This window comes from Lagopus leucura, unplaced genomic scaffold (genome assembly GCF_019238085.1).
Source record: "Lagopus leucura isolate 7727_CA_CO unplaced genomic scaffold, USGS_WTPT01 Super-Scaffold_100019, whole genome shotgun sequence".
Taxonomy (NCBI): Eukaryota; Metazoa; Chordata; class Aves; order Galliformes; family Phasianidae; genus Lagopus; species Lagopus leucura.
In genome coordinates this window covers 13,262,946-13,322,906 of record NW_024962273.1, presented here as the reverse complement: position 1 = coordinate 13,322,906, position 59,961 = coordinate 13,262,946, and the positions used below count along the sequence as shown (strand labels likewise).

General features: G+C 37.5%; 1 protein-coding gene across 1 annotated transcript; it reads right to left on the bottom strand.

Moving 5' to 3' along the window:
• Positions 1 to 8,324: 8,324 nt before the first annotated feature.
• XRCC5 (X-ray repair cross complementing 5) lies at positions 8,325 to 52,304 on the bottom strand. The gene is made up of 21 exons (XM_042877983.1): positions 51,993 to 52,304; positions 51,724 to 51,840; positions 51,018 to 51,201; positions 49,801 to 49,849; positions 48,794 to 48,916; positions 46,990 to 47,172; positions 44,289 to 44,403; positions 42,408 to 42,546; positions 40,318 to 40,430; positions 36,950 to 37,012; positions 35,576 to 35,713; positions 34,094 to 34,184; positions 32,697 to 32,830; positions 30,524 to 30,717; positions 26,640 to 26,730; positions 25,172 to 25,241; positions 17,712 to 17,821; positions 17,056 to 17,152; positions 15,034 to 15,101; positions 10,632 to 10,703; positions 8,325 to 9,820 (listed from the first exon to the last, which is right to left on the bottom strand). Exons 1-21 carry the CDS (start codon positions 52,302 to 52,304, stop codon positions 9,806 to 9,808), a joined length of 2,478 nt encoding a protein of 825 aa, XP_042733917.1. The 3' UTR covers positions 8,325 to 9,805.
• Between the last annotated feature and the right edge of the window lie 7,657 nt (positions 52,305 to 59,961).

Below are 59,961 nucleotides of genomic sequence, written 5' to 3'. Positions count from 1 at the left end.
CAACCAGCCTGTCTTCACTAGTTTGTTTTCAGATCTACTCTACTTTCGCAGACATCATCTGAGGACATCCACGCCTCAGGCCTGTGAGCGAAGAACACTTTCTTTGTGAATTCTGCAAAGAAAGCAATGCACCCTTGGGATGTGGATGGCAAAGCATGTGCACAGGCACAGCACACATAGCCTTTGCTACTGTGTCCCAGTCTGGAAGGGACACCTAAAAAATCCTCCAGTGAAACCATCTCACCATGTCAACGCATTTTTAACAATGCAGACCTATTTATGTGGCTATTACCTGTCTGCGTTACAATTCTCCTAGCAGAAAAATCGAGAGCAACTTAACCTTCTTTTCAAAACCTCAGGATGAAAGTAAGCTATTACAGAGCTTTCTGTACCATTAAGTTTATTAATAAGTACAGAGAAAACCCTGAAATCTTTTAAGCCAGTTCTTGCACCTGTATGTGCTAGAAATGAAGCAGTACAGGAAAAACTAGATCCTCAGTTCATCATTCATAGAAATTTCTGAAAATAAATTAAACATGCACACTTGATACTAGAAGTACTTATACAGCAAGCTTTTCTCATCCAAGCAGCCAGCATAGCATTCAGAAACCAGCAATCATGAGAAAATTCTGAGAGAGGTTATTAAAGATCACTAGGCTGACACAGACCAGTTTACAAAGTGGAGGGTAGTTGTACAATTAGAACAAGATGGAGAGCTACAATAGAGCATCTGAGTACTAAAGAAGATAAAATGTCAAGATCTTGGCCATATAGCACTGGAAGGAGAGCACAGCTGGATGGAGGGAGAGCAGCACACTGCTTCTTATGAGGTCATCTCCCCTAAAACCACCTGTTGACAGCAAGGCAGTGATGCTTATGCTATGAGCATTCACACACAGCTTACGGCAGTTCAGACCACTCACTGCTGCTTATCTGAAATCACTGCAGCAAGCCTCAGCTCAGGTCCCACCTTATGTGAGGAAAAACAGTACAAACGCCAAACAAAATGATCTCTCCTACCATACACGACTTGTCATTGCTTTGATTTTTATATGGGCATCTTCCACCAAGCACTTATTCTCTCATTCATTCCACCTGATCTCTTTCAGAATCTTTAATAGAGGGCTAACACTACTTATTCCCAGAGCGAGGCTAGGAGGAGCTCTGCATTCTCAAACATACACATGCAGAAACAGTATGACAGCTACTGACCTCATATGCTGATTGTAACAGACATGCAGCAGGCACATGGCAGTGGTAAGGGAAGAAAGAGAGATTAGGGACTCCCTACCCACCTCTGACAGTACAGAGTGATGGTACTTCTCTGTCTTTTTGCATTAAAACTGTTTAAACACCAACCAGCAAAGGCACTCACTCAACACATTTTCTTTCCCTTCAAATATCCTCCAGCTGAAGGGGTAGCTTTGCTGCTTGTTCGTTGTGTAAGAGGCTAAATCTACGTGCACATTTTGTGAACTTCAGAGAAGTGAGACTGCCTTTCCTGAGCTCTGTTTGTAAATATAAAATCTGCATTTGCTGCCTTGGTACCGACAGCCAGCTGGTCAACAGTGAGCCCTCTAAGGGCTCCAGGGCTCAAACAAGAAATAAAATCATACACTAACAGTATGGCACCTCAAAAATTATTCATTGCTTCTTACCCTTAAATGCAGCACACAAAGAGAACGAAGGGGTATAACTCATCCATTCAGCATTTTAGAAATTGATTTTGGAGAAGTTAGTGTTTCTGTTCTGTGCTGTTATGGAGCTGAGCACTTCTGTAGGAACACTTGTCACGTGCGCACCTGCCTCCACATGACCACTGGCAACCTTTCCAAAGGAAACAAAGAAAAAACTGAGAATCTGACTCTAGGTTGTCAGTAAGTTTCTACCCTGATGAGCTCAGAAAGAACAACAACAGCATTCTGATAAAGCAACTATTCTATTTGTTTCATTTTGCAAAGGCTGCACAAGCAAGGAGGACACCCACGTAAGGGACAGCATGACATCAGCATCATGACACAATGCTTTGGGATTCCTCAACACTGATCCCCCAATCCTGGATCCCCACAGCTGTATACACACTGGCCAGCTACACCTTTCAAGGCTTCTACAGTCATGCTGGCAGAAGCGATAAGCTCGCCTTGAATTAGCCAAGTGACTAATTGCAAGACAACTGATCTGTCTGGTCCAGGAAGCACAGCTGCTCGTGAAAAGGTTGATGTAGTACAGAAATTGTGTAGTTCTGTGTTGTCACTTTGCAAAATGCCCTTGGTAAGCAATCCAAGCCAACTAATCATTGTTAAAAGCATCCCACTAAGGGATTGCAGCTCTAGGACATACGGATATTATCTACAAATAGCTAATGCACATTTATAAAGATCGGTTTATACATTACAAGTATTGACATGCTCCATGCATAGTAGCTACAACAACTCCCAGTTATCAAGTAGTACTTTAAGTTGATGACACACACAGCTAAATCCTGACAGCCATGCAAAGGCCAGAAAAGCACATATTTTTTTCCTACAGTACTGTGCTTTTTAGGGCCTCCATTGGAGTGCATCCATTTAAATGAATTCTAAGGGAATACACTTGTTTGTATGATTTGCTCTCATACAATACTAAATATTATGCCCTCATCTCTTCATATTTTCAGCAGTTAAACTTAAGACAAAGACAACTGCCTTTGAGAAGTATGCTCCTTTGCATAGCTGGGACATTGTCTCTACCACACAGAGGATCTCTGGAACTCCGTACTGATCTTCTGTACAGAACTAGATTCTACAAAGTAATTCTTCCCCACAAAGAATTAACAGCTGTCCCGAAGGTGGAATTGGTCCTGCTTTCCAGCACACCCTCACACTGTTATACATATACAGTGATTGAGTTCCCTTAATTTCCAGTGGTCAACTTGGTATGTATCAATCCTGCCGTGTTTCAAGTTACAGTGACCTGTTGCAGGAAATCCTACAAGTTTTTTTCCTCTCCGTACTGGCTTTTTCTTGCATCCTCAATCCCACTGCAGTTCCAATATCTGAGTCATCATCAGCATTGTGCTAATGGAGATTATACACAATCTCACTTGTAAACCTTGAGGGGCAAGTCATTCAAACGCTAAAGCCCCAGTTGCTCCCATCTCCAGAGGACTGAAGAGAAAGCTCTCCTGGTCAAGCTACAACACAATTACATGATACTGTCTTTCTGGGCTAACCCTATTCCTTCTACAATGATTTTTGTCACTGCCCGAAGGGAACTCTGTAACAATTTGCATTTTTAAATAGGTCAGTGTGCGCGTCCGGAGACGAGTAAGTGGATGTTCATCGTATAAAACAGCTCATTCTTTCTGGATTGTGAAAGAGATACAAAAAGTATATTCTTTCAGATAATAAGCTTTGAAACCTCATTTGTTTCCTGTCCTTGCTTTCCAAAGTCATTAAGTGAAATAACCGATTGTTATTTCTCAATAATACCTTGGTCTTGTCTCTTTAATGCTTGCCTTTCATACGTTCCTTCTGGTTGTGAGCCACTTATTGGAATTCCCTCTGCTCCACTTCTCTAGGCTAATGATCACGTTCTCTTTCCATGCTCCCAGGAAATATCACAATAACTAGATGGTTTTTCTGTCTTCACTTGCTTCCTCCTCCACCTCTACATTAACCTTTTGCACTTAAATATCTTCTCTATACAATGAAGACTTTAATCAACCTAAGTCTCTCAAAACTCTTTGAACTATTTTCTCTATGAGACAGCATGAATAAAAAACCCTCCTCACTGGAAAGTGAGAGATAATCAAGAGGTTGAATAAGAGGGCCCAGATAGGTCTTGAGTAGAGCTAGGATTAAAATCCTGCTGTTGCTGTTCTCCACAAGTGAACCAGATTCTCTCTCCTACCTCCTTATGAAGTTAAGGAAATTTTTTTTACTGAAACTAACAAACATCAAGTGTTTCCCTTCTTCTTCTACCTGTCATATATGTTGTATAGATTAATCTCCTTTATGTCCCAAGTAGCCCATCCACTAGAACTCACCTGTTTCAAATCACCCCTTTTGATCTGTCTTTTAGCAGACCCACAGACTAATCAGAATCCAAGTTAAAAAACCCAAGCATAAGGGCTGAACTGCAATGTGGAATTACTCTGCTTGGTAACAGCTGAAAACCACTTTCTAAAAAGAAATTTTAAGGTGGATGCCCTACAGCAGAGATGTTCCAAGTTATGATTACTACTTACACTGTGGTGTCACTTGCCAAGATCCAAGTTAGCTGAGTAGGTCTGCACTGTACAGAAGGGACAGCAAAATGGTGAATGCCCAAAAAAAAAAAAAATTCACAAGGAGGGTTAAAAAAGACTTGTTTTGGGGTTTAAGTATGGTAAGGAAACTACATCTCAAATCACTAAGAAAGAATGTCATGTTATTTCTTATTTCACATTTGCTGCTGAGCCATTTTTTATTCTATGTAGGCAGACCAGCGCCATCTCATGAGAATCCAGGAATGCTGTGGGCTAGAAGATGTTATTTACATAGGATTCACACATGGTATTAAGGCATGACCAGGAAAAGCTTTTGGCCAACTCTTACACATTCAGATCAGGGCTTTCCATAATGACCTCCTTGACACCAAGTAAAAAATTTTTCCACCCTCCATTTTAGTACGTAAAAGATCCGTAAGCTCCCTAAAATAGCAGCTTTAACTCTTGGGGAAAGCCAACATGATGCAGAGGGCTATATGCTGTTTCTTCATGCTGGAGATGTACCTCACTGCATGGAGAGAAAATATTTGACTACTTGCACTAGCAGACTTGAGAAGGGATTCTCACACATCCAAACTACATTGCAACTCCAACAAGGAAGTGCTTACAGCTACTTTATTTTACCTAGCATTATCTCTGATCCACATGCTTCAGGCAAAAATACCTGCATCACAGTTGGTCTCCCCAGGGGCTTGTGTAGAAAATGCTTCTAGCTACATTCCACACTGCAGATATTTCTGCTTTCTGTTATATCTTGAAACCTGCAATATTAGCTCCCTTCTGAAGGAAAAGGAAATGACAGTTATTAGTTGTTGTTGTCCATAAAATTAGGAAGAATATGTTAAGACAGAAGTAGAATTTAGTAAATAGAAGCAAGAAGAAAAATCCTTTGATTTGATAAATAGAAAGAAACACAATATATGTCTATGATCACTCCACCAATTCCATCACAGATTTCCCCGGCTGTCCATCATATGAATCTATATATCTGACTTGCTGTATACAGACAGGTCCTAAAAATTAGTAAACCAAAAAACGTACACATTATGAAATTTAAGTGTGACTGAATAACTCCTCATTTCACAACAGCAACAATCAGATATATTTGCTGTACTGCACATGTGCTTAGGTTACCAGGACTGGAACTATTCCTTTCATTTTCTGCAGCTACTTGTTTGTCAGTGTGACTGAGCACAAAGCTCAGCTCATCTCTACTTCGAGCAACATATCACAGGAAAGACTCTCTATTTAAAAAGGAGACTCTTTCTGATCATTATTCTGTGAGTAGGATTTTTAGGATGCTGGTAGGGGGGATGCTTTTGAGAATCGATAGCTGAGAATTGTGAAGTCAGGCACCAGTAGAAATAGGATTTGTTTCACTGTCTTCTTTATGTTGGCTTCACAAAGTTATTGGGAAGCAGCAGAAGATCAATTTCTGCTCAACTGAAATCACTGATTTAAAGTAAATGCTGAAAAAAAGAAGTCAGATGAATGAACTATTTTAAGGCATTCTTAGCTCAGAAATGCACTATATTTATGCACGGTCTATAAAAACAAGAAGGGACAGGTTTTCTAGATTTTCTTTAGAGTTCTTATTTTCATAAATTTAAGTTTTGCTCCAAAGTTGTAAAATATGGGGGAGAGGGCAGAGAGGATAACTAGATTTTCATATTATTAGAACCTGCTACTTGGAAAAATACGGTTGAACTTTAACACAAGATGTATTCCAAAGTTTTTTTAAGTTTCTAGTGCCTGTATATACCAGCACAGAGCTTCTCCCAAAGCTGCCTGGCAGCATGTTTCACTCACACAAGGGACAACTGTCTTCCAAACAGTGCACAGAAATGCTACATATGTAAACTCCACACTCAAAAAGACATGCAGCCTCTTGAATGAAAACACCAGGACAAAGGAATAAAGCTGAAAAGCTTGGTGAAATAAAGCTGAAAAGCTTGAGTTTTCCTCTCTAATAAACAAACAGATACAGTTAACTGCTTACTACATCTAGTAGGAAAAAAAATAATAATAAACAAAAACATAGCTTATAAGCACAATGGGAACATCCACAATATATCTGTTAGTTTAACAGAATACAGTCCAGCTCTGCTCCAGTCTTCCCTGGACAACTGTGAATTTCCTTCCTAATTATCTAATTCCAAAAAACCTGCCCCAGCACCACACAGATCATCTGCCACAACCCAAAGCACCACAAAAGTTATCAAGAAGAAAATTTACCCTGGCATGATAGAATGAGATCTTTGTATCAGAAGTGCTTTGATAGCATGTGTCATATTTTATGCCACATTGTAAGAATTCTGTAGGCAGGCTGATACTATACTGCTGACCTGACAATTCATTTCAAGCCAATCCAGTCTCAGAGAAATAAGTATCCAAACATGGAACAATTTGGAAATTACCTTCCATTGCTTCTGTGACATTTTCACAACTGTCTTGAGCACAAACTGGATTTCTGAGCATTGACTGAAAGAAGACAGACATTACCAAGTCTGCAGATCCCACATCTCAATGACAGAGTAAACTACAGCAAAAGTAATATAGCCTGGTTGCTCACAGATTAACATTCCTTTCCTGGTGCACTGCTACTGGAAGAACTTCACTCTTCCTCCCCCAAACACTATTTTGGTTATTTTGTAAAGTACTCATAGGTCCATGCTGCACCCCAAGTTCTATCTCATAAGTGGTACATTCCCATATATCACTTCCTGGTATACCTCTGGATGCTTTCCACCTTTCAAAGTCCACTCTGCAAAATATCTTTTCCAGTCCAAGTTCTTCATCCAACTAGAGAAAAGAAGGACAGTATCTGACAACTAGGCAACATATGTTATTGCTGATGCCACCTGATGATTAGTCTGCTGACTGATCATTTCAGCTGCAAGACCAACCAAACAAGGAGAATAGGGGTTGAGAAATTCATTACTTTCCCTTTCACCTCTTCACAGTATTAACTTTCATAAAAACCTTTCAGCACATAGGGCAGAAATCACTGCTTCTCCACCAAAGATAATGTTTTAACTCTTTGAACATTATTATAGTAGTAGACTAATGGAAATACACAGACAAGACGCTAGTAAGCTTTGATTGCTTGGCAAGAAAAGGCTAACCAAGCTTGTTAGCACCAGAAAAGCTTTCCAGAGAGGTACCTTTTCAAGTAAAAAAGAATTGTATCAGTGATATAAAACAAAGACATGACCATCCGTTTTTCTTTTTTGTTTGTTCGTTCAAGAACACCTTGATAATCCCTTCAAGAGGGAAAGTTACACTGTTTGCAAGAAAAGAAAATTGCATGGTATATAATTATATGTATTTGGTTTTACTTTTGAAGTGAATGGCTAACTGCTTTATTGTTTTTGAAGACTGGTCAGTATTGCAATTCAGACTGAGAATCTTCAGTATAAACAGTAACTACATCAGACTTCATAACTGAAAATGTGAGCATAGACTAAGTGATTTTTTCCAGTCATTTGATAAGAATCTGAAAGCTGATTCTTCAGCAAAGAAAAGGTATAAAATGAGAGTGCTTTCTAGTAAAATTGAAGGTGAATCATAAGCTTATGATGACTGATGCCCAGAAGGCTGGGCAGAAAGACATTTTGCTTGCCTTCTAAGCATTCACTTTAGATCATAAGTTTCTGTCCTCTTTAGTCTATCAACTCAGTGCTTTATAGGTAACGAGACATACAAAATACTGTGTACAATCCTAAATGCTTGACAGAAGCAATGTACACTAAAAACATAGCCAGCTGATTAAAAACAAATGGAAAGTCCCAATCCTCACTTAGATTTGCAAAGTAATTCTATACCCTGTTTGGTCATAAATAAAACTTACCTCTGCAGAACAGTAAAAATCATTTTACTTTGAGTGTTGTGAAAGTTTGTGTTAGTAAAGTACAGATAAAGTAATAACACTCAGCTTCTTTCGAGGGCTTTCTATGTTCAGTGTTTGCATTGTATGCCCAGAAAAGGACTTTTTGATAGCCCTTCCCAAGTACTGCTACACAGGTAGTTAATCATCTAGCTTTAGCAAGCAATGTTCCAAAGAAAACAAAAGCTATCCATTAAATCTTTTATTAATCAAAACAATTAAGAAAATGTGAAAAAAAAGCCAGAATTACACGCAATAAATTGGTCTATTTACAATTCAGAAAAATACTTTTATGTAGCATAAATGCTCTAAAGGCCTGCAAATTCTACCTATTCCCTGCACTCAGGAAACTGCTTTCACAGGCTGCATGAACTCAGTCAAGACAGGACAAAAGAGAGGAGAAAGCAGGTCTCTGTGTAGGGAGGTGCAGGAAAAAGCAATTTCTGTTTCCTACACAGGAGCTGTAGAGGCACAGACATTCCATAGATACTCTTCAGCACAGATAATCTTTTATCTACAGCTCATGATTATTTCTTATGATATTATTACCACTTTGCACAGTATGTTTAAACACAGTAAGAATAGCTTTTAAAGGAATGAACCTGGCTGTAAGAAATAAGCATCTGTGAAGGTGTCATTAGTGCCCCTTCAGATCCGTAAAACAAATCTGAGCATCTCTTTCTGAGCAGTATCTGACTACTTTAGATTGCTTTGCATAGATAGTAGCCCATTTTGGTTATCAATGTTAACGATCATCAGTTATCTGTCACAGGTGTCAGCATATAGATTTCATGGATTCCTTTGCTCTGCATTAGCAGTTACCTGCAGTGTAACAGGGATATAAATGATTCATTCATCCTTTCAGCAGCAGGAGTGTATCTACAGTACTGTATATCTACAGTAACCATACTAGTTAAAAATATTAAAACAAACACAACAGAAATCCCAACATATGAAAGAGGACAACTTGTAACAGAGACAAAATTTTTTAGGAAATTAGCTCTGCTGTTGAGCTGAAAGAAAAGAACCTGCAGCACAGAAAGATGACCATTAGTGCTAATTTGGGTACAGTGCAGCAAAATCAGCACACATCATTTTGCTTGTGTGCTTCAGATTCTGTTGCTTATTTCAATCAATTACTCTGTGACTACAATGATGGTTTGTTGTTTTGTTGTTGTTTTTTTTTCTCCTCCCTTTTTCTCACCTCAGAAAACTTTCTCTCACATAGGGAAAACTATGAAAATACATTCTTTTTTCTTCTATAACTCCATAGCATTATGGAGTTACATCCATTAAAAATTCTACATTACCTGGTAGCCTCACTGTGACATTTTTATCTTTTCATGCAAAGTAAGAAGAATTTCAGGAGTCACCAAGGGCTCTCATTAATTTTGTAGTTTCAGGGATAAGATCAAAAGAAAAAAAGATTCCTTAAAGCTATCATTGCTTCACAAATACTTTCAATCTTCTGTTCTGCTCTTGAGAAGTCAGATGACTTCTCAGATACAGACAGCCAGATACCGGCTGGGAATGTCTCTAGGACTTCTGCTCTCATTCACAAAAATAAAGACGATTTACTGCCTTCTCACTATCATCCCCTTTTATATCCCATCTTACACAGGGAGATCTCTTCGAAAACTTGGCAGGCATAATCACCACGCATTACTCGATCACATCATGTCCAGCTGAAATAGAAGCAACAGATTCAGAAAAGGCATTGAGTTAAAGTTATTTCTTATCTGTGTTTAGTGTTTAGAAAATAGAAGAAATTCACAAATCCCTATATAACATAAGTGGAATTAATATCTGAGTTCTAATATATTATTCAAATTTAATACTAAGTTGTTGTAAAGTACAAAAACAAACATTAAATCCCATTTTCAGATAATATGTGCAATTCATAGATGCAAAAAACGCACTCGAAAAGCAGAAACCTGCTTGCGGTTAAAACTTTATCAGAACTGCCTACACAACCAGCTTAAGTCTTGGAGATAGATTTGTAATGATTCAACTTTAAGAAAAAAAGCCTAAAATTCTTATTAAAAATCTCTTGAAATCCTTGAATTTCATCAAGCCTGTATAACAGAAAGTTTATTGAAAAGACTAAAATGTCTTTTTTTAAATGACTTTTAGTTTTCAACCCACATAAATAACTATTCTAGACCTACAAGCTTCGATAAATGCCATTATAGTAAATTACAACAGTCTGCTACCAAAGAAGCAGCCCTGTTGGCTCTTTCGAAATACACAAAAGGACAGGATTAATCTATGCAAACACTCATGTTAGTACACAACAGGTCGTTTGCCTCCAATGACATTTCACATCTGGTTGTGCTTTACAACAGAAGTTAAGCATCTTCACGTAGCTCTTCATTGACTCAGCTCCTCAGATGTTTTCTAAGCCATGTACTATAATCTACTGCTTTAAGAAACTCTCACTCCAGCTTTCAGTTAAAATTGAGTTCTAAAGCCACATCCTGTCTTTATGGTACTCACCAAATCATCAACATCACCACCTTCATCTGCAGCAGGCAGAGTTTCATTTTTCTTTTCTTTTGGAGTCAAGAACTGAAAATACAACAGTACAATACTTATGCTTCTGACGAAACTCAGATCCTTAATGTTAAGTGAACAGAATATTAAAACTAGCATATTGTAATTAAAAATCATGAATCAAATTCATTCTGTTTTCCATCCTCCAAAACCACCCTAAAACAAAGGAAATTTCCAAATACTTGCTTTTAAAGGATTCTGTGGAGTCTGTTTAATGAAATAGACTGTATAGAACTCAGTAAAGTTTCCTGTTTAGTTCAATGAACATTTTTCACAAATGAACAACGACAGGAATTCAAAAAAAGGAAAAAAAAACGCTCAAACATGCAAGATGGTTAGAATGCTGGTCTTCAAAAATAGAACATTCATTATGTAAAATTCTACTGCAATAGCTGCTCATACCAACTCGCCATATGCCCTCCACATAAAGCATGTCATCCTTAAACAGAGGATAAAGCTAACTTATTCAGATACTGTAACTACTGAAATGAAACATGGCAACAACATCAGGAGTACAGCCACCTACAAATTAATTTTCTCAACCTAATATAGTAGGGAAAAAGTAGTATTTCATCTATAATAATAGAAAAAATAAAAATATAGGACTATGAGTTTTAGTTACAGACTCTAATAACACAGAAATTACTAAACAATTTCTGGATAGAAAATAATCATAGAATCATAGAATCACAAGGTTGGAAAGGACCTATAAGATCATCTAGTCCAACTGTCTCCTCATCACCATTGCCACCACAAGCACTAAATATAATACTATTAAACAGGCAATAAATACCTGTTAAGAGTTTAGGTAACTTGTTTTCTGCTAACAGCTGACTTCTGAAAGCAAATTTATGCTTTTCTGAGGCTTTCACCTCATACAGCCATGCGGGTCATGTAAAAAGCCACAGAATAGCTATCAGAGTGCTACCTACCTCCAAGATAATACACTGAAATGTTATTTTACTTAAGATGTTCTTATCCTTCTCTGGAACAACAGCAGCATCTTTAAACGATGGGTAGAACGCCAAGAAGTTGCCTGCTGCATTCTCCCACTATATCAAGAAGTGATCTTATGTTTTAATGTCTGAGGTTACAATTTTAAATCACTGAAAGAGGCACTGCATCAAATTCCCTCTACTAGGTAGAACATCAATAAGTTAATTTCGTAGGAAACTACCAAATCTAATATCCAACAGGGTAAAAAGCAAATATACTGTGGTTAACATCACTGACAGTTGATGCAGGCAGCCTCTGCCTAGCTGTCTCAATAGACAAAGGTCAAACACTTCCTACATTCTGAAGAGCAACATCCAACAACAATGTAGCAAACCTACTCTACAGACAGCATTCATGTTTTACCACGTTAACATCAACTTGACTTAGAAATTTTGAAGATGCAAAAAACTAAGGTGACAGGGGCAGAACAAATTATAATTTCAAGCTGTTGTACACTTGCCTATCTTATTTTGCTAACAAAGTTCTCAATTTAGTAGTAACACAAAGCGCATATTATGAAACTAAAAGGCAATGATGTTGTCAATTCTGAAAGGCTTTTTTGTGCCAGATCAAATTTCCTTTTATGCAGTTAGGATTGCTATTTACAAAAGTAGCACATTTTTTAAGCTTTCAAAATTAGCCTTCCAGCACTAAATTAAGTAGAAAAAGCTGAAAGCTAAAGAAATGCAAGATAAACTTTTGTGGTAAACTGCAATGTGAAGTTTCCATCAAATTCCAAACACCCAAAATTATTTTTTCCTAAATCTGTTTGCATTAATGCAAAGGCAACCTACATATAATAATTGAGCTGAAATCAATTATTCTCCTCACAGTAACCAGAAAAGTACTTTGACATTGCTGCTCTTTTAGCCCTTCTTACATCTAAAAAAAGCATTTCTATTAGACAAAAAAAGCCACCCAAACAAAAACATCAAACCGTTAAGCCATTTTCCTCAGTGATGGGAAGAAAGAAAAGTAGGTATGGATAACTTAGCTCAGCCAAAAAAAAAAAAAAAAAGAAACTTGTACATGTCACCTGCCTAACAAACTGCCATACCAATCTTCCCTTCCCCATCAAAGAGCAATTCAATAAACTTGGAATCTTGTATCCAAAACAGTACTGAAAATGCAACCACCCAAAGATCTGCACATAAGAGAAAAGGCTTCTGTGTCACACAGGGCCACAAGGACAGCCAATCCCTTGACCTCTGAACTTGCAATTATGACCATACAACCTAATACGGAGGTGAAGAAAACTTGTATTGCACTGCTTGCTATTTTAAAAGATCCAGCACAACCCATCAGGGAAAGGTATCACTTTCATTATTGAAAATAAATGAACTTTTTTGTAATCTACTATAAACTGAAGAAAATGCTGGCCTGGCATACCAAAGGAAAGATGCAGCTCAGCTCAACTGGACCAACAGAGACCAGATTTTGTATCAGCCCCATAAATTCAGAACAAAATTTTAGTCTATGGAGATCTTATTCCAACAACACAGCTCTTCAGTTGCTTTTGTAAAGAGTCATGCAAACCCTTGACAGTGGCAACTCCACAAATTTGGATCTGGAGAATGTTATCTAGTGTGCGCCTGGGACTGCCAACAGCCTAGTTACCAGAGAGCTGCGACTCATTTATCCTGAAATGCAAGGTTAACTGTCACATTAGAGAACTCTTGTGCTCTCAGCAGCCCAGAGCTGACTCCACACAGTCTTTGTTATTCCCCTTGTTACAGCTGTCTCAAGACCTTCAATCAATCACAAAAGAACTTCTTCCCTTACTGCAAAGCCTGGCTGACTGCAGGTTGACGGTAAAAAGATAAGTCACTCTTAAGTCAGTCTACCAGCATTTTGCAGCTCCATCTTATTCTGTAACTCCACTCCTTGCTACTCTTCATAATTTCTGCTTCGTCCTTGCACAGTGTTCCTCCTCTGCCACAAGCTCATAGTTAAAAGAAACGTAAACTCTAAGATCTTCATGGCTAATAGAGATTTCCTTAAGGAATAGAAACTCATTCACAGCCTTATCACATTTTGAATGCCAACAATAGTTTCAGACTAAAAAGTGAAGTTCCCAAGAAATGATTTGGCCTACAAAGTTTCCAAACAAATTCATAGCATTTGGAATTTATAACAAGAGTTTATATTCTTTAAAACCTCTGCTAGGGAAAAAAAGACTGCTCTATAAACTTATGGGTGATGAGAAACAACCAGTAGGTCCTTTGTGCTCACAAAATAACATCCTGTCATTTGTACTGGGTACAGAAGATCAGTTGTTTTTTTTTTTGGATTCTTAGGAGATTTCTTATATTTTTGTTTTCATGACACTTCTGTGCCTTCTTTACCTTGAGATAAATTGCTATAGATTAAAAAAGCAGTTTCAAAAAGACAACTTTTACCTACAAATTAATTAAACTACAGACAACCCACTTCAATATCCTTCTGGTTACTGCTCACGCAGGTCTGAAGTAACAAAAATCAATGTGGCATCTTGCAGAGAAGCAGCTTTGCTGAAAAGTACTTAGTGATTCCAGGTACAAGTTTACCTTGAGGGATCTGTAATACAAAGACCTTTCTTCTAACCTACTTAAAGTTATGGCGCTCAGCAGCCTGACACAAGGCTGCCCTTACCTTCTTATCCACTATGCACAAATACAATTTTTGACAAGAAATCTGAATTCTGCCTTCTTTCAACCTGAAGGCATCATTCTGCCCTTTATAATTAATTCCTTTTGTAACTATGACATCCTTCATTCATCCCACCGAACACTTATTATAGTGCTTTATTTCTGTAGAAAGAATACATGCAAGTGCTCTGATTTTTTCTGTCTGAAAATCAGTTAAATGATCACTGATAACATCATCAACATTATCTATGGTGTCCATCACTCCACAAGACTGGCATGAAGTAGAAATCACTGAGATAGCTAATTTTCACTATATATGCAGTGATAACATTATATTGCTAGTTAGTAAAGCCTTTAGTGAAAGAAGGCATGCTGGTTTTTTAACTGGCATGTTAACAATGAGATCACTCAATGAGTTCTTTTTATGAGGTCTTGAATATATAATTTATTGCTGCTAAACTGAGTTCCTGAAATCCCTGTTCTTTGTAGGGGGTATTTTCAGATAATTACATCAAATATACTACTTCTTAAAGACTAATTAAGATATACTGCTGCAGTACACACTAGGGCATTATTTTTGTTCTGGATTGGGGCAATATTAATTCTATGGCAAAAGAACTCTATCATTTCTTACATCCTATTTCATTTATACACATTATAAGCAATTTTCTGTTCCACAGCAAGGAATCTATACAAATAAGTGCTAATTAAAACTATGATACCTTTTCAGCTTCTTCACTAGTCACAGAACTTCCCTCTGCTTCATCTTTAGTGATCAAAGAAATTCTGTCTAAAAAAAAAAAAAAAAAAAAAAAAAGAAAAATATCATAAGAAGGCTTCCCAAAAACACACCAAATTCCAAGTTTGGCTTGTATCATCATCATCACCACCAAAAATAAATAAAATTGCTCAAAGGAAAATGTGACTTGCGTGAGTCAAATATGATTTAAAAATAAATTAATGAGAATATTCATAAGCTTGTGGAAGTCTCCATTTAGGAAATTGTTAATATTATGACAATCACACTAATGAGATACTGAAATCACAGATGAAATGCTGAAAGTCTACAAGACATTACACTTTTAGTCATTCATAGCATGTTCTTCAGTCCTTAATAGCCTCAGAAATATTAACTCTTACCATACAAATACTGATGCTGTGTTTCTACAGTATGATTACCAGTGTTGATTCTACATTTACAGGATGACTGTATCTTTTTGCATCTGCACCACCACTCTATGCAGTGGTGCTACTCCTCCCCTCTCCTGGCCCCAAAAGAAATTAAAATAAAAGTCCAACCACTAGCTCTCAATTACTTGTCCCTGCCTAGCTCACCGCTTGGCTACATGAAAGCTTGCACCTAAATAAAGAATTTAGGGGTATGAGAGGAAGGAACTGTAGGCTCAGGAAGGTTTCAGCAGCAGAACAATTTTAATGGTACCTTAACGTGTGCCAAGAATCACCAACACACTGACTTGCATTCCTCATCTTTTGGTGATTGCTCATGACAAGACCCAATGCTACATTTGGTAGAATAGAGGGCATAGATCACATCAAAAGAAGCAGGGAAAAGAGGACTTCTATGTTTGGCAGCAGCAAGTGAAAAGCAGTTTCAGCTACCCAGTAGGGTCAACCTATTCAGACGGCGCATAGAGCACCATAATTTTATGATCTTCTCAGAAGATAATTAATTTTGTATTAAAATACCATCTTGGTTTGCATTTATTTTTTTCTTTTCAGAAACAGTTCAGTTTGTTGAAAATTATGGTTTAATCAACTAAAAATATTAAAACCGCATTCCAGCATGGCTTTGGAAGATCCAAGTTTCCTACTTCCAAAGAGTTCTTTTGGTTGTTGCTGGGTTTTTTTGTTTTATTTTTTTAAATCTTCTGAGAAGTTCCCCCTACTGTACTACTATATAACAGTTCTTCAGAGTTGTCTTATGTTGCTGCTTTGGACTACTAAAACACATCCCCATCCTGTATTTTTAAACATTTGGGTAAATCAGTCATTACACAGTATGGACTCCTCCATTTTGAAAGGCACGAACCACTGCATTCTATAGCAGGCACCCTTAAAATAGACAGCTGGGTTCCTAACAGATTTCCCTAGTTCTGCTTCCAATTAAAAATAAGAGTATGATGCAAAATGTGTTTGTTTTTTTTTTTTACAGTCCACTATGTTTCAGACTTGTGAAAACATTCCTCTATTTATTGCCTGCGTAAATCCGAAGCTCTTCTGGAATTGCATTGCCTTCATCTCCCAGTTTAATCACAGGTAGATGTCATAGTACCACATATTCTGTTCTTCAGGATACTTAAATACAAAATGATCAGTGACACATTTCAGTGCTATCCATGCCTTTTCTGAAGCTTAATTTGGAAATATCCTTGTAAGCTGCATGAGTTTTTTCATTTATTTTAAAATTCATTTGAAATTGTACCTTTTTATCCTTATCCTGTAACATTTAATTTGTCTCCTCTTACACAGTTCATATAGAGTTTCAACAAGACCTGGCAAGGCATTATTAAATATTACTGGTTTGAAACTATAAGGGCAAAAAATGAAGTTACACAGTATGAAAGAAAAGGTTTTTGGTGTTTTTTTTTTGTTTATTTGTTTTTTTTATTAAATATTTTACGTAGGCTGCAGGAATGATCTGTATCAGAATGCTGTTCAGCGTTCCATTGCTAATGCAAGGTTTTTACCTCACATAATGGATAAAAAGTCAAATGGAATCATACCTTGTACCACAATCTCCCAGAAATCAGTTAAGGCTTTATCTTCCACCCTTGACTTCAAGGCCTGCAGAAAATCATTAAAGCAATGCACCTTGGATAGCTGAAAGAAATAACAGCAATGATTACAGGGAAATATTAAAGTAGCTGCAAGCTTAATTCTTTATAAAGTCATCTAAAATTGTGAACGTGAAAGTAATTATATGTTTTGACTGTATTAAAGCCAAGAGTTCTAAGGAAAGGTGAACCACAAAAACTGAATTAAAAAAAAAATTAGACACTTTCTTACAACTATCTTGAAGAAATCTGCAGAATAGCTTATTTTTCCTCTTATAAATACCAAGTCACAAGCTTTGTGTTTTTATGTTTAAAAGAATAAAAACAACAGTAAGTAACACCACAGAATTTTTGAGTTCAAAAGCATGTTCTTATCTAATTAACAATAAAGAAAAGCAAAACGGGAACATTTCTAAACTTTCCAACCATATGAGATTCAAATCACAGAATCACAGAATCACAAGGTTGGAAACGACCTGCAAGATCATCTAGTCCAACCACCAACTATTAAATCTACTTCTCCTAAAGCAATGAACTGCTGTTTTTAATATAGTGACCAGGCCCATCACGTCTTCGGTTTAGAAGTGTTCACATATTACAATTACCTTCATAGCCTCCCCTCTGAAAACTCTAATACAATTGATCCCTTTCATGTAGTACTGTGAGCTTCTGTTTTCCAGAAACTGATCAATGCGGTTTATCAGCTGCTGACTCACTGAAAGACAAGGATAAATAAATAAGCAAACCAAAGAACCCATATTTTCAAGGAAAAAAAAAATCCTTTAGATCTGTCTCTCTATTCCACCTTGACAAACATCAAAAGAGTTAATCATACCCATACTGCCTTAAATCACTCAATTTGATACCTGAGTATGTAAGTTACTGTCAGTTACTTCAGCCTATTTGAAAGAGCTAGGTGTGCAAGGTAGACACTCAAGCATGGCCAAGGCAAAGTCTAAACCTGGAAGCCATGAAAAGAAAGCACTGGCCTAATTTTTTTTAAAATCAAAAATATAGCTAGAATATTGAGGACTTAAAGCTGAGGTATTCTACAACTCTACAAAGGACAGCCTACAAACAGCCTTTGAAATATACGCATATTTCAATTAAATTCACAGTTAAATTCACAGTGGGTGTGTAATAATGTCAAAACAATAGGTGTAGGGTAATTGCAGTTCAGAGACCACCTTGTTATTGACATTACAGTGGATACTGTCTCTGCAGTGGGTAGCTTGATTTTTCAAGGTCAGTGCTGCTTGTGATCATGGAGACAAATACTATGAACTGGTTTTGCCTAACAGAAAAAAAGCAGAGGCAAACAATGAGACTTTTGCTGACAAGAAGGGGAAACATAAAGCTTTATCCTCAATACTGAACAGCTCCTAAAAAGTAGGTAGCAATAAAGCACTGCAAATACAACTGAGAACATCAAGATGTGCTCTACAAACCCATATAAATTATCTTGGATTTTAGTCCTTTACTTTGTGTTTAATTACACAATTAAATTAATTAAATAAAGCTCAATTTCGCTTTCTGTCAGACACCCAAGCGTGGGAAAACATGTCCTTGCAGCTATTTCAGCTGTGGAAACATCACTGAAAATCATCTGCTGCAATGATAGGAAATAACAGAAAAGACAAGGATAAACACACACTCACAGAAGACATCATATAAATACTACTTCCATTCTGCCTACAAACAGCACCAGTACTAGTTGTTATACCTACGTTCTGTGATGCTTAACTGAACTAATCTGAACAGAATGAAACAGGATGTATTTGATACTCTCCCACCAGCATCAGACTCCACTGAGTTTCAACAAAAGGAGGTGAAGAGTAGTCTTGTGAAACAGCAGCTAGCACACAACGAAGTATGCTAGTGCCACTGCCCCAGAGGTGATCAGCTCACTCCTAATTTATATTACTGGTAGCTGACAAACTGAATTGAGGTCTCACTACTTAAGCTCCTCAAGTTAAGTCAGTCCATTTTTTTCACGGTTAACAATCTTCTCATTAAATGTTCTAACTTCTTACGAGTTGAATTAATAAAAGCAAGTCCTGCTGGTATTTTCAATGGTGGTGGTGTTTTGTTTCTGTTGTGGTTCTTTGTTTTTTGTTGTTCTGTTTCTTTAAATACTGCCTTTTCATTGATGTGTTAAATTAAAACCCCAGGCAGTACAAGGGTGCAATAAAAGTATTCATTGTCAGAATGACTCTACCACATGGCTTGGAATTATCACGTACTGTATTTATTTTGCTTTTATTATTATTATTATTATTATTATTAAAGAAAAGCCTTTTCTACTTGATTGCCCTAGCAGGCATCAAAACATTTTTTCTTGCTAATGACTGCAAATTCACTCTTTCTGAAATTTGTTTCCAAATCTGAAACAAATAAAGCTTCATACTGTTTTAACAGGCAAGAAAATACTACAATTATACAGAAAACAAGCAACAGTATATGAAGTCAAGATTCTTTTCATGTCTTGTAATAGCTTGGCTAAAATTAAGTCTGTCCATTGAATCTCCATTAAGTGACACATCAATGATTGATGAATCTAAAATGGATAAAATGCCTTTGGTCCCCTGAAGTAATTTGATAGTCTAATCAAAACACAGACAATACCAGAGACAGCAAAAAAGGATTTTAACTGGAAGTATAATCCACAGAAAGTGGACTTCATACACCTTTGTAGGTCTTTGCAATCTTTTGACTTATCCAGTGGCAGTGATAATGAGTTGTATTAATGGGCAGAGCTTAAAGCAAGAGTCACAGACAAATCAGTTCAACTACCTGCCAATGGATTTTAAACTGCTGTTCTGCAAGAATGATCTTTTTGCAACTGACAAGGAGGAGCAGAGAATTTTTTCTTTCTTTCTTTCCTATCCATCATCTGCCTTGTCATGAATGTGAATATTTGATTTTGAGTGCTGCAAAAAGTAGATCTGTCCCGGTTTGCAAAAACACACGTTCTGCAAGAAGACACAGCTCATATAGTAGCTCCAGTCACATCTGACGTCCTGAAGAGCAGGTCCTAGTGATGTGAGCTGATAGTCTATTCAGAACACCACCATGTAATAGTCACCTTCTCCTCTCACAGCCCTCTACATCTCCCTCCTACATCTAAGGAAATGAACTAATGAATTTCCGTATTTGGCCCATGCTGAGAATTCCAACACTCCTAATCAACATCTCATTCCACAGATCATCCCAAGAAATGCTGATCGTCTGTTTCCTCCTACTGTATCTGATTGACTGTGCAACAAATAGAGCAATTATGGACTGGAGAACTACAAGTAAAAATGTTTCAATAGAAGATCCTACCCCACTGGCACTGAGGTACTTGTCCTACTCTAAAATACCCTCATCAGTGCTGCCACTTCATGTGAAATGTGTCATGAACAATTATATTCACTTGTTATCTCTGAATAGTTACAGTACAGAATTGTAGTTATATTTTCCTGCTTGTTCAGTTCAGTCCTTGATCTTGATTACTATGCCAAACAGATGACAGTTTAATAATAGTCGAGATTGTCTCATAGTCTGAGTTCAATTCCTTGTACATAATTTTTTTTCCTAAAAAAATATTAAAAATACAGCCCCTTCTATGCACAAATGAATCCTATTATTAGCAATCTTTTGACTTATCCAATGACAGTAATAATGAGTTGTATTAATGGACGGTGCTTAAAGCAAGAGTCACAGACAAATCAGTTCAACTACCTGCCAATGGATTTCAAATTGTTGTTCTGCAAGGATGATCTCATCGTAACTGACAAGGAGGAGCAGATTCTAAACACTGCCCTATTTTTAAGGATTTCTTGACTTGATAAAGGAAGTAAAAATTTTATCAAGAATCACTAAACTACTCTGGTGTGCTATGCGGTGCTGCTCAGTTTTGAAATGCTCTCTCCAAATGGCCATTAACAGTGGCATGACTCAGAACCATTTAAGACTAGATGTCTGAAAGTATTCTGGTTCAAATCCCATTCAAATCAGAATCATGGAGAACCAGGTGGCTTAGTGCTCTAAGCACTTCAGTATTAAGAAGTTCCAAATACAGAAAGTTTCCAAATTCTCTGGGCCACTCTTCCTATGTTTAACTACCATCACTGATTTTTTTTCCCCATAATATCTAATTCAGAATTCTGTTTGTTGTGTCTGACCCAATCACTGTGCTCTTCAAAAGAGTCTGGCTTTATCCTTTCTGTGAAGAAGAGACACAGAAAACTTCAAAGTAAGTTTTTTACATTCAGTTATTTGGTTTGCAAATATTATTCTAATGATTGAATCATTTTCACCAAACCTGTCATCGCATTTGCCCTACGAAGCAAGAGTAGCAATACTTTCCAATATACTCAAAGATATCCACTAAGATAAAAACACAGGCAAGCAGCAAAGATATGTGCCTATAAAAAGTGAAAATAAATACTATATTAAAAAAAAATTATATACATATCTCACTAGATAACTACACATTTCTGAGAAAATCTGGCAATTAAATACCCATTTTGTCACAAATAGTACATTTTCATTGCATATCTGTCATACACAATTCTTTTATGCACATGAAGCATCCACTGCAAAACAGTCTTGTTAGACATTTTACTCATGTGATCTACATGCCATGGTAAAAGTGAGTCACCTGAAGCAAGGCAGAAAGTTTACTGAAATCTACATATGCAATTATTGACTCACTTAACCTTATTCTTGCAGAAATGCCTAGGAGTAAAGATATTGACAAACATAAGCATAAAAACTGGGAGTTCAACGCAGTTTGTAATGCCCACAAACTGTACAGCTATCATTTCAGACTTATTTCTTCACAGACAATCAGTAAAAGTTTAAAAAAGCTTATTTCAACTACAGGACTTCAGACACCATGTTCTCAGACAAGAGTCCTGCAGGATGCAATGAAATCTGGCAAACAACTTCCACAGAAAAGTAAAAAAAAAAATTTATATATATATATATATTATTATATAATATAATAATATATAATAAATATATATAAAAATTTTTATATATATATATATATATATGTACACACAGTATTTTTTTTTTTTTTACTATTATTTTTATTTATTTATTTAACCACCTTCCATTAAGCATTCCCGCCTTACACAGAATTGCATGCAAGTTCTATACTCTAAATTGGACATTATCTACTCCCTGGAAACACAGACATGAATGGAAATCCATAAACAGTTGCACATGATGTAATGGTGGTTGTGTGGCTACTCCTCTGGCATAAGAAGATGGCAAACAGCCACTGTATTTGAGCCTTCTCTGCAGCCACAGCACTGAAGAAGCTCACTGTATAGCCTTGGGAATAAAGATTAGATTCTACTTAGGGTAACTAATCTATTTTATTTGCATTCATTGACAAAAATGTCAGAAGCTGTTATGAGAAGACTGCTCTTTGTGATGACTGTGCACTTGTAACCTGTTCAAAACAAGACCTGCATAAACTGACATCTCTGCAGCAGTGAATGCAAACAAGAAAGTAAACGTGTCTGGAGAGGAAACATAATATTAGTTATAAGAACAATAAGCAATCTGCAAGTTGGCACCTTCACACACCACTGATAACGTGAACCATAAGTACATCCTTACTGTAATAAAATGCACAGATGTCAATTAAAAATGAAGTCAATTACTATTCCAGGGTTTGAGCTGCCAGTCTCAGAAAACATACCCCTAACACCCTTGCCAATCTGAAACACTGGGATTTTTTTTTTAATAGAATGTATTTACATATTAGCAAGTCAGTTCTCCATAGGAGCAAATACATCATCAGCTCTGTCTGCTGTGGAACTTAGTATGCAGACAAACACTGCAGGTGCTCAAGGCCCTGGGAAACCCAATCAGGTAGGTGGCATCCCTGCCCATGGCAGGGGTTGGAACTGGTTGGTTTTTGAGGTCTCTTCCCACCCAAGCCATCCTATGATTTTGTGATTCTAAGCTGCACACAAGCTCCTACGAACAGCAAAAATCCCAGTCACCACTGCTAGATGCATTAATACTTTCACCTCTGTTGATTAATGTACCATCAGGACCTGCTACAGTTCATTCTTATTATTTACTTTATCCCTCTTGCCATACTTCAGATAACTCTTACTTTGCTAAGAGACTTGCTGTGGACTGGAAAGGGTGTGTGTAGTAACTCACAGCTTAATTATAAACTGTCACTCTTCAACAGCTCTTCCTCTTGCTACAACAACCCTAACCCACCTCCAAGCAAACAGCTGAAGGAGGAAGGAATTGCTACCTTTTTTCCAAGTGAGAATGTAGGCTCTGTTCAGTTTGGAATTCTACACTTCATCTTTTTATATCAGAAAGGAGAAAGACGGGATACAGCCTAGTAGTTCTCCTGTCTGCATTCTGACACATAGAATGTTACTAATTTTTTCCAATAAACTACTACAACACCACAGATTATCCTTTCCTGCAAAGACATTTTACATGTTCTAGCAGGGATAAAAAAAAAACTCTCATTAAATGCGATATAAAACTATTTTTAAGAAAAACCCTCACAATTACTGAATGGTTTTAAACGTGCCTGCAATGTTTTATGTATTGAACTACCTACAAGACTCAAAAGCAGAAAAATGACTATGCAAAAGGGAAAAATAATATGCAGAGCATGTTTTGATTTAGAATGGCTTCTCTCATTCCTTTACATGGGTGATTGCACTACACTGTCTAGTTACACCTTATAATTACAGAGCAGATCATACACAAAAGCAGATTGTTCAAAGTTTCAGAAGCCATTCTGGCATGTACTGCAGTTATCTCTACAACAGCTAACAAGTGGATGTATTTAAGCACTCTTCACTTAAATGATCTTCAAGGGTAAACACTATACTTATTTCTGCTTTAAAGCCTTCCTACATGATAAAACTAATTACCATAACAAAGTAGTCAATCGTTCCACAGTTTCAGCATTCTAGTATCTTGTACAATGTTTTTTACTGCATCTTAATATATCTGAGACTCGAGAACACAATTCAACAATTTTTCAATAAAAAGAACTTGTTATGTATCTAATACAAAATCCACATAAGTAACTGGCTAGCTGTCCTATATTTCTAGACATTCTGAAGAGAAATAGCCATGTAGGCTTCAGTAGACTATCAGAAATCAATACACTACCTAATGCACTCCTAAAATCATGCCCAAAAGCTTAAACAGCCAGAATAGCCAGCATTTCTCACGAAAAACACTTGAAAATGTTCCTTTGGGAAAGCAAAAACCCACACTACATTAATGGCTACCAGGTAGGTAAAGCTTATTTTGCCACAACCTTCAAATCACCATTCCAGAGGATGTAGGACCCTGTTCATCTTATGCAACCTTTTTAAGATGCCTGTGTACATTACATATACAATAACTGCTTGGCATTTTAATACTTAGAGCATACCAAACCAATGAGACAGTAGCCGACCTATGCTGTGCATTTTCTTCCTTGCCTCTCTATCAAAACCTTGTCTTTTTTTGTGCTGAGTGATAAATTCAGCACACTCAGAACATGCTCACACCTTTTGAGGTGCTTGCTGGTTATTACAATCCAACTTCACTAAATTTACCCATACTTTCTTCTGCTCACAAGGAGCAGTAAGAAATTATCTTTCCTTATAAACATTCAGATTTCAGGCATTCAATTACTATTTCTTCATAAGACAAACTAAGTATGCAACAGAAGACAGGTTTCTCATACAGAGCCCATCCAACAAGCCTCTACTTCAAGCTAGAAAGATCACCTACAGCTGGACAAGAAGCTGATAAACAGCTTGAAAACGGTAGCCAGTGCCAAGAGATCTTCTGTTAGAAAATGCAGAAGCTGCTACTCATACCTCAGTGTCACTGTCTAGTGCCATCCTACACAAACCAGGGTGTCTGAGACAAGCCACCCATCTTTGCTTTGTAACATCAGAAACTAGTCAGTATACTACTGTAATGCATCTCACAACACACAAGAAACTTGTATTTAGGAAAATAGATCACATCCACTGAGCCCTGAAGACGCTGGTAAATATAATTAAGATGAATAAAGGTCACTTACCATCTTTGAAGTCAGCATTTTTCTGCCTCACCAGAATTCGGAAGTCTTCTGCTGGGTTAACGCTGCCAACCTACAAAAGATACAAAAATGACAATTGTCTGCCAAAACCCAGTTCTTTCTTCCTGGGAGGCAACAGAAATCTATTTATTTTAATATGGAAACAGAATTGGTACACTTCTTCACATGTAGATGCTGAAAACTTGAATTTTATAGCGTGTTAATGTAGAGTAGTCCTAGCAAAGGTTAGTCATGGCAAGTGCAAGATGAATTTACTACACTGCAATCTTATAAACCAACTATATTCTCTGGGGTTTAAAGGTCAGAAGTATAGTTCAAGCTATCTGCTAGTTCAGCTTTGAGACCTTCTGCAGCACAGACCTCTCACAAATCTTGACAGACACTTAATGAGGAATGGGAGCTCCCAGGCATGAGGATACAGAATCATTGACTTGCCAAAGCCAATAAGAAGCTCAAAATTAAAAGCTCATACTCAGTTCATTCACTCCTTCTGGAGCAGTCTGGCATCTTAAAGATGAAGTTCTACATTTGCATACAAGTGCAGAAACCTTACAACAGAAATAAAACCAGGTCAGATATCAAAGTTTACTGAAAAGTGGATCCAACAACCTTAGAATGAAAATTCACAGTGTTTACTGTTTCCTTTCAGAAACTGAAACTTTTCTAATTTTATTTCCAATGTTTATGTTTTGCTGCCAACGTAACTCTTTCAGTAAACTTACTTGGTCTCCCAGTGTTTCTTTTAAATCAGGCAGTGCCATTTTTCAGCTAATAGCAGAAACTGATTATTAGGAGTACAGAACATCGGTCTCAGCTCCACACCTTTCTTAAAACTCAACCGTTCCTTACAAAAATGAACTTAAGAGGGCAGCACATTTGAAAACAAGAAGTTATCTTCATTAATGTTAAATCACTTATCCTATGAAATAAAAATCTAATAAAGTTATGATATAGTTTTTACATATCCACTTACATGACACTTGGAATTAAAGTAGAAACCTAGCTTAACATTAAGATGAAGATAAATGCATTATTTTAGTATCCCAGCCAATGAAGCGAGCAATCTCTAAAATCAAGCAAGACCTCTGATTAAGTACACGAAGGGAGCTTTTACATGGCAGAATATATGAAAGAATAAAACTCCAATACTGAACCCCAGCTCTGTGATCCTGCTTTCTTCAGATCCACAGGCTTGCCTGTATAGTTCTAAGCTTTGTGGGAGAATTTTGCCTCAAAATATCCCAGGTTGATGGAAATCCATGCTAATATTGATCTTAAGGCAGAGAAAATTTGCTTTACAATATTTAGCAGAGTCTACAAGCAGAAAAATTTCAGTCATATCTATTTCAGCTAGAATTCCATGCTTTATCAGAAATCCTGTTTGCTGACTGCAATACACTCAGAAAAATTGATGTTCCCTTTCGATAAAAAGTTTTAAAACTTTACTTACAGAGGTGACATTGCCTTCAGCAAGTTTCATGATGCTAAAGCTATCTTCTTCATCTTCAGTTTTTCTTCTCTTAGCACTGGGTCCATCTTCACTGCAGCAAATGAAGAGGACAAAAATGAGCAAACACTAAATCAAAGTAAACTCTTCACTAAATTAACAAAAACTACACAGAAGACCGGAGAAAATCTTCATTATTAAACTGCTCTCAAACTAACAGTAAACAACACTTCATTTTTCATCGTCTTCACAAAGAAGACAGTAGAAACAGAAATCATTCATGTTATTCATGCACCTCTTTTGCACATTTCAGAATACAGGCTTTTTCCAGTTATTTTATTTGAAACCTATATATTGAGTTAACTTTGCTATTTACTGCATAACGTAAGTCAATAAATCACGTATTACATGATATTTGGTATTCTTACCAAGCTGCTTTTAAGTTTTCTTTGCAAATTCATGTTTAACATTTAAGCAGGGGCAACCTGTTCCAGTGTCTCACAGCAACCTCACAGTAAAAAGTTTCTTCCTAATACATAGTGTAACTCTACCCTCTTCCAGTTTAAAACCATTTCCCCTCGCCCTGTCACTACCTGCCCTTATGAGAAGTTCCTTCACTCTCCATCAGCACACAAAGGGCTTTACATAACTGCACTTAGAACAGTCAAACCTGCTAGACAAACCCCATCTAAGTAAGAATTCTCCTAGAACAACCTTAAGCTACACTAAAAATGCTTTCAAAAGATTAGGATATTTTTAAACTATTATTTGTGGTTTCAGGCTATTAACTTTCTACCTTTGCCCTCACAGGTAGCGTACAAGGCACATTCAAACCAGGAACTTAAATGCCAAACTCACAGGATTTTAGATTATGTCTTGGCAACAGAATGAATCCTGATAATCACAAAAGAGAAAAGCAATCAGACACTGTGTCTTGTGCTCTTTAACATGATGGGCTACTGATACAGAAGAATCAATTTTAACGTAAGAGTGACTGAAAGGTACTCAGTGATCTACACTGCAGTATATGCCTTCAAGGAATCCCAAAACTAAACAAAGTTGTTCTGAAAAATTCCAATACAGCAATGAAAAAAAGAAATAGAAAATTTGGGACAAAAAACAGATCAAGGACTGGGCCCCATTTTGCATTCTTCAAGGTTACAACTGACCTTAAAACTTGCATTGCATGTTGCTGAATTGCCCAGTTAATAGAAAGAACTCATACTGCCTTCCTTTCCGTGGCACAGTCCTCCCTTCTTTGCAATCAGTGTCCATCCCACTTTGTTTCTGTGGTCTTCTCTGTTCTTTTACTTAATTTTGTCACTACTGAAACGAAAATCCATCTCCTCAGCAACTCCTGTCATCCATCATAACCTTACTTATCACTCCAGGTGAAGTGATGACTTTGGATATGCCTCAGCACAAGGACAGCAGGACATCCTGCTTCATTCCCAGCTCTGCTCTTTCTGGCTGACCTCAAACAACTTGCTTTATTGCTTTGGACAGCCAATATCCTCTCCATAAAATAGAGAAACTGCTCCTTATCTAACACTAGAGAGTTCAGAACTTCCACGTGAACGCAAGTTCTTGTATGCACCGTGATGGTTTGACCTCAAAAACTGCCTTGTGAGCCCTTGCAATGTCTTGAAATGCTTCTCCCCCTGCAATATTTTTACCATTTCAAAATGCTTTGGGTTTGGATATAGGAGGAAAACGTAAATGGTAATATGTAAGTGTCAAAGTCCTAATCTACAGCCATCATCAAGCAAAACAGTAACTAATGAATCCAAACCCATTTACACTAACCAAGGATTTGACATTTAAAACCTGTTACTGATAATGCACTGATTAGCAGTATTTTTCTTTTAAACGTGAGACGTGCAACAACTCTGAGAATAATTAATAAAATGAAAGATTAATTTAAAATATCTGGTTCTACTTTCAGATAGATGCCTCTCACATAATGCAAAACTGGGTTTTGTCTGTCCAAAGTCAATCTAAAAAGAAAAATACATTTTACATAGAATGTAGGAAGCAAAAGTGAAACACATTAATGCTGATTGATAAAACTTCTATTAAAATATCATGGCTAAATTTATGCTGCTGTAGTCCTGTTCACACCTTAAAAGTAAATAGAGATTCATCCAGTCAATATCACGATAGGTGACATCAAATGCAAGAGATTGATCAGCACTAGTCTTTTTCAGAAAAGAAAGTAACTGTGAAGAGAACTTCTACCCAACTTTTTAAAACCTCTTCAGTGCAAACTGTCTAGATCTGAGAGCTTTAAAAAGTCGAATGTTAGCGGTGCTTAACATCTTCCTTATCCACGTTGTAGTGAAATTTTTTTCTCATTAAATGATTCAATTGTGTCAGTCAGCTATTCCCAGACACAGATATTTCTATCCTTCTGCTTACCTTATAGATCCTTTTCTTTTTCCTAAATCATTTTATATGCCCACACCAGTTTCTAACTCAATTCTTTTTATAGTTGCTTTCATCTTCCTTCTAAATCAAATCAGTTTGTAACCAAAACAGCTTTCCTTCCTGCTTGTCAAATTGAAGCCTTTGGGGCAGTACATTTTTCAGCAACATGCCACAGCTTTTGGTTCAAATTTCTTCCTAGCTTATTTGAGACTAAGTTTTATGTTGTTTTATTTCCTTGTTTTAAAGCTGTTTCTATACTTTTAAAAACACATACATAAATGTATGTATGCTTATAAACACATGCGAACAGAACACAGTACGTGCATACAGCAAGGATAAGGTAATGTAATCAGTACGAATTCACAGACGAGACAGGCACACACAGCAGGGAACAAAAGAAAAAGCAATCTGTCTCCTAGCCTGTATAAAAAGTGTGGTCACTATCCCAGAACAGCCTAAGAAGTCTGAGGTCGTATCTTCCCAATGGTAACAAGCTAAGAGGCTCTACCCAACCAAAAGCAAAGGATACGCGTCAACTCCGCTTAGCAGGGCTTTAGAGTGGCTCAGAAACATTATTCCTTGAGCTGAAACAACTCAGCTAAAATGGCAGAAGGGTTGAAAAAGGAGCCAAGAACTCTCCAACATCTCAGAGGACCAGCCTGTTGTAGGCATTCAGTACATTTAATTTTGAACAAAATAGACTTGGCTGGGAAAATAGTACCAATGCAGTACCAATTCAGCATTTTTCGTACTTACAGCACAAATAACGTAAACACAGTATATGCACTAACAAAAGCCAAGAATTTTAGCTTAAAAACTGCTAAGATGTTCCAGAAAGAGTCCAGAATATTTTAAGACATCCACATTTACTGCACAGCAGATAATAATTAAGCTTTATTTCTTTTGATTTGGTATTCAAAATGAAAACTGTAGAACAGCAAAATAGAGTGTGCTGCTAGTAATACTTAATCTTACAGATAGTTTAAAGTACAGAACTGAACCCTCTGATAATCCTATTTGAACTATTTTATAAATGTCAGTATGACAAATACTGTGATCACCATGCAATCAAGCACTGTAAAGGGCTGCCCCAAGAGTTAATGCAGTGTTCATCCTTGGATTTGTAAGACAAGATTGGATGGAGTCCTGAGATACTTGCTTTGATCTCATAGAAGACCCTGCCTTGAGCAACTGAGAACCAGAGAGCTCCTGAGATCTCTCCCAACCTGATGAATTCTGTGATTCTGTGACAAGTATAGATATGCAGACTGAATGCCACTATGTCTTGTCCAACAGCCATAAGACCATCAGTGCTCTTCGAACACCCCAGACATGCTGTGTTACCACAGTGTTCTCCATGCATCAGTATTTTTTCAGTTTATAACCCAATATACAAAATGCTACCGCATTCAGCGAGAATTAAAGTGCAAAAAAGTTTTTAAGAAAAAGTTCCAACTCACTCATCTTTAAAGATATCTTGAGCAGTCTTTTCTTTTTTCTTGCCAGCATCTTTTAGAGGGAAAAGTGCCTTTACTTTTTCAAGTGGAGCCTTGCACCTTTCTTTTACCACACAGGGCACCTCCAGCATTTCCAAAAGGTGTTGTTCAATTGGTGGCAATGGCTCATTGGGGTGAAAAGCCTTATGCTGCAAACACTGCAAGAAACATTTTAAGGAAAGAAGCCTTTCAGGTTACATACTTTTAATGGAATACACTCATATAGCACATACCTAACATCAAATGATACATATGCATTATCTTCCATATTAAAGAAAATACCTTCACATTGATGAGAAATATTTTATTTCACTGTGGACTGAAAATCATGTGATCAGATGTAAATAATAAAACTGAATGAGAACACTGATGCTGTAATATGCGCTATAAAAAATATTAGGAAAATCTCAGGAAAAAGTCACATGAGAGAAACGGTCAAAAAACTAGACAGCAAGACATACAATTCAGTCTTGCATTCAAGTTACTGTCACAGTTTCTTGTCCCTCAAAGAAATATTTCCTCTTGGTCAAAAAAACTTCATGTGTATAATGAGCAACTTTCACTTGCTCCAGAGCAAGTAGCAAGAGAGAAGTTGAAAATGCACAGGTGAGCCACTGAACACAGGTATGTTTTCATAACAGCTTTGAAAAGAGTGATGGAATGAAGAGGCCTTACAGAGGAACATGAAGTTGGAACAGATGGCAGGAGCTACAGAGAGGGCTCTTGGGCACCCCTGTGTGTCTAGCTATATAAAACTAACACACATACACACAGATACCAATACATGCAAATGCACGCATAGAAATACACAGGAGAATCTTCTTCCCAAGTACACTGCACTGGGTGTATTAGATGCAAGTGCAAAGGTAAGTACCCAGTAAACGAGGACAACAGGAGAGATTCGCTCCCTTGCTGTCAAACACGACCTTAATTTAAAAAGCAAAACAAACTTCTATTTATGCCAAAAAGCTGCCATTAAAGAACATCCAGACCATATGCTGCACATCAATACTGATGTGCTTTCATGCTGCCATTAAGATTCCAATCCATATCAGAGCATACTTTCAAAAAGAGGCAGTGGTACAAGGCTACTGATTTGGAAACACTTGCAATGATTTAAAGCATAATTATTTTGAAAGAGTGAAAATCTTGCTGGAAGCTGCAATAATGGCTCTTGTGAGACAACAACAACAAAAACAAGAAAACCCAGAGATGATTTGACAATATTAAAACAGCATTAGGGCGACTGTCTTCTACAGTCTTCTGCATCTGAAATCTCTACGTATGTAGCTGCGAGAGCTGAGCAGCCTGTAGCCACAGCCACCACTTGTCTTTTGTGGTGCTTTTCTGAGTAGAACGTGACTTCTGAACCCTGAGATGGCCAATACCCTCAGAATCGAGGTGTAAAACCAAGATGAAGTTGAATCAATTTAACCTGAAGTTTTTTTTCTTTGAAGACTTGAATTCCAAGGCATAATTAAGTTTCTCATCCTCACAGATGCAAAGAAAATCTTAATGATATGAAAAGAATTTAAATCAAAATGTAGACAGCTTGAAACAATAAGTGGGGTGAATTATTCTGCTTACCCATAAAATGTATTAAATCAGACAACCCAACGTAGTACTTCAAATATCAACCATGTTAGTCATTTATTACTGATCAATTTACCTCTGATCTATTTTGGAATCACTGCTCAATGAAATAATGAATAGAAAAGTGACTCTGCTCAAGATTTGATTAGATGGATAATGAAAAATTAAAGCCCTCTCAGTTTTCAGTGCATTTCTCTTTGCCCAAAACATTAAGACTGATTTTTTTTTCTGCGTCATCATCTCCCCAGTGCAGTGTTGAGATTCCCAATCCAGTTTTAACTTGTCTGCTCTGGGTACCTCTGAGCATTTTTGATGCTTTTGTGGACTTCTGAGCACAGGAGTAATTCCCCTTTTTCTCCTGGACATGAGACATTTTAGGAATAAAATGTATATCAATGACAATATGGAAATCTACACTTAAATACAAAAGCTTTTATATTGGACTATCCACCACGCAAATCATTCTAATGTGAATTACAGAGACAGAAAAACAAAAAGATTTAAGAAAGTGTTTTTTAAGATGTCATATAACTTATGACTTCACCTGATATAACCTTTGAAAATGAGGGTTTGGGATTTTGCTTGGCTTAAACAGGTCCTCAAAAGTTTCTCCATCATCATCTTCATAAACCAAATTCATAGAATCAATCAAGGAGTCAATCGCAGATAACTGATCCACTAAGGCAACAATTAAATACAAAGAAGGATTAACTTGCAGATGGATGCATTTCTTGAAACAATTTACAGATGAAGATTCTCTTCAGAATGTGAAATTTTGACAAGTCATTAAATGCCACAGAAGACTGCACATACAAGAAATGCCCCAAATGAATATGGGCGGCAGACAGTAATAAAAACTCTGCTTTGTTTAAGGACTACAATGTAAAGACATAAAACTTATAGGGTTTTGATCAGTTGGCTTTTGAGTTCATTCTTTCCTTTGGAACACCTCAATTACTGCTGCCTTTCTGCTTCCATTTTTCTTTTTCAAGTTGTTTTCATTTGCAACAGAAGGTTTATAGGACACTTAGAAAATGAGGAGAAAAGTAAATTTGAAAAACTAAACTAAGTAATATAGATTTTAAAAGTTAGGATTGCAAATTAACTCAGTGCACAATAGTCGACTATTGCTCTGGTAAGACAGGTTTAAGATCTGTTATCAAAACTGCTGGTTACAGAAAAGTAAATAGAAAATGTTTCAGAAACCCAGTCATGCCATAAAACCCTGATGTGCAGATGCCCATTCAATGGATCACACTACAAATTGAAGTGGGAGTGGATTTTAAACTGCATCCATTTATGCTCACTGCTATGAAAATTCACAGAACATTGAGTCAAGCTTTGCATGGCTGCATACTGTATAGTTCTTCAAAGATGCTTTTCCTTGAATCTGGACACAAGTAAATGCTTCAAAAAAAAAAAAAAAAAAAAAAACTGGAACATAGAAAATACATCTCAGATAGTGACCACAGGACCAGCTTGTTTGGAGTGATTGCTCTATTCTAATCCTAGCTAACCAATCACATATTGCAGGCCCTGCACGATCTGGCCATTTAGTCTCACAAACAAGCTCCAAGATCTAGGTTTATGGAGGACTAACTCTCAAATGTCTGCCACTGAAAAATCCTGTGAGACTAATAATGATAAAATCTGAGCCAGAATTCATTCAACAAGACAGCTTTGAAAGACTGTCCACAAACCCCTCAGGTCTGCTCAGCCCGCAACTGAACTGCTGCAATTTAGACGCTTGTTTCACATTTCACAGTGGCAACACCAGAACTTATTTCAAAAGGGCTGTTGCAGTGGCTGTGTACTTTCCTATGTCAAAAAATGACAAAGCATACAATTTCATCAGAAAGCCAAGTATTCTAGTGTTTCAGAATATCTTAAAAGAAGAGTATTATAGCATTTGTCCAGTTTCCCAAGAAAGGATTATCTTACCAGTAGGAGAGCATTTCTTATTGTTTTTCAAGGATGAAAACATGTACTGTCTTACATCTTCCATGTACGGTAGTTGAACATAGAAGAGACACTGAGAGAGAAAACAGAAGAAAAATCCAAGAAGAAAAAACTAAGCATAAAGTTAAAAAAAAAAAAAAAAAAGTCTGAGGTACCCCAAAGTGATCCATTGGGCAATAAAAACACAGATATTAGATCTTTTAATTTTACTTATATACGTAAAAATTAATTAGTAAAATGCATATAGAGCAACATCATTTTAAGCAGTAAAAAACAAAAAATTATTTCAGAATACAATGATGGCAACACTTCTTAACTTACTACAGGCTGAATAAAGGCCCCCAAGGTCATCCAACACCTTTGTCTTGCAAAGAGTTCCATCCAGCCAAGGTTTAAATACCCCATACACTGAAGCTTTGGGAGGTTTTATCACAGCTCACTGTGTTTCAAAGAAGTGTTTTTTTCCCCCCTGACATTGTCATGCTGATTTTCCCTTTATTCAAATACCTCCTCCAGTATATACTACCCTAAATAACTCCTTTCCATCCTTTATGTTTGTAGCCTTCATAAGCCTGAAGACTTACGTCCGCCCCCACCTTAGTCATTGCTCAGCCATGCTAAATATATTTAGCTCTTTCAGTAGTCTCTCAAGAAAGATCAGTGGAAACATACGTAGCAAAAATTCTAAGAAACTGTTGTTTGTGGTCTTTCAAAACTTAAAGAAATATTTCAAATACGATATGTTTACTTTTTTTAATTAAAAAAATGACCAGAAATTTTATCTTTTTTCATAGTCCTTAAGTAAATCATTTCATAGTCTTAAGTAAATATTGTCTTCCTGACTCTCAACCTGAATTTAAGAAGCATCTTTAAGAGCTGTTAGCTCCTCCCCTCAGTCCCAGTTGACTTTGAATCCTAATGACACTGGAGTAACTGGACATGCCTGAAGTGCCAACTATACACCAAAAATTTGCATTACTAAGCAACCTGGAAATAAATGAGCATTTAGAATCAAAGAAGGAATCTAGTACAACTTTGAATAGTACTCTGAGAGGTAGTTAGTAACACAGCAAGAGAATAGTGGTAACTTGCCTAAATATCCGATTACACCTCTTCTAGATATCAACATACAGATTTCAAGAATAACAAAATGAAATTATCATCATTAAAATACAGATCAATTTTATTCAAATCTCTAATATAGAGAACTCTAATAGAAATATGTATTATTACTTTTCTGTTGTTTTTTTTTTTTTTTTTTTTTTTTTTTAAGACATTTACTTAAAGCTATTTGTCACCTCCTTGTCCTAAGACTTGATACTACGCCATAAAAACAATAGTAGCTTCTTCTGGTATCATACAACACTGCAAATTCACACGGTTCAATTATAATCATTTATTAATTGGTATTGTTAAAGCATCTCTAAAGAATCTCCCTAAAAAAAGGTAAAGGTGAAAAGTTACCTCATACGCATCCTTAATGCATGGAAAAGCTACACCAATTTGTGGGTTACATCTTCTATCGTAAGCATAACGCACTATAGCTACTACATTCAGCTCATCCAATGCTTGAACAAGGGCAGAAAAAGCAACTGCTGCATTCTGGAAAAAAAATCATACAAGTTCTCATTAGTCTGCTGAAAGATGCTTTCCACAGTGAATTCAGCAGCATTTTCAACTACAACTTCATGTTCACAACATTTTTTTTTATTTTTTATTTTTTTTTAAACATGACAATTTTAAAAACTAAGAAACAAAGTTCAAATCCTATCATGAGAGTGGATCCACTCAAAGCTGAGCATCAGCTTTAGACTCAGATGTACCACCGTTCACACTACCCATGAAAAGTTCCCAGAAACATTATGAGATAAATAGAGAAAAGTCAGACCCTTAATCAAATACATCAAAGTCCTACAGTGATGCTGTTACTTCTCATGTTTAAAATAATTTGGAAGTCTGGTCTAAACAGTAGAATGGTCTGTGTGAAAGTGAACTTAGCCACCATGCCCCTGCACAAACAATATTTACAGGTTTCTCATTATTCATGAGACAGGGTATTCATTTGAGGTTCAAACTACTTTTCATTTCAGTGGACAATGGTACAAGACTATAAGTTGTATTAAGAATGCTTCTGTTTTATCAGTGCAGAAAGAAGGAACAATTTCAAGCACCACTGCTTTCTTTGCTATTCCAGGGCAAACTGGCCATGAAGGCCAATGGCATTCTGGCTTGATTAGAAACAGCACAGTCATCAAAAGCAGGGAGGTGATCATTCCCCTGTACTCTGCTCTGGTGAGGCAGCATCTTCAGTACTATGCTCAGTTTTGGGCCCCTCACTAAGAGAAAGACATTGAGGCCCTAGAGCATACCTGGAAGAGGACAGCAAAGCTGATGAGATGTCTGAAGCACAGGCTTTATGAGGAGTAGCTGAGGGTACTGGGATTATTTAGCCTGGAAAAGAGGAGGCTTAGGAGAGACCCTGCTGCCCTATACAACTACCTGAAAGGAGGTGGGGGTTGGCCTCTTCTCCCAAGTAACTAGTGGCAGGACAAGAGGGAATGGCCTCAAGCTGCACCAGGACAGGTTCAGGTTGGATATCAGGAAAAACTAATTTCCTGAAAGATTAGTCAGGCACTGGAATGGGCTGCCCAGGGAGGTGGTTGATTCACTGTCCCTGGAGGCATTTGAGAAACATGTAGACACAGTACTGAAGAGACACGATCTATTGGGCAACATTAGTAGTAGGAGGACGGTTGAACTAGCTGATCTTAAGATGTTTTTCCCAGCCTTAATGATTCTTTGAAATCACTTTCAGTATTAAATTTGAGTTCATCTCACCTCATCGTCTTTCGCTGCAAAGACCTTGAGAACCTGGTTGCCCATGTAACAGTGCCTCTGGATCTACAGAATGAAATTGTCAGAGATTAGCTCGATGTAAAACAAATGTTATTAATGTACTCAGACCAAGTAAACTACTGAACAACCAAAACATTACTCAAGTGAGAAGCCAAAGAACCTAACCACTGTGCATTGAGGTTAAGGCTTTGTGTATGTTCCATATTTCCATTCTTCACTCAGTGTGGATATTCAGTCATATTCTGCAAAATATTCCCATATCCTTCCTATCAGTTGGCAGGAATAAGAGGCTACGTTACTTGTAGCTATTGTGTGTGGAAAACATCCAGTAATAAGTCAGTGTGGAAAGCCACAGTAGTTAACAAAACACCTAAACCTAACAGGTACTATGCTACATCTATTCTAGCTAGCAAAAATAAATGAAAAGGGAACAGAAGAAAGTCACACCCTTAACTAATAAAGCTAGTTTAAGAGCACTGTGTAGTATTTACAGCTGCACTGGCAAAGCAGAACTTCTGTTAGCAGATTGTATGCTGCTCATGAACATGGCTGACTGAAAAAAAGAAGTGTCATTAGTGGGCATTGCTCCAATAACCAGAGCTGCAGAGGCTGAGACACACCCAGAGAAACACTGCAATAGTGAACAGTTGTCAAAGCACACATATTACACTAATGAAAATGACCTGTCCTTGTTAAAGAAAATCCCACCAAATTATATTACCTCCAAACTACACGGAGTTTCATCATTTAGCAAATTAGCATAATGCTGTTGAAGTCAATGACAACTTGCACCACAGCAGATCCGTTTAACGTATTACAGCACAATTGCTGAACTCATTTACTCTGCCTTCAATTATTCTTTGCCCTTCTATCCTAAAAGGCTCAGGCATTTGTATGTTTCATATAAATATCTGAAGTGTGCATCACTGTAGCTTTTGTTTGCCAAAGAAATGGGTCCTTTGTAATATTTTCAAGTATTATTTTTTGTTTTACACAGCATTGCTTATAAATTAAAAATCAAAGTTTAAACGGCCTCTGATCTTTTTTTTTGCTGAGGGACGTGAATAACTAAGAAAATAAGAGGTGGATCTATTCCTTCTTAATTATGAATTTAGAGCTGTTCCCGTTTCTCTAGTTATCTTTTCTTCATAGGGTTGGTTTTTTTTTTTAATTATTATTTTTAAATAAAATTAAATTTAAATAAAATATGCATTTGAATTGTGTTGGTAGCGCGACTTCAAACAATAAAATTCAGGAGCCAAAACACAAGAAAAGCAAATGTCTTGAAAATTCTACTTGTAATTGAAAACCTCCTGTACAATATATATATATATTGTACATTATCTGTACAATATAATTTTAATCCTACAACTCCCCTAAATAATTCTAATCTGATAAGCTATATCCAACTACTAATGTGCTTAAATACTCTCAATTCTAGTTACAGGGCCAGAGCATACATTATTTAATATGTAATTCCATTCCTGTTTGTCATGAAATCCATTGTAAAAAATTTCAAAAGCAGTACACGTTTTCTGCATTGAAAAATACAAAAGGTTCTTAATTCCCCAGGGCATGTTTATGTGATAAAAAAACAAAAAATTATTCCTGCAATAAATTATATGGAGGCAGTTTGGAAGTATTACTGCACTATTTGACCAACAGAGGAAAAATAGCAGCTTACAAGAAAAGGACTGCTCACTTACAGGAGCACGACACTTCCCAGCTGCTTTCAAGTCAGTTTCTCTTTTCAATAAAAGAGATTTCAAGTTGAAACAGGAGGCCAGTTACCAGCTAAGAAAATGCTGCACATGGTACAATACATCTTACAGAAAATAACGAAGACAGTAAGATTCAGCAGTAAACTATTAAGACCAGAGAAAGATACAAAAAAAAAAAAAAAAAAAAAATTCTCTTGTGAAACTTGTTGCCTGAACAGAAGGTTTCAGCATGTCAGATCCAGTTTTTGGTACTGCATTTAGCAGCTCCCAACATCTCCCCAGCCAATTTAAGGTGTATAAGCTCAAGCACAGTGCTTTTCCTTAAACAATCACTTTCAGTGCATAAGTTATTGTGCTGGGCTTTTTTTAAGCAATTTTGCAATCTGAACATCCTTAAGGAACAGCCAGGTTACAGGTCTTATTTAGGCTGGAATCTCATTTTAATTCACCAATGTAACTTTCTGCTTTTTCAGTCAACATGCTTTAGACGATCACACCACAATAGTCTAACAATATCTCTAGTAGTACACAGGGTCTTCTGTGCCAACTGGACAGAAATGTTTCGTTGCATACAAAAGGGAGACAGCTTCTGCAGAAACTTCCTCTTTTTCATCAGCACCTTTCCTTCTTGGTAAAGCTAATGATGGCTCAGCCTTTTATCAAGGGTTCTATTTTGTACAGGCATTGAGACTTTTCAAAAAGGAGCAAAAGGGCTAAAAACTTCCAGAAGAGAAGATAGAGCTCCCCTATGGTCCCACTTCAGCACTGAGTGTGAAAAGGACTGGGTGCTGTGAACTCTGAGATGGAGTAAAGTTTCAGTCACCCTGTGAAATATCCTGGAAAAGAAAGAGCAAAGGCAGCTTCTAAGAATTAATGGCATGCACTCCTGTGCATTCTTGTCATGTATCACATCTCCAGAAGGGTTTGTTAAGCCTTTAAGTTTTTCCAGGTAAAACAAATGTATCTGTAGCATTAAATTTGTCACGTAAGTGCATCTATTCACAAACAATGAGGATCTCCTTGGGATACAGAAGGCTTTTCAGTGATGCTACCTTCATCTTAGTTCTGTGAACTCTCTGCTACACTTAATTTTTATTACAGAAGCCAAAAGAAAGGTACCATTCATAACCTAATCCTTACGGAAATTAGAAGGAATGCTGTTAGTTCCCAGGCTTATTTTTAACATTCCTATAACGCTAAGAGAGAGGTTTCTTGTGTTTGAAAGTAAAAAAAAAAACAAAAAAAAAAAAACACACTCCTGGCTGGGGAAAACCCAAGGCTTCTGTTTTATCTGTACAACAGATAAATTCATCTACTTTTGTAGATCAGGCATCACTGTGTAAGTTAGTAAGATGAAATTAAAACTACAGCATATCTGTAGTCACTTTGTGGAGATCTGAGGTCAGTGGCTCTTGCTTCACCAGAAAGAAGAATGGCCATATTTACAGATGCCTCTTCTTCACAAGACTACATATTGCTTGCATCTACTAAAATCCACTCCTCTATAGTTGGCTGCAGGTACCCCATTCCCAGTTCTGGAATTGAGTACACCACCATAATTACAACAAATTTAAACCAAAATCAACTGTCTGTAACAAGCCAGTAGATTGAATAAGTTTAGTACTGTACCTGAGATGTTCTGCTGAATCCCAGAACAGAAAAACATTTTGCTTCGGTTTTGTATTTCATTTGCTCTTCATCTTCTTTGGAAAAAGGAATTATATCACTCCCATAGCGAAACCCTGGAAAACAAGAGAGGAGCATCTGGTAAGCATATGGGCCTACAATTCCATCACTGAAATTAGCTCTCTGAACATTTTAACAATGCATGCACACCCCACAGCTACACTCCACACGCTCACCAAATTACTTTTGCTGTTAACAAAAAAGCACACACCCTACAGAATCATTTTGTACTTCATGAACAGCAATTGTACTCCTTGTAGATCATTTTACATAATGGCCCTTGTAGAGAGCAGAAAAGATAAAGAAACTGAACATCTTGCTTAACAAAGTTATGATCAGAGAATAGATGTAACAAATAGACTACAACACTCTCTGCAGATGTAATGAAGGAAAAAAAACCACGGCATAAATCTTAAGAAGGAAATGACATCACAAGGGACTCAGAGAACAAAATGTGTTAACATTGGTAGTGAGATACACCATCATATAGGAGAAAAAAAAAAAAAAAAATCAAAACATCTTTGTATGCATAAGTGGTCTTTGTAGACACTTCTATTTTAATTCCCACGCCCTACATTATAGGGATACTAGATAAAATAGGAGCCTCTTTGTTTTTCTGTACCAATTACTCATTTCCCTACCTGAAGTTAAAATATCCTCCCTGTATCATCATCACATTATTATACTGTCACAGACTACAGGCTGTATATCTTAGGTGAGATGAAAGCAGAAGGAACAGAAGGAACAGAAGTAAATCTCTGGATGAAAAGCCTATATGCATACAAATTTTCTGGAAACTGAAAAGCAAATAAGCAGACAAAACAAATGATATTTTGGTATGGGTGTTTCAAATGCAAAATATCATCTAATCACGCCACGCCATTTCTCAAAATGTCCACAGAAGTTTAAGACATTATCTGCTCTTTAAGAAAAATGTAATACCACTGATAAGAGAAATTTTTCATCTTTTCTTCCTACTGAACTATTCACAACATTTTTTCTTTGTTACTAGCAACATCCCACAGCTTTTCACCAGCTGGGGCAATTCCAAGACACCAGCAAAGGACAGTGTAAAATGCTTCAAAATATTCACTATGATAAGTGGATTTTTAAAAATACTGACAGCTTTGAAATAACAGTACTCAATTTTACCTATCATTTCAGCTAAAGAATCAAATAGATACACACACACGTGTGTCTCATACTGTTTGGGTGGCATTTTTATCTGCTATTTCTTTAAAGTACTCCTAGTACAATTCAAAGAGGTTAAACTAAAAAACAACAAAGCACAATATGTCCACGTTTTTAAGTTTATTTATATAACAGCAAATCTGTATACTGTTATCTGAATAACTGTGCCCTTTTCAATTAATACACTTGTCCCAGTTATATGGGACAAAAAATGCAATCTGGAAAGAATTATTCAGTAACAAAAATCTAGAATCACACACACACACACACACACAAAAAAAAAATCACATATTTGCTTAATTTTTTTTTTTTTTTTTTTTTTTTAAAGTAGATTACTTCACACTGCTTATGGGACCTTCAGTCCTCTCAGGAATTTAATGCACTTAGAAACACTGTATATACCACTATTCCATATCACGCTTCTTGTGGAATTTGAAGTTAAGCTAATAGAATTGTTTTATACTCTGCAGAATATGTAGAGCATTTGTTTATCTAGGAAAAAAAAAAGTGCTATAAAATATTCATGTTATCAGTACCACTGGAGATTTGAAAAAGGTAAAGGTAACACCACCACTGACTACAGAACTGAGATTGCCTTCCACACTGTTCTGTTTAGGAAGCTGTATTCCCCTCCAAGTTCCACCTGGTGGTATTAGTACTATTCTTCCTACTACTAGGAAGAATAAGAACTTCCAGAATATGCAAAGACAGACAGCTTACACAGTTTACATTTTAAAATTACATTTATACTTCCAACTACATCAGCTAAGCACTTTTGAGTTCTACAAAAATACAGCCATTATCTCAGGTCTGCCTCCAGGATGCACACAAAGAAGTCATACCTTGAATAGTATCATCTTTCTGAACCTCTGTCTCATCATCATCATTTAAACAGTAAACGGTTTCTCTCTGCACATCTTCTTTTCTGAGGGTTTTAGCATCCACAACTGTCCAAATTTTTTTCACCTTCTCTTCTGTGAGCTTTATATCCAAATTTGAAGAAAAGGAACATTTAATGTTTCAACTGGATCCAGAACTCTTACCAGAACACAAACAAAAGTCTTAGACCAAGTACTAGGTAATTTTGCCAGTAAGAGAGCCCAATCATACATTCCTGACTGCTACCACAGTGCTTTCAGCACACTGCTTCATCCTTATGAGAGCTGTCATTCAACTTTATCATAGACTGCATACTTGCTGTGGGTACTTGTGGAAGTCACGCAGCTTGTCATTTATTTTACTTCTTTTAATTATGTACTCTTGACAAAGTATTAAGATGCACATTAAAGGTAAAAGACAACACTCATTCAGCTTGTTTGCCTCAGTTAGCCATCACATTACTATATAACAGCATAAAAAAAAGCACCCTATCTTACTATAGCTTCTCCAAAAAAACAGAAGACAAGCTGCACCACAGGACTGGGCAGGGAAAGAAGGAAAAAATACTGAAGTGCAATCAACAAACGTTTCCTGACTACAAGGAAAGAAATATGCTGTCTTTCTTCTTTGAACCTTATGGTGAACTTAATAAATGAGAAGAAAAACATAGAACTGGGTAGAAAACAGAAGAATGGATTATGGCAGTCAATACCACAAGTCTATTTCTATAGACTTATAGACTCTATATAGATAGACTTATAGACTTTATATAGACTCTATAGCAGAGCTATATAGCTCTGCTCCAGCTGCTATATGACCTCGGGCTAGCAACTTGGTTCAGGTTGCTCACTCACAGGGTTACTTTGTTATGTATGTGAACACCTTTGGGAAGGGATCCTTACTGTCAATTCATACAGGCTCTGGAAGAATATTCCAACCAACATTTATAAATATTAAAAACAAAAAAAAAAGATGGGCCCACAGACAGCTCTCTCAAGGCTACATGCCTGTCCTTCAAAAAATCAGATATATTTCAACTTCCTAATATGCTTTGATGCCTTACTGTTCTGATCAGACTCTCAGTCTTGGATTCTAATAACAAATCAGCCAACGTCCATCTCACCAGATTCATCAGTACTGCTATGCTATATAGTAACCTACTGCTTCAGTTACTGGAATTTCACACAGTTTTTGTGTTTTAATATACTTCTTAGCACTGTGTGAAGGACCAAAAGAAAATATAAGGGAAACAGACTGCATATAAGCTCTGTCCAACAGTATAAAGCAAACAAGTTGAAAATACACCTTTCTCAAATATGAAATAATAATAGATGCAACTTGAAACAATAACTGATGTAACATTTACACTCGTCATTTTACACACAAAAGCATGCCTAGGAGTTAAGAGATATATATTAAATCTCATGGAGCTGCAGACATTTCACTGATACCAAACGGAAAGCTTCCCACAAGTGCAGCATTCTTTATCAAGTTCATCAACTTCAACACCAACACTACTGTGTCACAGCATGGATGGCAATTACTTCTATTTATGTGTATCATTAATTTTTGATAACATGTGTACAACATGGTGAAGCTAAAGAGTTGCTGTGGGAACCAGTATCATATCTACTTACTTCTATACACAAAATCTCTGCATTATTTCTGATGCTTTTTCATATCCTTTTTTTTTTTTTGGTGCTTTTGTTTTTTGTGTGTGTTTTTCAGTTTTTCTTTCTTTTTTTTTTTTTTTTTTTTTTTTTTTAAACCTTTAAGGATAACATTTGCAGCTGCACCCAACAGGTTGCTAACATACAATAAAATATATGATTTTATGCACTTACTGCTTTGTAGGCCACAATCCTTATAGACAAATTGGAACCAATAGTTAACTGGCATGACCAAGGTGCAGGTCTTCTTTCTATTTTCTTAAACATTGCAAGACGTTCCAGGCTCTCTCTAAACAAAGGAATCAAGAAGACAGTAATGAACTCTTTGGTGAACTGTAATAAAATATTACAGACAATACACTTTCTTCAGGGAGATGCTGGAGCCCAATTGTTTCAGCTTAAATGGCATGAAGCATTAGAAAATAAACTCTGTGAATAATCTTGTCATTAACCATTGTCAGAGAGAAGGAACAAAAGAGGTGGCACAGTAGGTTATTCCCATCTTGAGTCTTCATTACAGTGTGACATTAGGGCATAAAGACAGTACAATAGGTCTTATGAGGAAACTACACAATTGCTTATTAAGCATTTTACATTTCTCTATGCTCAGTCAATTAGGGCACGTAGTTAGCTGAACAACCTAAATTAGAAAAGGCTTCTCCAAGTGGTGAAATGTTTTCTGCAGTGGAAGCGAAGAAATAAATAATCCAGCTTCAATTAACGTGACTTTGTTTGTGTGGTAATTAACTTCTGACTTTTTTTTTTTTTAAACAGTGCTAATGAACTCATTCTTTTTGGAGCATTCAGCTAGAATGAAATAAGTTACTTCAAATATTTCTAGCCTAAACAGCATATGTGCAAGTTCATAAAATACAAGAAAGGGAATTTTAATGATCTCATACCAAAAAGTGTTTATTCAACTGCACAAATTTATGCAATGGAGTCCAAAATTTAGAAGCTGGAAATAAAAGTAGTGTATAATACATTATTGTGAAATCAAACAGGCTCAACTATTGCACTCTGGAATGGTTTCCAGCTAATGCAAACTCTATTAGCTCTTTTGCTATAAAATTCCAGTGCCCAAGTGCTCAGAAAATGTTATTTTTATTGCATGATTACGCAAAATAGTGTTGATCTCCCCTTTCTCACATCGTAATGAAACTCAGAATGTACTTCTGTTGATTAAAAGAGTTTGTCTAGCAGAAATTAAGATCAACTCTTAAAAACGCTAATACAGAATCTCACTTATTCTACTTTTTAGCTTTCTTAGGAGAAGCAGCTTGGCTTCTTGTTTATTTGTTTTGTTTGTATTTTGTTGCAGCTGTTGTTTACTTTTTTAAAGCTCAAACAGAAGTATGATAAAAGGAGAAAATACACTGAACTTTCATAATGAGATAAACATTAGATTTCTTTTTCCCTAGAGAAAAGAAGGGAGGGAGGAAAAACACCTTTTCTAGCAGAAGAGACACTGATACAGGATTGTTACAAAGAATTTGTGACTACATCATTAAAACTACTCCAATGTATGTTCAAAGAGGAATGTGAAAAATCAAACACCTGAAGGTGCCAAATGCCTAAAAATGTGATTTAAACTCAATTTTAATGAAGTCTTTCAATATCTCATATTTACAGAATAAAAACACACCCTATTATCAAAGACTATTCAGTCACTAAAATGCTAATAAATGCACATGTGTTTTAAAACTGTCTTGTCTCCACTGCTCTTCAGTCATTTCTCCCAAAATAATGGAAGCAGAAGAACCTCTTGCCTGATAACTGAATATCAAACCTAAAACAAGCGAAGAAAATTATCTCACTTACCTTCCTTGCATTAATAATTTATAAATAAATTTTACCAGCAGAGATAATTAACACAGGAAAACAAAGAATGTGTCTGAAATGGATTTGCACAGCTGACTCCTTAAAGCTTGATAAGCAACTTAACTGCATCTAATACCTTACATATTCTTAAACAACTAAAGCTTAAATCCATTACCCAAATGCCTATTTATCCAAAGATTTTGAATTACCCTTCAAAGTGTGGCGCAAACACAGCTTACAGAGTAGCAAAAAGCCCGTGATAAAATACCTATATAAAGAAGGGGCCAAGCCAGCAAAGTAGCTTCATGCATATGGATTACTCTAAAGGATAAATGGCCCCCAAAAGATACTACTCATCTCTGCAGTCTTCTGATGCAAAAACAAGGCCTGGTTTTTTTTCCCCTGTAGGTTGATGCTGCTCTATAGAGTAGTATGGATTATATACACAGTGATACACATTTCAGCACTAATTCATACTACCACTCAAATTACAGTTTAAGTGGCTGCTGTTATGCAAGCCAGATCAGTGGGACAGAGTGAGGGAAGGAAACTTCACAAGTAAAATGATAAATAGCAAACAACGTTAATCAAAAGGTTTGTGGCAGTTTGACAAACTAGTGAGTTACAAGAAGTCTCAAACTGAGAAACAAGCTACCATTAAAAGCAAAATGTTCTATCTGTATCATATCACAGATTCCAACTCTTTCAAAAACATCCTTAGAAGATCTCATTTATAGAAGCATTCCCTCAAAAATGCTGCAACAATGAAGACTGAGGAAAACAATTTCGTTAAGTTCAGGTATTAAAAAAAACAAAAACAAAAAAAAACAAAACACCAACATTTTCCCACCAAAATCTGCAAGCTTTTCTAACTATTTTGGAGCTCCTGACAAAGTTCTACACTTCAAAAGAATGGAAGCTACAAAGTTATAAAAAAAATCCACTGACTTTGGTGAAACTGACAGTCATGCAACTGTCTAATTTATTTAATCATTTCAGGGAAGAAATCAGAAAGTAAATTTAAAGCACTATAAAGAGGACTAGTCAAGTTTACCTGAAAGTGTAAATTTCTTCCAGCCCTCCTTCTTCATCCAAAGTATGCATCAACTTCTTCACCACATCAATGCCTTCCTTTTGCTGCACAGTTAACCTCTTTCTTGAGAATGAGTTTTGGTGCAACTGCGAGTTGGCACTTGCATCTCCACATCCATCAGCACCATCCACTGGAAATGGTAAACTAAGAACACAAGCAGGAGCTAGTTTTCTTCTGAATGACAATAACCAACCAAAACAAAAACTGTATCAAGATTCACATTTTCTATGTACAAAAAGCTGCACGGCTCACAAAACATAGAAATATACAAGGCTTAATTGGCATTGGTAATGACTTGAATAGACTGCTGAAGGTATTCTGGGCATCACACTTCAGACTGCCTGTAGCAAAGAACTAGAGAGTAAAGACAATGCAGATTAAAAAAAAGCAACAAGATTGTCATTATTTTCCTTCACTCCCTTCCTGTCTAGTCTTGCTGTAACCTTAGCTTTGGGTCCACAAATGGCTTCAATGAATTTATTAAGTCCACACTACAGCTCCTTAATGAATCGAGCATACAGGTGAAAATAAATATTAACAATTTTCAGAAATAAAACTGCAATTTTAATTTCCTCCACGAAATTGTTACCAGCAGCTATTGTTAACACTCACACAAAGTTCTACTTTAAAACAAGCTCCTACCAAAGGCCTATAGCATGCTTTTACCACCATGTGCAACAGTGAACACATCTCAGCACTACCGGCAATTCCTCAGACCAATGCCTACATCGGTACCAAAACAACCAAGGAATCCTTGTTTTAGCACTGAAGACAGAGTCACAGAACTGTTTGGGTTGGAAGGAACCTTTAAGATCATCTAGTTCCAATCCCCTGCTATATGCAGGGATACCTCCCTCCAGACCAGGTTGCTCAAAGCCCCATCCAGCCTGGCCTTAAATGCTTCCATGGAGAGGACTCTGCTTCCATTTTCCAATCCCACCACTGTGAACACTGCAATTTTTCAAACTCACCCACTCTCTTCAGTTTCGCTTTCCTTTTGACGTCACAGTCAGGCTACATGCATCCTACAACACTATGCCACTATTTTTCCCAGTATCTTTCTTAACTAAAAGGGATCTAGGCTGCTGCTGTGACACAATGTAATGCTGCAATGCCATAGAAAGTGCAGCAATGACAGCATAGTAGTCAAGTCCTAAGCTGCAGCAAGTACAGATATGCCCACACAGCAGCAGTAGGCACAGAAACAAAGGAAAAAAATTGTATACTTCCAGAAGGACTCAGGTACACAGGAATCTCCAATGAAATACCCTAGTCTACACTGCCAGCCCTTAAATGAGGTCTGGGAAGGGATGGATCCTGGCTCCACCCCTTCTGCTCACCCAATGCACCGCATGCACCTGTGCTCCCCTGGGTTGGCCCTGCCTTCCCACCAGGTGCCCAATCACTGGTTCAGGCTGTAACTTAGCATTTCCACTACACACAACCACCACTTCTTGTCTATTTCTGTCACACTGTTTCCCTCTTCACTGCTTGCATAGATCTTCTGTTTCCCATTTTAGACTTTGGCTCTAAGCTAGAAGTTTACCTGCAGAAGAAACTATCATTTTAACATACATTTGCACTTCATCCCTCAACAGGGCTAGGTTCACTGCACATGTAATTCACATAACTACTTATCACATATTGCTACACATCTATAGAAACAAAGTACCAAATGATCACCAGGTCTTTCAAAATCATTATCAAAAATGGATACCTATTTCTTTGTAAAATCACAGTGTACAATAGTCACATCCATACTTACAAAAATTGGAGTGAAGTTCCTGTTTTCTTCAAGTTAGCAATGATAATTTCCATCTGATCCTCACTGACAGGACTACTAAGGTCTGTAAACAGTTCAATATGTCTCTTCTCAAATTTCTTTCCTCTTAAAAAACAAACAAACAAACATATTTACATGTCAGAAATATTCTCTATAAGGCTCTTTTCTAATTCTGTATTTGTAAAACATACACACACACAAAAGAGACAGGAGCTGTTTTCTCTATCATTACTCATATTTTAAGTAAATTTTAACCCTTATCTGATTCCCCCAGAACACTTCAATTCCCCAAATTCAGGACTCTATCCCTATAACCGTGTAACTCACTAACTACTTCTACATGAGTAGCACTGATTTTGAACAATGGAGGTACAATGTTAAGAAGTACATTAAGGTTGAACTCCTAGAACATCAGTTCACTTATTGTCACAAAGAATCACACTTTCAGTCTAAGTAAATTTGTCAATAAAGTTTGTAACACTTGGGGTGCCAACTTTTTTCTACAGCTTATTTTCTCCTAGCACAAGTTTCTCTCCCACACTATGTGTATTCACAGTCACGTTAACTCCAACAGACCTTATTTTGCTATTCTGAAAAAACACCGTTCCATTTTTTTTTTTTTGTAAGTTATGCCACTATCTGTGTAAATTTATTAGTCCTTTCCTTGCTTTTTAACATCTTATTCACTTTATTTTTTGAAAACAGATCACAAGAAAAGTGACACTATTTAATTAAAGCACTTGTGCCTTGTATGATGGCACTAGTAGTCTCACCAATCTACTGCATAGTTTCCAGTTGAATCAAAGCTTGTAGATTGCCCAGGGAAGCCAGATGTCTCATGGAGATTCTTCAGGGACAGAATCATGTAGCATGATGTTTGTTTTGTTACTTTAAAACAAAACATTTTGAATATTCACACAATCAGAAAGCAGGCCAGCTCCAGAGTGAAAGCTCAGAATTCTATTAAAGGCTTTAGGATACATACTTACAATGTTTCCTGCTGAAGCAAGTCCATACACACAATAATTGCATCCAGAACTAAGCAAAATTAAGGAAAATCTCATTCAGAATATTAATCACAGCACAGAAATGTTTTGTTTAATGAACTATCCTCTGTCTTTATCCTTCTCCCAAAGCACTGACATACACGCACTGTAAGCAACAAGCATTTTGAGCTAAGTTTGCTTCAAATATCTACTGTACAACAGGCTTCTAGATAACCTCTGTGATTTGCAATCTTGTATCCTTCCCACTCACCTCATAGTGAGGTATGGGGTCTGATTCAGAGCCCAATCTTAGCTGCCAATAAGGAGGCTCAAGTGCTATGAAAGAGAAATCTAATACACGTTACTTGGTATCCACAAACAAACTTTCCTTGTCATTTCAAAATACTTTCATAATTTTCCTCACATTAATTTACCTTCAATGCATCTGCATCTAACAACCCTTCAATAGGCTCCACTTCATCATAATTTTCAGCAGGAGTGTATTTTTATCGCTGTGAGCAAATCTGCTCACCCACAGAAGACAGAACATGACTCTACTGCTAACGTACAACTGACTGGCCAGACCACACAGTTAACTGAAACAGATTCTGCAGTCTGAAGAGAACTCACATCAATCTCGATATGGTCAGAAAAAGGAATGACAATCAAAGAAGTTAGAACAGTGTTTAAGTGAAACACAAGAGAAAACTCTTCAGACTGCTTTCTTTTAAAATTCACCTTATGCAGCTAATAGAACAAACAACTCACAACACTGAGTGACATCTGGCAACATTAGAAATGTTTAAAGTAGAGATTTTTCACATTTATTTTTATATAGTCTGGCTTCTGGTGCTTCTGCTGATACGAGGTACATGTGAATAACATTTCATTTGATGCAAAAGCATAAACTGAGTGCTGCAATGCTACAATTAGAAATGCATGCCTTATTTGAGGCCTAAAACTACACTGTTAACTTTGCTCTTTAATTAAAAGAACACTTTATTAAAGCAATGATTCCTTAGGGCCAAAGCTCCATTTGAAAGATTAAAAGAACATAGGAAAGTTACTAACCTGCGTGTGAACAAACTTACAACCGCAAATTAGTTGAACTTTTAACAGCCCTTACACTTTCAGAAGCAAACGTGAGCCCACTTCACAATGCTGACTTCCACTCTTATCCTTAACTGAATCAGTTCAAGCCCTCTACAGCAAAAGGATACAGTCTGCTTGTTCAGAGCCTAGCTGAATCGTATTTTGAATGTCTTCTAGCAAGTCAAAATCTGGCAGCATTAGAGATCTATGTACAGTGATGTTTTGGTATTGATCCCTACTGGCGAGGTTATTCTTTGTACCATCTGTGCCAAACAGAACTACAGCAACTTCATCTTTACTCTCAGCAAAAACCTGGAAAGAGAAAATACAAAACCAATGTACTAACACAGGTAGGTCCATGTACGCCCATGTCACACAGACAGCGAGCTGAACTGATTTTGAATTAACGTTAATAATCTGCTTTTCAGTGCTATCCTACACAAATGTAATCCCATGGGCAGTTCACTGATTTAGACACGATTAAAACAGCAGACCAACATGGGGATATCTGGGATAAAACAAGTAAAACTGGCTGACTCGCTTCTTGAGACCAGTCCTCACTATGGGTCATCTTAGAAATGTTGAAACGTTGTAGAGAAAGTGTAGCTTTCTATCTTCCCTGGACTAAACCAAGAGAGCAAGCAATCCGAGTGCCACATCTTAGCCACAAAAGCACAGCTGAAACACAGAGGACTGTTCTACATAAAAACAGACCAATTCCTGCTTATTTCTCATTTATTTCAACGATTAATACATGAAGAAATACTCCACAGCACACAGGTGGTATTGTTTTCCTTTCAAGCAGCTTTTTACCACATTCAGAGACACAGATACCTGTCGCTGCAGAAACTTGGTCATAACCCTCTTGGCTTGTTCCAGTGGAGACTCCTCCCCAGGAGCCGAACTGCTGCTCATCGTGATGCCTACGTCCAGGCACAGCACTATGGCTGACTAGAAAAGAAATATAACAAAAAATAAGGAATTTCCTTTCACTCCACTACCTGCAGCACAGCCCCAGCGGGAGCGTGACGGTGCGGCCATTACCACACAGGGACTGGAAAAAAACACCTTTCCCCCCACTTCCCTCTTCCCGCTCCCCTCACCTTGCCGCCGCGCGCCATCTTGTCAGCGCCGCGGTGCGCCGCTATCAGCGCTCCGGCTGGCGCCTGGAGTCCGGGCAGCGCCACCCAGCGGCACGGAGAGCGCGAACGGCGCTGAAGGAAGAGGAGAGGAGAGGCGGGGCGCCATCTCGGTCCCGCGCTGCGCTTGTGTGGAGATGGAGCCGAGGGCTGCTGGGAAGTGAGTGGGGAAGAAAAGATGGGGCGTGGCGATCGTTTTTCTCCTCGGGAAGTCCGCGGCTTGTTCCAAAACGCCGCGTTTGTAACCGTGGTTTTAGCGCTGTGCTTCGCTTTCATATCGAGCTGCGTCTGGAGTCGAAGAAATGAGCCCTTTCTCTTCTTCCCACATCACCGTGCTTTAAAAATCTTGGTTTAACTGGGAGATGGGGCTGCTTGGCGACGTGAGAAACGTCTCGGGGGAAACCTATCCACAAAAACAGCAATTCCAAGAGAAGGCAGTACGTGGTCCTCCTGAATGGCTCTGACATCACAGATTCATCAGCCAAGGAAATCACACCTGCCTCCTCCTATTATTATTTATGTATATGGGAAGAATAACCTAAGTGGGATCTTATAACCCTCTCAGTAAAATAGAAAAGGAAAAAAAAAAAAAAAAAAAAGCCACCTTCTCCCCCTTTGCACTGCCAAATTTCCTCAGATCTCTCCAATATTCAAAGGAAAACTGAGAAATCATTTCTGCAGCAAACTTTAATTCCCATTTCCTTTGGAGGTCCACAGTGTCCCCTTAGAGGAAATGATCAGATGTGATTAATCAACTCGGTCTGGGGACACTGGGGCTTTGTTAGCTTTTGTTAGACTCGAAGATCATTACTGGTAAATGCTGGCCAAAATATGCTTGTGATTAATTGGCTATTTCCATTTTACAGAATGCCAGTCTCTGGGCATAAATAATAAATACATGAAGTCTCCCAGGGACTCTGCATGCAAGGGTGATCATCTGTAATCTCATTTTTAACGAAGTGAGTCAGACCTCAGTTTCAGTGAGATTCTCACTCATTTCTCTGCTTATTCTTTTTTGGTTACTCTTCTTTCCAACAAAATAATGAAGCCTGGATAAAAATGATTACTCTCAGGAAGCAGCAATAAGAGGGCTGTCTTGTTTCACTTCGCTGGATGCCTTTTCCTTTACAGCAAGGAAAATGACTTCTCTGTTTCCTTACAAGAAGCACTGTATAATCCAGAGAGTTGCAGCTGGGCCTCAGCTGTTTGTGACAGCTCTGAGCAAATGTGAAAGGGTTCAGTGTAAAAGCAGGATGACTTTGCCTTTTTCTCTGTTGGAGAAACACCTGCTTGCAAACACAAGCCAAAACTGTGCTGCAGACCAACACTACTTATGATGTCTGTTTGGTAGTTACTGATGGTTCCCCCAAGAGATGTATTTGTAACATGCTCTGTTTGCTTATTTGCTTCTGTGGGAAGCACCTGCAGAGAAAAAAAACCTCAAGCACTGCTTTCATTCTCTTAATCAAAACTAAACTTTCACTGCGAGGATCAGCTGTAACCTGCTACAGGTCCACAGGGTTTGTTGTTTGTATGGCTATGATTCACAAATACTTAGAACATTGCAAAATTCTGCCTCTAATAAAATTTAAAAATTACATATATATATACATATATATATCTGAAGATTTAACAGTTCTCATCTGCTGGTCAACCTGCTTAGTCCATTTTTATTTCAGTTCATGCTATGAAAGGGAATGACTCTACTAGGAAACACTGGAAAATGATTGGGCTAGGAGAGTTAGAAAGCTAAATAGGAAGGATTGTATCAGATCATCCAATCTCACCTGAACAGACAGAAGAAAAACATAGTCATGAGAGGTGGTAATCAATGAAAATGTGTTGATTTGATGTGTGTGCCTTCCAGCTTAGGGGCTTTGAGACTGTGGCTGCTGAATTTATGGTCTCCGCTTTTCCTTCAGCCAGTTCCTTTCTCTTGACTATTCACTTAATGTACATTTCTCACATAGACTAAAACTTCCACTGAATGTAATACACTGGAAGAGGCTTTATTAGGTTCCACAGGGAGGAAAAGTGAGAAATCACAAGCCAGCTCTGTTTACAATCCATTTTCCTCATGCGGTGTTTGCTTCTCTCAATATGAATCTATGGCAGTGTGAATTACAATCTTCAGTAACATGTATTCCATTCTGCAAGACTGCTGCCCATCCAGTAGTTCTACCTGATGTTAGCTGTTCCCAATGAGAAGCACATTTGTCAAAAAAGTTGTCCCTTTTTTCTTTCAAAGCATTTATGAAAACTGTGGAGATAGTTTGTTAGTTATAATCTCTGCCACGGTGCTTGCCACCCCTCTCAGTTCAGTATCACTTTCAGATTTCATAAACATATCTTGCAAGTTCAACCTTGTGCTTCTATATTGTGCAAGAGGTTTAACTATAGAAGAAGCTACATCATTGTCCTATAATGCAGTAGTCTTATTTAATGAATGTGAAATTCTGTGCTTTGGGATTGAATCAGGGCTGTGCACTGAAGAGGCCTTAAGACTTGCCTCATTTGTTACAGAAATTAGAAGACGGGGGGGGGGGGGGCATTTGAAGAATGTCCTTTTTTTTTCAGCAGATGGCATAGTTCTGATTTACAAATTGCTCAACCCCCTGTTTCTCGCCAGTAGGCAGTGGTGATGTGAGTCACATCTTCTTCCTGCTCATTTTGAGGTACCATGCAGATCTGTGCAGTGCTGAGCACTCACAGGTGTTCACAAAAGGAGCTTTAGTTTCAGTGCAGAAAATGCCTTATTAAGCTAAAATTCTGGAGAAAAAGAAAACCACAAAACAAAACACAGCTGCTTGGCATCTCAAAGGGATGCTGAAACTTCAAAGACGTATAGTTTTTAAAATCCTTGTGCCTTTGTTGCCATGTAAAACTTCATCAGGATTCATGTCATGTGCTATTGCCAAAATATTTATGTGAGGTACTTGGATATCACAGAGGCATGTTACTGAGAGATTGTTCTGCACAATCTCTGATCAAATAGGTTTTGGCCACACTTAGAAATGTAAAAGGTAAACTAAATGTTAGGGTGGAGCATCACTATATGCTTTCACATGCTCCACCTATAAGGCTGGCAAATCAGAGAAAGAGTTGTGAATTCCCATGAGTGAAGATTGCTTCAGAGCAGATATCCATAAGGAACGTGGAGGAAAAGAGGGATTAGCTTCATATGGATCTTTACATTTTTCATGATGTAACTTCTTAGTATTTGCCATTGCACTTTCACAATAAACAAGCAACGTTTGCGAGTATTTGTAAGGCAGAAGAAATAATGCGTTTTTCCCCCGTTTTTCAGATGAGCCACTAGAGGGCGACATGATCCCAGTCACACAGGTGAAGCTCTAAGCCTGCTAAATTGGGCAGCACGCTCCCAGCAAGCACTCCCAAAGTCAGCGAAGGAATTTCTGCATAAAGGTATGGTAAAAAATGAGACAATCGCAAAGCAGAAGAAATCAAACTGTTTTGTTTGTATTTTTTGTTGTGCTTCTTTTGCAAGCTCGATTTTAAAATTTCTTCATACATCTAAGTCTATTAAGCTGTGTTTCTGTTGAGAATGATATTTTCATGACTTCTAAATCCCTGGATTAGCCAAAGCATTTCTAAAGGAGACTATGTGAGGCCCACTCAGCCTGGCATCACAAGAGGTGAAATATTTCCCACTGCTAAGTAACTGAAAACCTGACACGTGTTTCTACTATTGAAATAACTCTGGTAGACTTTTCTGGATTAGCTGTTAAATCCACTACAACACATGATTTCTTTATTACATTTTAGAAGACTATCAGCAGAGTGTAGGCGAGGTTGAACTTCAAAGCATCTGGATTCCTCGAGAGAAACTGAGAGTTCACGTCAGATACTCTTGGGCTGGGGAAAGCAAAAACACAGGGAGAGAACATAAGATGGAATGTTTGAAAGAAAATAAAGGCAGTGTTTTATGAAGAGGTACTAAGTACCGAATGAATGTCAATAAAATGAAATGGCAACTCAAAAAGCAAGGGAAAAGCACATGTTGCTGAAGAGAATACAGCAAAACAATATTTTGCCCAGGAATCTTGTATTAGCTGCTACTGGGTTATCTCAGAGGCAAAAATTCATCTTGTTCTCCACATGCTCTTGGTTTCCCACTCTTTCACACCTCTTTTGTGCTGTTTTTATTTGTTGCCAGTAGCCATCCAGCTGTGTGTTCTCCATCACTGGAAAGTGTTTTCAAGCAGGGAGATTGTACTGGACAAAATAGCTAAGATAACTCTCTGTGTAAAGCATTTGCTTTGTGGATGCAGAAGCATAAGCCTTTAGTATTCTCCGTTTTGCCTCCACTCCTCCCTCAGGAACGCACACTATGCACATACACACACTCAGGCTAATTAATGGTCCAGTTTAATTCTCACAGCACAGGGGTTTGTTCCTTATCCACTCAACTGGCGCACATGAGGGAACGAGGATAGTGATCAGCTGATGAACAAGGCTCTTTCCAAGATGGGAAGAGGGGATTCCACTTTAAATTGCCATTTGTTTGGAGCTTTGAAGAAACATATTTTTGTTTATTTTTCAACAGACAAAGCAGATGTTAATTTTTAAATAATTTCCTCTTGAAATAAATGGCAAGTTTAGCCATCAGAAGAGGCCTGAGTTTCAAGAGCCTCAAAGCAGTCCTGCCTAATTGCTAGAATAGGTACAGTCACAACCACCAGGTGAAGCTCTTGCCTTAGAAACTGTTATAAAATTAAAGTTCATTGCTTCAGTAGTGTGTAATTGCACTGTAGATGAATTAGCATTACTAAATTGCTTTCACTCTCTAACAGTAGCTCTACTGACACAAACTTGGTGAGATCTGAAATGTCATTTAGCAATGGCACTGCATGCACCCTGGGAGGATACTGCTTACTATATTTAATATTTCACTTTTTTTTTAAAGGAGATATTAAGTATTACTTGTGCAGATTTCTTAAGTCACAGGAGAGCTCATAGATAAGGAAATGATGGTTAAAATTTCTTGCATTTGTTAAATGTGCAATTCTTGCATGGTTAAAATGTTAAGGAAAATCTCCGTCATGACAGAAGGACTGCAATTTTAAGGGCAGCTCACTACAAATACATTTAAATACATTCCAGAGAAAGACATTAGAAGCTGACACTTCTATTAAAAAGTCTTGCATTTTAGAAAGATGTACTGAATGGATGCCATATTCTCCTTAGAACAACTGCTCCAGGAGCTGCTGGATTCATGCCCAGCACTAATACTGTAAGTCATTCCATTTACTCACAGTATTTGGGTTTGCTGGAATCTCATCTGTAGGTGATTCAGATAACCGGACTGGAGTAAATTAAGCTATGCTTGTGTTTCATCACAGTGAACTAACTGGGGAAGAGAAGGCTGTGAGGTGATCTGATAGCAGTTCTTCAGTATCTAAAGGGGAGGTAAAGCAAAGGAGACAGACTCTTTTGAAAGGTCTGTGGTGATCAAGCAAGGGGAAATGGCTTCAAGCTTAAAGAGGGTAGATTTAGGTTGGATGTAAAGAAGAAGTCTATTCAGTGCAGTTGTGAGGCACTGGAACAGGTTGCACACAGACATGGTTGATGCCCTGTCCCTGGAGACTTTCAAGGCGAGGCTAGATCAGGTCCTGGGCAGCTTGATCTGTGCATGTCCCTGTTCAGTGCAGGGGAGCTGACTAGATGACCTTTAAAGGTCCCTTCCAACTCTAAGAATTCAATGATTCTGTGAATATGCTGTTATTTCGTAGTAGAAATAATTGACTCACCTTATCACTGTAGCAGCATTAAGATTTTGGCATGTATATGAAGACAGGGAATACAACCTTGAAACGTATTGAGTACAGTACACGTTACTGACAGAAAATCTTATAATAAAGCAAGCCCTAAGGGAGCATATTGCAGAGGAGGGGGTGGGATTTTCCTATTGCAAAGGAGAACATCATAAAATTCAGTTTTTGTCCTTTTTTGTCTTGTAAAGTTAAATTTCTAGCTGAAGGAATTGGTTGGAAGAAAGATCCCTAAGTCAGAGATCACGCATAGGCAGAAACATTTTATCTTGGAGGGCTTCAGGTCAAATGCACCCGTAGCATACCTCTGTCAATGGATGCAAACCACAACGGATTTTAGCTGCTGTTTTGGGAGAAAGGTTTTATGTTGTAGCTCACTAAAAGCAAGGGCGTTTTTTAGCACTGGGAAAAATACTCCGTTGGTCTGACTTAAATGCTCTCTTTATTTTAATACATTCTGACAGACTTCAGCTACTGTTTAATGACAAGAAATTAAGGAGACTGAAAGTTAATGGAACTGAGTGACCGAGGGGGATCCAAGAGAGGCCTTCAAGTCTTTCTCTGGGCAGCCTGTTCAAGTGCACTCACACTTCACCCATTTATGTGAGAGGATGCTTTGGGGCCTTTTTGAACTCCATGGCAAATTAGCCTGTTATCAAACACACAACAGAAGTCCTCGTTCATCACTAAAGAGCTTCCTACTGGAAGAGCATGCTTTACTGCAAAAGACAAGCAAGCCTTCATCTATGTGATATCCCTTCTAATTCACCAGACTAATTGAAGGGTTGCTTTTCCAAGTGAATTAGATCCTTTTTATTTGCACATAGGCATTTGTCAAATGGCAGAATTTATTCCAGCCTCTCACACTTTTTTGTGTGTTTACATTTCCATACAGATAATAAATTTGGATGGACTGATCAACTTCAGAAATTAATCTGAATTAATTTAACCATCAACATATCTTTGGAAAGAATCAGGAATTACATTGGTCCCTCACACAATGCACTGCCTGGGACAAAAAAGGTTTGCATAAATTTTGAGCAAAATTCTGTCTATCACAGCTGTATATCCTCATTTCCTCTCTTTAGCAGTCCTGCAGTTACACACTTCATTATTCAAGAGCAGTTTGGAATGGGTTTTCGTAATTACTGGTTACAGCTTCAAAAAGAAATCCACAGAGGTGGCCACATGGTGTCCATGGAGCAGCCCTTGATTACAGTTTCTGAGTGAGGGATTGCAGGACCCCAGCCTTGGGGTTTAAAGCCCAAGCCTTTAAAGAGTGAATTCAGGAGATGCATTGTGGTTAAAAGCATAGTTCACGACATGACTCAAAGAAACAGGATGAGAAATCAGCAGGCAGAATTGTTACCTTCTTCCCCTGGGGAAATAATTCAGTCACGCAGATTCATTTTGATTGGTGCAGAGGTCTTTAGTAAAAGTCTCTCCTGCTAGTGACTACTATACTGTAAAATCGTAACATTTACCTCAAAGGAGAGAAATGCAAAGGTTAATGACTTAATTCTCTGGGCTTGCTACCTCCATCTCACCCCACCACACCAGGAAGATGAGTATCCTTCACCAGCCTCTTAATTGGAGGAGGGAATTCCCCAGTGTACATCTGTTATGCACAGAGTCCTGTTCCCTGGCAATGTTTGCAGCAGGCATCACACCAGGAGCACCTCGCTGGTATTTCCAGCTGTTGAGTTGGAACACAACTCAACTTGACACAGCCAGTTTGGTGGGCCCTACATCAGTTTTAAAGCAAGCAGGTCACCCTTTGGCTTAAAGAGCACCTACACTGAAGCTATGCTAACTGTAAGCTAGTGATTTCATTTGGGTTTCCCAGAGATCCACATCTGCTTTTTAGAAGAATGACAATGCCAACTATGTTTTGTAGGTGGGTAGGACTGTAGTAACTGTGAAAGAACACAGTGGGTGTCATCTAATATTCAGACACCTCAAATAAAGAAATTTATCAGTGGGTTCTCCTTTTGACTTACCGTAAGAGGCATACCTGGAGTAATGAGAGATTGTAAGACATCTCAGTAGAGCTGCAAATAGCAACTCCAAGTCACAGACACACAGATCATATGTGTACAGTTAAATGTACACCCTATTTTGGTATGGAAGCCAAACAGATA

What these genes read in the sequence shown, in the direction of transcription:
- XRCC5 (XM_042877983.1), bottom strand. Translation starts at nt 52,304, where the DNA reads ATGAAAGCGAAGCACAGCGCTAAAACCACGGTTACAAACGCGGCGTTT. An exon ending in TAAGAAATGCTCTCCTACTG is followed by an intron (nt 32,831 to 34,093) that starts GTAAGATAATCC and finishes TTGTTGCCTTAG; the next exon opens with TGGATCAGTTATCTGCGATT. An exon ending in TCAGAGGGGAGGCTATGAAG is followed by an intron (nt 17,153 to 17,711) that starts GTAATTGTAATA and finishes TATTTCTTTCAG; the next exon opens with CTATCCAAGGTGCATTGCTT.